The sequence below is a fragment of the Aythya ferina genome (assembly GCF_964211825.1).
Source record: "Aythya ferina genome assembly, chromosome: 11".
Classification (NCBI taxonomy): domain Eukaryota; kingdom Metazoa; phylum Chordata; class Aves; order Anseriformes; family Anatidae; genus Aythya; species Aythya ferina.
Window position 1 is genome coordinate 7,928,241 of NC_140307.1, and position 62,244 is coordinate 7,990,484.

Sequence of the window (62,244 nt, forward strand, 5' to 3'; positions counted from 1 at the left end):
CCCAGCCGACGATCCTCCAGAAACATTTGATGAGAAACGGGAATTTAGTTGGAAGGGAAGGAGGCACCGAAAGAGATGAAAGCGAGTTTCAGAAATGTCACGAGAGTGTTCACACGGTGAAGTTTGCTGCTGAAAATTAACTCGAGTGGCCACAGACCGGAGGCTGGGATGCCAGCTCAGTGCCAGGCAGTCACGGGACGGTCCTGAAAAACACCTCTAAAATAAGTGGGGTGATGGAAGGGAAATCTCCGCCTGAAAAATGTGTGTCCCCATCTGTTAAACAATATTCAGGTGCTCCTGCATTTACACTTTCTCCAGATTTATGCGGCGGTGGCTTTCGAAGGCAGATTGTCTATGAGAAGAACAGATGGAGGGAGCAATCCTCCCATCCCAGCTCTGCTCCAGGACTGAAGAAGTTTGTAATCTGCTTCTTGTCTGCCAAGCCAAGGCTCCAAATGAAGCCCCCTCTGCTCCAACACGCTGGGTAGCTCAGGAACCTGTGGCAGAGCACAGAAAGCCCTGTTTTTCCTCATCCCTTTCTGCAGGTTTTTCCATCAGGTCCTGTTCTGTGGATACAACCACGGTGCCAGGAATTTCTGTGTGAGCACCAAGAAGATGGGGCGAAGGGAGCGGGGCAGACGAGAGCAAATTTCCTGCCTCCCCACAGGTACGGCAGAGCACTTTTCCAGATGTCTGCCTGCTCCCCAGGCTTCGTGCCACACGGGTGAGCGAAGCCTGCCGGGCTCATCAGCACCGAATTTGCTGCGAAATGGGAAAAATCATTTCACGAAAGCAAAATAATCCCCAGTCGTATCGGCATCCCAGCTCTCCATCTCTCTGTTTCCTCTCTCTCTGTTGACATTCAAAAGGAAAACAATGTGATTGTTAATTACAAACTGCTTCGAATGCATGCAAGAGACTGTTTCGGAGCCAGAGCCAGCCCGAGGCAGGAAGGCTGGGGACACGACGTGTGCCGAGCTGCTTTAAAGGGCAGCAGGTTCCGCTGCAATTAATGCTGATGCAATCACCGTGCCAGACACCAGGTGGAAACATCACCTTGCGCAGCTTCCCACCCATCTCTTTTCTACCTACCCGGCTTCCCTTCGGGCCGAAATACCAAGGGAGAGCTTTGCATTTCAAAGATGTTGGTGCATTAGGGATGTTGTGATTCATGAGCTGTCCGTCAACGCATCGGCGTGCCGGTGCCCACAGATAAACCAGCAGCCCCTACTGAAAGCCTTATGCTCGTCTTCTGCTGGCAAGTCCAAGGAGCAGGGAGCACGGATGGGATTGAGGACCCCAGCCCAAGGCTGGCAACTCAGCCCCTGTCAGGAGAAGGGCAGGGCTGGAGCTGGGTGCACCACTTAATGCTCAAATGTGTTGTTTTGCCCCAGTCTGGATGATCCTTTTAATCCCTTCATGGTCCATGGGGAAAGAACAGTCACGGCAGCCTGATGGTGTATGGGATGAAAGAGCTGTAAGCATGGGAGAGGGTTGGGATATGGTAAAAAGGTAAAATATGCAGGTATGGAGTGGTGTGCACAGTGCCTTGTGTGTGCCGGGCAAGGGTGAAACAGGCTCAGGTGCAGCCACAGGGGCGTGTGTGGCACACACGGAGCAGACCCAGGTGTGTGGCACGAGGACAGCTGAGAAGCAGCAGCTCGGGGCAGAGGGATGTTCACTAGGTCCTGTCCCTGTGCACGGTGTGCTCCTGCCTTGCACACAAAACCCCTCGGTCAGGAGAGGGGTGGCAGGGACAAGTACGGGTGGCGGAGAGGGGAGGAGAGGCAGAGAGGTTTGTGCTTCCACCTGCTCCCTGCTCTGCCGTTCAGAGGCAGCCAGGCTGGGCTGGCTGTAAGGAAGGAGACAGCAGCAGCAGGCTCCTGTGGTGCCCTCTCCTCTGGTCTGCTGCCCACACACTCCGCGGGACTGAGGGCTGCAGACATAAAGGTAGCTCGTGAGCAGAGCTCGTCCCAGAGCTGAGCCCTGTGCCTCTCGGCCAAGGAACGTGCAAAGGCCCCAGGCTGGGCTGGGAGAGGCTTTGGGGAGCAGTCCCCCAGGGGGCAGCTCCGGGGAGACCTTTCCTCAGCCCCCAGAAGAGCCTGGAGCAGGCAAAGGGGTGTGAGCCCACGCACGGGCTGCAGGGTGCCAGGACAGAGAGGAAAAGCAGAAAAGTCCCGTGGGGCTCTGCAGGGCACAGGGCTGCTGGCCAGGCTGTCTCCTTCCCACCTCTTGGAAACTGCTCAGAGGGGGGCGTCCCTTTGCTCTGAGCCCCCCCAAGAGCTCTCACCCACCCTGTGGGTGCCCTTTTCCCCTCCTGCCCTGCTTCCTCACCCACACCCCAGCCACTGTTCAGCCAAACCGGCCAGGGTGCTTTGCTGTCCCCTGCCCAGCTCATCCCCAGCTTTATCCCCCTGCACCTGGCTCCTCCTCCCCAAAAACGCTGCCCAGGAGCACCGCAGCTCCCTGGCAAACCAAAATCCTCCTGCACTCCTGCTTCTCTCCCTCCCCAACCCCATCCACATGCCCGGCACCTTCCCTCCCCACAGCCCCTCATCGTGCCAGCGGTGCCCCCACCTCCACCACCCCAGCAGCCTCCCCGAGCCCACTGCCACCATTTCGGCCCCCCCAGGAGAGGGACCAGGGGTGGCCGTGGCCTCTCTCCGCGTTGTGGCTGCGCTCCTCTTCCTCCTCCTCCTCCTCCTCTGCTCGCAGCCTTCCTCCCTCCCTCCCACGGGAGCGGTGACTAATGCCGCTCGCGCACGCTCCTCCGCGGCGTGCATCATCCCGCGGGGGTGTGCGAGGGTGAGGAGCGGGCGCAGGCGGAGGAAAGGGGGGAGAGCTGGAGCCGGAGCGTGAGACGGGCTGGGGAACCTGCGTGGGGGCTCGTGGGGGGACAGCCCGGGGGTTGCGTGCAAGCAGCAGGGTGCAGCAAGGGTTGGGGATGTCCAGGTGGTGCTTGGAAAGGGAACGTGGTTCATGGGGTGGTCGTCGTGAGCGGGGTGAACGTGGAGGAGGTGGGAGCAGGGGAGCACTGGGAAGAGCACGCTGCTCGTGGTTTTATTGGGATCAGGTGAGAAAGGGGGAGTGGGGGGTCAGGGAGAATGGCTGAGGGTAAGGAGGAGACAGCGGGGCAGCCACACACTGCCCTGCGTCCCTTTGGTGGGCTGCTCCATCACCCGGGGGTGTCAGACCTTCAAGAAAAGGAACTGCCCTGGGCAGGCACCTCAGGGACCTTTCCCTGCCCCAGCTGTCCCAACAGCCCCAGTCCCCACACAGGGCAGTGCCTTGGGCACCTGGGGGACACAGGGTGCCGAGGGATGCGGGATGCTGAGGGGTGCGGGATGCTGAGGGGTGCAGGAGGCAGCCCCAGAAAGCCAGATCCACACAAATTCTCAACCCAGCCAAGGAAAACCGCACTGCACTGAGGTTTTCTCTCACCTACAGTGGCCCATCCAGCCTTGGGTGCCTGTGTGCCTTTTACCTGTGCACGGGTGCTCCCGTGGGGACCTTGGAGGCTGCTCCTGGGGGCTGCAGGACCACAGCCAGAGCCACCCTTGCTCCCTGTGGTGACCGCAGCCAAGATGATCTCAGGTTTTGGCTACAGGATGGGTACCAGCACGCAGATCCCCAGCTACAGCCACCCCCCTGCTCCCAGGACATCCAGGAGCGAGACCCTTTGCCCTCGCCCTCGCCACCCTGCCGAGGGGAGGCTGGGAGGCTGTGGGAGGGAGGCCGTGCGCTGCGTTTAAACAAGCCGGGTTTAACACGGCTCCGTTTTCCAGGCACAGGGGGGTGGTTTTTCTTTACAAGCCCACTTAAGAGCTGAGGAAGGCTGCAGGGCCGGCGTCCCAGCGGGCTCCGGCGCCCCGTGCTGCCAACCGCAGCCCCGCGAGCCCGCGGTAATGGCCTAGAGAGAGGGGGAGAAAGCCAGAGCCGTCTGCTAATGCGAGCGGAGCAGACAGAGCTGCCTGCCCCTCCTCCTCCTCCTGAGCCCTGCCCAGATGAGCAGCCTGGATTTCGGGGCACCAGGGGGGCTGGAAGGGGATGGGGATGGGGTTAGGGATGGGGATGGGGTTATGGAAGGGGATGGAGAGGCAGCTGGGGTGGTGGGTACGATAGGAAAGGCTGTCACTGAGTGTCTGAGTGGCAATGTCAGGGAGCAAGGGAGACCCTCCTCACCTTTCCTTCTGCAAACTGGTGTGCTAGCAGCCACAAGGTGCCTGCACAGACCCTGCACAGGGTCAGAAATGCCACGTCTGCCCAGCACGTCCTCAGGGCTGAAGGCTGGGAGGTCCCTGAGGTCCCTAGCAGGTGAGGCTGGCTGCAGAGGACAGCCTTTAGCAGGTCTGCTTGTCTGGAAGGAAGCGGGGTGCTGCCTGGTGCCACCTCGCAGCGGGTTGCACCAAGTCCCCGTCACTGACAGGAGGCAGGTTCAGTGCTCACAGCCTCGGTGCTCCTTTTTGTCAGCTCCTTTTTATCCCCCTCAGATGGGACAGGGATGGATGCAGAGCACAGGGCGCAGACATTCATTGCCCAGAGCCTGCTCAGCTCTCACCAGAGATGCCCTGGGATGGTTTGGGTATGCTGAAAGTGTCCAGGCCTCTGTTTGCAAAGTTCCCAGGTGCAGCAGTTGGCAAATATTGAAGCAGCAGGTCAGCATCTGCGCTGACTTGGAGAATTCCTCAAGACCCAAAAAATCCCCCGAAACCTCACACCCCATCACCAGCCTGGTGACCACAGGAGGTGTGAGCCCACAGCGGTGGGGATCAGTGCCATAAACCATCAGCAGCTGCTGGAGCCCCAGGCAGCAGGTTTCTCAGAGGGTCCTGAGCATTTTTGGCACCTCCAGACACAAAAATTGGACTCCCAGGAATGCCCCATCCTGGGCTGCCCCACGCCTCCATCCATCACATTGGGGCAGGCTCCTTGACCACCCCAAGGGTCTCAGGGCTCCTGGCAGCCACAAAGCCCTTTGTCAGCTCCTACGGGCAGGTCTCTGCTCCAGGCTGAGCCCCTCAGCACCAGGCGGTGGTTTTGGCATCGAAGATGGAGCAGACACTGCCTGCAGCTCAGTGGTGCTGTGCAGGGACTGCTCGCAGGGCTCTGCTGCTGGCCAGGTCCCCTGCTTGGACAGCATCCACCAACAGCCCTGCTCCTGGAGGTGTGAGCACAGGTTTGTGTCAGCTGGCGGTATGAGGCTGAAATGAAGACAAATGAGAGCAGAAGGAATGAAAAAAAAAATGAAAAAGAAAAAGAAAGAAATCCCTCTTCAAAACACATTTGAACTCAGGATGAAAAAACAACTTGGCAGCGAGGGTTTCTTTTCTTCTTCTCCCCAAACTTCAAGAACTCAAATGTGGGTGTGAATATCACTTTAAGGATTTATAAAATGACACATGGCCTCACCTGTCAGCATGCCAAAATCTGAATGTCGGTTTTAATTACACCGAATATTTTACTTTCTTATGCAGAGGCATAATCAATTATCTTATTTAAAGGCATTACGATAATGTGTGTGTAAAATGGAGCCATTCCCTGTATTGCATTAGATTCTCTAATTATAGGAGAATGTTTGGAGCTAAAATGTCAGCCTGTCATCTGGCGGGTGTGTAATTCATGATCTGCATTCGCCGGCGCGGATGGAACTGACAAAAATTGCATCCATTCCCTTCCACAGCTTTGGCCTCAAATTTGCCTGGTCTGGAAGTGACAAATCCCCCCCGCCCATCAGTACTGAATACAGAAAGTCCTGTCCGATCCCATCCCATCTGATTCCATCTCATCTGATCCTATCTCATCTCATCCCATCCCACCCCATCCCACCACATCCATCCCACCCCATCCATCCCTCCCCATCCCATCCCATATATCCCACCCTATCCCATCCCATCCATCCCAACTTATCCCATTCCATCCTATCAATCCCAACCTGTCCCATCCCATCCATCCCATCCCATCCCATCCCATCCCCAGAATTGTAGGGACCTGACTTTGAACAAGTGCTTCCTACTTGTGGGTGTTTGTAGCAAAACCTCAGGGTGCCATGCACATCCCATGCTCTGGGTGAGCACAGCACCATCAGGATGTGTCCAGCACCACCCTCCCACCCCTCCTGGTGGGAGAAGCCAAGGCAGGAGCGGCAGCAGGGCAGCACGTGACTGCAGAAATCATCGGGGACTCTTATCCGCCCTCCTCTGAATTACTAATAACGAGCCCCCTCCAACTCCCTGCTATTAAAGCAGAGGGATTAGATAAAAATAGTGCCTGTTTCTTGGGAGCCCAGCCCTTTCTGTAAGCAGTACCCACGTGGAAGCCACCCAGAGGCTCCCCTCCTGGTTCCAGTTAGCTGGGTTCTGCAGGGCAGCTCCTGGTCCTGTCCGTGCTGTCCCCTCGGGGTCAGCAGCCACGCGGGGCAGCAGGGGAAGAGGAGCCCCTTTGGAACTGGGAGAAGGAAGGGTTTGGATATTTTTTTTTGGATTATTATCCATTAATTATGCAGCTTTTGAAGTGAGGGAGGAGTATGGCACTGGATGCCGTCAGCCAGCACTTTTAGGGGGCAGCCCAGGGGGTGACGAAGGTGAGATCTGGAATTGCTCTGACAGCACCAAACTGGTGGTGGTGATGCACGCAGGACAAGGGGCAGCAAGGACCTTCACCCTAGGCATGGCACCTCAGCAGCACCGTGACGAAGAGGATGGTCCTGATGATGAAGAGGATGACCCCAAAGAAGAAAACACAGGACCCGGGTGCGCCCCTGGGCTCTGCTCATCGCCCCTGCATTACCCCGTGGAGATGGCAGCCCTGGCACCGCTTCCACCTTCCCTGGCTCCCCCTGGCATAATGGAGGCATCCCAAAGCTGCCAAGGAGCCGCGTCATGCCATTAAGAGGCTTATTAAAAAGTGATGCTCCGATTTAACACCTATTAGCCAGCACAGCGCCCTTCCTCTGCGCAGGGGAGCCTGCAAATGGAAGCCCCAGCTCCCAGCAGAACCCTAAGTGGCCGAGTTTAACTTTATGGCTCCAATTAGAGGCAGCGTTAAGGCCGCCCCGGCGCTGTGGGTTTATTAACACTCGTCCAGGAGCAGGCTCGGGCAGAGCTGTGCCAGCCCTGTGCCCTGTGCCACCGCGGTGCCACACCGCCGCTGGGGCACGGTGCAGGAGCAGGAGGAGAGCAGCCACCTTCCCACAAAAATCTGGAGCTGCTTAAACAGCCCTGCTTGTTCCGGGATGTTTACAGGCCATTTTTGCCTAATAAAGTCATTTTTTTTAGCAGCTCACATCACCCTAATTGCTTGTCACAATAATGCGAGACAGCTCCCATGTGCTGCGCTCACAGGGCCAGCAGGAGAGGCGCGGAGATGTCCTACAGCCCCGCAGCTCCTCGGGCACAGCCCCATAGCCACCTCCATCCCAGCCCCTGCACCCTGCAGCTCCAGCACACCTCGGCAGGGCCCCACGGGGTGCAGGGGCAGGAAGGAGGGTGATGGAGGGGAACAAATGGGCTCAGAGGATGGAGATTTGGTGTCGGGCGTTCCCAGCCCAGGCACTCAACGGGATTTCCCTGTGCACCTGTGCTTTCTCGTTTCCCCATCACAGCCCCATAAATCAGCAGCCCCTGGGTCCCGGTGATGGGATGGGAACAGCATTTTGGCATCTTGCTGCTGCCCCAGGACTGCAAGCCTCACACTCGGGTGTCTGTCCGTCCTGCAGCTCCTGGCCAGACAGACACCCAGCCCTGAGCCACCAGGCAGGGCCAGCTCAGGAGCTGGTTTCAGAGCTCACCCCCAGCACAAATCCAGAGGCACTGGGGACACCCACAGCCCCATTGGGCCCCCATAGCTCACCCCCTTGCAGCCCCTCCAGCCCCCTTGTGCATCAACAAAACCGCAGGCAGGGTCTCGGTGCTGCAGCTCCCTCCCTGTCCCCACCAGCACCCGTTACCCCGCGTGCCCCCGCCAGCTCGCCGTCATTTCCCCGCACGGAGTGACATCCAGCAGCTCTTCTTCCCTCTCCGCTCAGCCAAACAAACAAACAAACAATCCCGGGCCCTCGCAACCAGAGGAAAATTAGTAGCAGGTGAGAGCAGGCTGTAACGAGACCAAACTGTTCCTAACGCAGCCGGGGAACAATGCTTCTTTCCCCTCCCTTTTGCTGTTCTGGGGTTTGTATGGCAAAAAAAAAAAAAAAAAAATAGAGCATGGGGAACACTTTTAGGCTTTTCCTGAGCAAAGCACATGTGTAAAGGAGAGGGACCTGTGTCCCCCTTGCTCCCTGAACAGTGCCCTCAGCCACCTTGGTGGGATCCAACCCTCAGCCCCATGCAAAGCTGAAAACTTTGCAGCTCCAAAAAACAAAAACAAAAACAAAAACTTCATTCCAGCTTAACTCGAACTCTTTTGTTTTGTTCTCAGGTTGCTTAACTTGCTTTGTTAAGCCTTTAGAAAACAAGGAGGATCAACTGCAAAGCCTCAGCCCCCAGCATCTGGGAACACAAAGTCCGAAGCCTGGGTTCCAGACAGGCTCCCGAAGCATCTGGCCGTGGCCACAGGCTGCCCGAGAAATGCTGCAATGCCTTGGAGCCGAAGCGAGCCGCGGCGCTCGCCTCCAGTCCCTGGGTAGCTTTTGTTCCCCGCGGCTCTCTTTGCTCCGCGTCTGTTTACAGGGAGAAAAGCCCCCCCTGCCCGCTCCCCAGCACGTAGTGGAGGTTACAGGGTATTTATAGCTCAGCTGAGCTTGCTGAATGCCTTCTTCTAGGAAAATAGTTAGGCACGCTGCCTGTCCTCCGTTTAATCCCTCTTGCTTGGCTGCTGACACTTGGAAGCCAGCAGGGGCTCAGCACCACCTGGGTCTGGATGGGCACCAGGCTCGGTTTGGGGACACCAGCAGCTAGGTGGGAGCAGGCAGGGAACCCCAGGTGGAGTTACAGCTCCGGGAATCACACGGGTACACAGGAGGAGCATCCAAATGTGGGACAACCCCATATTTTTCCTCCAGGTACTGCCTGGACGATATCGGCACGGAGCCAGGAGTGCCACCCCCTGCCTGTCCCCAGGGCAGCTCCGAAGCCACCTCCATGTCCCCGTCTGGCAGTGCCCATCACAGCTGGCACGATTTGCTCACCCAGCTTTGCTCACTGCCCGTGGGCACAGCTCGGGGCTGTCCCTGGGATGCTCTGATCCCCCCGCACCAGCGCCTTGGCTGAACGCTGCTCTGCTCCCTTTTAACATATAGGAGGGAGATGTCTGAGATCACTGCGGGTTTTATGGTCAGGTTTGGCAGCCTTTCCCTATTTGCTCGGATTGAGATACCAATTGAGCTCGGTTGGCTCCTGCTGACTCAGTTAGCTGTTAGAGGAATAAGCGTGTGGTCATGAATCCAAGGGGAAAGGTTTCTTTTTCAGGTGTGGGCTCGCCATGCCCTGCCTCGCGTGTTCCCGGTGGGGCTTTGCATGGCCAAAGGCTTCTCCAGCTCCTTCCCTTCACCAGCCGCTGCCTGGGGACTGTTTTGGTGGCGTCCTGCCTCCCCTTTCCCCGAGGAAATCGACCCTACGATGAAATCATTTCCTAAATTCCCTCCCCACCCATACCCACCCCTTCCCTCGGTCCCTATCGGTCACCTCCCTGCGAGCAGCACAGCAAAGCAGTTCTGGGGCTCTTCGGCTGCTCCTGCAGCCATCCCCCTTCAAGCCCCCTCCACTTTCACATCCTCCCCCCGTGCAGACCAGCTCCGGCTCCCCAGCATCCCTCTGCCGTGCCACCAGCAGGGATTTTTCACAGCAAACCCCTAAAATCCCGTGCCCGGCTCTCGCAGCATCCCTGAAACCACAGCACACTCTGCAGGCGCTCCCACCGCAGTGCTCACCCCAAACCTTCCCGGGGCCCGACCCTGCAAGAATCTCTTCCCCGAGCTCCCTCCAGCCCTTACACCCTGGGGACGGTGACACCGGGCTGCGGAGGGGTCCCTGCAGGGGACAGATGGCACTTTTGGGAACACGGGGGCTGCAAGGATGCCGGAGCCACCAGGGATGCTCCTCAGAGCACCCCACAAATTTCCACGCAGCAAACCCACTGCCAGAGCCCCAAAAGTCAATGAGGCCCTTCAAGACATTAAAATAGCTCCCAGGTGTGACAATTAAGCAGAAAAAAATATATATATCACGTTTTCTCTCCAAAGGGTTTTGTTGGTAAAGGCACTGGGCAGCAGTGGGGGCCCCTCAGCTGGACCCGTCCGCCACGCGTGGCTTGGGCACGTGCACCTCTGGCAGGTATGTAAAAATAGAAATAATAACAACCTCTCCTCTCTTTCCTGCCTGGTTGGATAAATAGCTTAATTAGTTAATAAGGGGTTTAATTTGTTGTGTAGCTGCGTGAAGAATTCGCAGAGGGCGAGGGAAGTCGATAAGTCAAAGAAACGAGCCTTGGGGGGAGCCTGGGGAGGGGAGGGGAGGGCTGGCTGTGCCGTGGTGCTGTGCCCACCACCACCAGCTGCTGATGGCAGCTCTGGGATGGGGATTTCATCGGCCTGGTGAGACTGCCCCGTGTGCTCTTCCCTTACCCTGGTGTAAAGGCAGGGTCTGGCCCCCATCACCCAGTCCCCTTGGCTGGGCTGGCCAGGCCACTGTGCCTCTGCCCCATCCAAAACCCTCTGTCTGCTAACACCCACCCACAGCAACACCTAAAATTAGGTAAAATGTGTCCTTACTGGGTGTCGGGGGTGAGCGCTGTTAGATGGAGAGGAGCAGGATGGAGGAGCTGGGCTCCAGCACTGCCCTGGGGTGGGTGCTACCTGGGGCTTCTCCCCAGCCTGCTGCAAACCAAGGAAAAGTCAGAGCAAAATCCGCTGTTGTCCCCCACCACGTCCCCTTTGGGTGCCACTGGAGGTGATTCCCAGCTTGACGCCTCGCCAGAGGCAGGAGGGAGGCCCCAGCTCGAGACAAGAGGGCTCTTTCTTCATCAGCGTTAACCTCAGGCAGCTCTCGAGAAAAATCCTGGGCAATTAGCGGAGCGTAAGGAGATTTATAATTGAAATGGAGTTTGTAGCACTACAGGCGGCTCCCTCGAAAGACATCTCTCATCACAAGGAAAAAATGAAGGCGAGAGAAGAATAGAGAGAGGCAGAGGGGGAGAGAGAACTAGTTAAAGAGTTTAAAAACCCCGACCAAAACTCCATTTAGTTTTAACGTTGCATGATAGCTTTCATAATTCAGAACAAAGTGCAAAGCTCTTTAATGAGGCCATTAATGACCCTTTAATTTACTCCACCAGGGCTGAATTCATAAAACATTTATGTTCCATTTACACAGGATTTTCCTGCGACTCTCCGGGGCAAGTCCCCATCACGGAGCAGGTGGGATGAAACAGAAGGCTCTTCTCTTCTCTTCCTCCCCTCTCCTCCCTTCTTCACCCGTTGCTGGAGCTCTGCGTGTGCCTTTTAATTCTGCTAGCGAAGCTGCGGGGACCCTGGAGGGAGAAGAGCCATTCCTGACCCTTCTGCATAGTAAACAGATGCAGAGCACTCTGGTGTTTCTGCTCTAGGAAACGTGAAACCCTTTTAAGATCTAGCTGGAGCATCAAAAGCCAGCCTTAATATTTTTATTGAATGTTTTTTTTTTTTTACATCATTACAGCCCAGCTCCGGTTCAACCCTTGAAACACTGCCTGCTGGGAGAGCTCTCTGTTGCGATACCAGGTTTGCTTTTTGGGTCATCTCAAAGCACCCAGGGACGCATGTCCTGCCTGATTTCCAGGCTGCCATCCTCGGGTCAGGGCAGTGATGGGGGAATATCTGAGCATTTCTCATCCCAGAGGCTGGGGGAAGCTCGGAGGGTACCCAGGGAGCAGGGGTGGTGCTGCCCCACTTGCATGATGCCCCAGTCTGGCTGTCTCTTGACCCAAACAGCTATTTTTCTCACCAGTTTTTCTTCTTTTAAGGGTTTCGAGCAGGGAGAGACACCCGGGAAGGTGTAACTGCTTGCATCAGCTGAAACACCTTTAAAAATTTTAAAAAAAATAAAACGTCTCCCTAGTTTATTGCAGAGATCTCACTCTCTTTTCTCCAGAAAACATCAGTTTCAAGCACCTTCTGCTGAGAAGTGCCATTAATCACCGCAGCTGGGCTCTCAGCACCTGGAGCTTGCTCTCACCAGCCTCAGGACTGTCGAGCTCTCTGCTCTGCTTCTCTCCTTCACCTAAGGAGGGATTTTTGCATCAGCAGGCCAACACCCATGGCAAGCAAACCCGACTTCCCCAGGTACTGTTCCCAGGGGGAATCCTGCCCATGAGTGAAGGCAGGGCCTGTAGGGCCACGTCAGTGCTCATCAGCACCGGGCTGTGCTCATGGGGTAGTTTTTGTAGGGTCTCCAGCACACGCTGGGATCCGAGCACCAGGCTGGTGGCAGAAACTAGGTTTTCTGGTCCAAATCAGCCCCCAAGTGAAAATGAGGTGACACAGAGGGGCACGGAGGGGACTCCATGGAAGGAGGTGGCTGTGCCCAGGGCTGGGAGCATGTCTCATATGTTTGTACAGTGACAGCTGACTGACAGCAGGGAAAGGAGCCAGGTCAGAGATCAGAGACCTGCTGTCATGGGGGGGGAATGGTTTAAATATATTTAGTGAAAACAAGACCTTTCCCTTGCACACGGAGCCCCTGACATCACATAAACGCGCAGCTCCCTGCTCCTCCCTCCCAGTTCCCTGCTCAGCATGCCCCTGCTTACAAAATCCCTCTCTAGGGGAACCCATTTAACCATTTCTTAATCATTTCCAGGCGGCTCGCACACCTCCAGGGCTCCGAGGGCTGGAACAGCCATGAGGGCAGGCAGTACTCGAAGCCAACAGACACCGCCTGTACCAGGAGCTTTTCCTGCTCTAGCTGGGACCAGAAGCACACGGTTTTGGGCACAGCTGAAGGACACCTGCAGATATATCCAGGAGCCATCCGAGCAGTCCCAGCTCTCTCTCCAGCACTACAGCTCGCTGCAGGGCCACCTGAGGATCCTCCAGCATCCCTTTCCCTTCTGCTGCTTTAAACTCCCCAGGAGAGGGCAGCTGGAATGCTTCAAGCCTCAATTCGAACACTTCAGGAGGTGATGGAAACCCTCCAGGAGGGGGGCAGAGCTCCCGGGGTGTCTGTCCCACCGGGGGTCGGGGCTGCCTGAAATTAGGGTGGTTTCACAGCTGAACCCCGAGCTGCAAACAGGGGCAGGAGGCCACCAGGAGAGCCCCACAGGACTGCTGGGTCTCCTAATCAGCAGCAACACGCTGATATCACTGCTGCAGTGGTGTCACTCTCCATCGGGGTAGTGGCACAAGGGATTTACAAGGGAGCTGTACACACAGAAATGGGCGCTCATGCTTGCTAATCCCTCGTAAGCCTCTAATTCCCATTCTTTTTTCCCCAGATCATAAGTGCAGATCTGTTAAGGCCCCGTCACTTGCTGCACACTAAATTCCTTTTTTTCCTGTCTGGAACCTGCTGGGTGCCCTACAGGTGTTGGGGACAGGGGAGCCGTGCCAACCCCTGTCCCATACAGTGCCAAATGTAGTGGTGCGGGCTGAACGTCACCAGCAGGGACACCTGGAACGAGCCACTGCTCCCTCTCTGGAGAGCCCGAGGATGCCTTCTGGAGGGCATTTCTGCACCAACCCAAACCACCATTACTCACAGGAGTGCAGATAAGCAAGGGGATGCCTTGCTTATCAGGGCTTGGGGGGTTCCTCCAGCCAGCCTGGCAAAGTCTTTCCACGCTCCTCTTGTTAGCTTCCAGGGAGTCTTGGTGCCAAACATCTTCTCATCGCCACTCCCCAGCCACTACACACACACATGCTGGAAATAATCCTCCTAGGAATGACAAAGTAATAGTCACTAATTACACAATTAATTTATTCTTTGGCACTAATAAAAAAAAAAAAAAAAAAAAAAAAAAAAAAAAAAAGATTTTGTTACAAAGGAGGGTAAAAAAAAAAATTAAAGAAACAATCTAAGGCTTTGTTTAATTAAAACCACAATACACCGAAAAAACAAGGAATCCTAATGACACAGACAATGCTTTGATTGTGTAATTAGTTACCTACAGAAAAGATGCTTTCTTTTCTTCAAAACCCTGTTTCTTTTCTTATTACTCTTTGCTTTTCCCTTTTTATTGCAGGCGGCTGTCCTCAGGGCACACAAACCCCAGCAGCAAACCGCTGCTGCCAGCCCTTACCTGCGGGCAGAGGGCTCACATTCTCACCTCTCACACCCCATGCCCACCTTGGGGTGGCTGCAGCACAATCCCCGTGCCCTCCACAGCCATTCTCCGAGCCAACAGCACCACAAAATCGCGACCCCAGCCCCGAGGAGCTGGAGCTGGCAGGCAGAGCAGCCCCAGCCTGCTGGAGGGAGCCAAGGAGCAAAGCGTCAGCCCGGCGCTATGTATATGTTATGCTTCCGTGTCCCGCTGTTAACCGACGTTATATATATGTGTGCTTTAAGTATTCATATATTCATAGCTATAAAGGCCCTTTCTCGACTCGAGCTAAATTGCATAACCGTGACCTACTGTCCCAGAAGGCTTTTTATTCGTGTTAAATGGGTACTGAGATTAGAAAGCTCCTTGCTAGTAGGTGCAGAAGCGTTTCGGAGGAGATGGGAGAAGATGGATGGATCCTGCTGAGGCTCAGCGAAGAGGGCAAAGCAACTCACGACAAAAACACGAGAGCTGAGCCACGCTGCAGCCTGGCTGCCTTCGCCTCCGAAAACTGGCAGCAGGGGCTGGCTGCCCCCTGGGTGAAGGCAGGGCTGTCACCAACTTCGTCCCCTCTCCCCAGGGGCCCACGGCACAGAGGAACACCAGCATCCAGCACGTGCCCCTTGCACACTCACACATCCCCTGTGCACGCCCAGAGAGCCCGCAGCTCCTCGGAGGTGGCTCCTGGGATTTGTCACCTCCACGCCATCAGAAAGGGATCAGGACAAGGGCTGGCCCCCGTGCCAGGATGCTCAGAGGTGGCCAGGGCCGCTGGTGTCCCCTCGCTGCGACGCAGCCAGGGTGGAAGCGGCAGCGAGCTGGCTGCCACGGCACTGCCAGATGGTGGATGAGATTAAAAGAATTTGATTTTCAAATAATCCATAAACCTGGCTGAGCTAATGTCGTTTCATATGCATTATCTTGTAATCCCGGGGAAGAGAACATTTCAGAGCAAAGAGCCTTATTCTCCCTCCCTGCGAGGCCTCTAACAAGCTATAGCTAATCCCCTTTTTGTTGGAAGGTGCTTACAGGGACCTACAACACCCAGCACGGGGGCTGTGGCACCGTGCCTGGAGGGGACACGCAGGTGCCCAGCACCACGGGGGCTTTGTAGGGCTGGGGGCAGCACCCAGCAGGGCACAGGGACACCTCCAGCTCAGACCCACAGCAGATGAGGGAGGATAAGGGGAGGGAATTGGCCAGTCCTGCTCCCTCGGAGCACGTGCTGCAACACTTTGGGTAGGGGCATGGCTGCACCCTCTCTTTTTGGCAACTCCATTTCTATCCCCACCCGTGGGGATAAAGCCCCGAAAGCTCAGCCAGGTGAAGCCGTGTCCAACGCCCTCTCTAAAGCAACCCCTGCACAACCGAGCCCTGGGAAGTGGCCAGAGGAGCTGCTGACTTCTGCCTGCCCGCACCCAACACCCACCACCACTTTTTGCCCCTCTCTCTACCCCATACAGGTCCATCCCCCCCATACCCCCAACCCTCTTACAGCCCTAAACATCCTCCATCACCAAACTCAACCTGCCTGCTCCCTGCCTCTTTTCCCTGCTCTCCAGACTCCTTTGAGCCCCTGGTTACTTGTCAAGCCTCCATGGAGCAAACACAACCTCCTGCTGGTCCCCGGGACCCTTCAAGGCACAAGCCACCAAGCCTGGGCACGGTGGTTAGGAACTGGCAGTCCCCACAGCAGCCTTCAGGCTCCCACTCTGGAGAACAGGAGCTGGAATAGAAGATTTTAAGGGGGAAGGGAAGTGAAGGAAAGCTCCACGAATGGGATTTCTCAGTCGCTGCCTGCCATCTAGTGCCCAGCACCGAGCCGTTTCACAGGCAGCAACACCCGACAGCATCCTTAGTGGATTAAAGCTCTTAAATTGGAGGCAGGGACATCTGGGTTTTGGGCCCCACACAGGGAGTCCCCACCGTGCTCCTCACTTGATGTCAGGGTGAGGGCTTGGGAATCCACCCAGATCCTGATGGAAACCCTCAGGGAAAAGAGGAACAAACAGCCCGGAGCATGGGGAGGTGACACCACGTACAAAGGGCAAACCACGGCTCGAGAGGCAACTGCTGCTGGGCAGGGGCACACGGGGGTGTCCGACACTGAGGGGCTGCACCGCTCACCTGGAAGAGCCAGGCAGGGCAGGACAGGGCCTCACGGGCACACAGAAGGAGGTTCGCTGGTGAGCACGAGGCTCTGAGCACCTCCAACGCTTCCCAAAGCGCTAGGGGACATTAGCGAGAGGATTACTCGGAATTCAAAAGCAAATGGGATTTGTGACCCGTTACATTAACCGGGGACTGGGGAAAGCTCTGCAGAGGGAGCACGCTGCCGGCAGGTCACCAAACCCATTATTAAGAGCTCACAGATCACGAAGCCAGATACACACACACACACACACAGATAAATTTCTCTTTGCCTGCAGAGCAGGACACCGGCCAAGCCTCCCTCCCAGCCCAGTGTGCTTTTTCTGTGCGCCCATTAAACCTGGATTACACCTAGTCCCTTTCCCCAATAATTCACTTTCCCCCACAGGTCAAACGCAGAGGAATAACATCTGGGAGGGGAAAACCTGTAAGGAGAAGGGTGATGTGCAGAACTGCTGTGATAGATGAGGGTGAGCAGGAAGGGGACGGGCAGCACGGGCAGGCAGCAGCCCAGCCCGCGGGAATCAGTTGCAAACTGTTACCTGGGACATTTTCTCCTCAATTTTTGCCTCAGTTAATTACGAGATGGGGTGTTTGCTGTAGCTGTGCAAGTGGCCAGCTCCTGCTAGCACCCTTCTTGCTTCTGGAGCAGGCTCTGCTGAGCCCCAAAGCCTTGCACACCCCGTTTAAAGGCTTTATTGCCTCGCCTGGCTTTTGAAGAAGCCTCATTTTAATGTTGCTGAACACCCCGTCATATTTCAACTGAGAAATGCCCTTGGGTCTCCAAGCCCTGCCTATGAAGTCCTGCCAAAGGATTTTATAACCCCCGCGATCTGTTCGGGAAAAGCAGCCTTGACAGCAAAGCTGTATCTAGAACAACCTGAAGGAGCTTCCTGCTGTCAGCGTTTTGTGCTTACCTCACCAATTCCTGGCTTTGCTTTTGGAGAGCTTGGTGCTGAGGATTGGGTATTAACAGCAAAGCTTCTGGGGCTGTTTTGCCCGAGCCCCAGTTTCCCAGCAGCTCTCCTCCTTTTACGCCCGTCCTTACCTCTGCCTGCCCCCGCTCAGCGTCCTTCCAGACACGGGAGGGAAGAGGCATCCTCGAAACAGAAGGGTGAGAGCTGATCCGCTCCTGTCGCTGGTGACCTGCCTCAACCTGGTTTCCCACAGCATTTTCTGCAGGGCACCTGGGCTGCCCTGAGCAGAACGCTCCGTGCTGCTTCTGTAAGCACACAGCACTCACAGAAACCCCAGGGACTGCCAAAAAACTCCCCCCACATAGACAGATCCCTTTCAGATCCCTTTCAACTCAAAAATGGAGCTTGGACAGAACAAAAGCAGGTGACCGATGCTGCTGGGGAGCCAGCCACAAGGCCCCCCATCCTCAGGGACAGGACAGGGGTGACCCCACGGGTACAGCCCAACTTCTACCCACCCACCCTCATCCCAGCTGGACGGGGCTCTGCTCTGGGACAGCTTCCCTGAAGCAGTGCAGACCACGGCTGTCAGCCCCTCCTGGTTCCACATGCATTTATCTTCCAAATATTGAAGTTTTTGGTCACCTGGAGACAGCCAGGAGGAGGAACAAATGCTACCAGCTGCCTGTTACATGGGCAGCATGGGGTTGTGAGCAGTTCGGTGTTACCACAGCACTACACAGGCACACAGGGCTCTGCGTAGAGACCACCAAACCCCAGACAGGGCAGGATATCAGCTAAGGAAGGCATTTTGTAGGGGAAACAGCAGAAACCTGTACCTGCGAAGCTGAGAAGTAGTTTTATTAGGACTTGTTATCTCTCCATGGCTGGAGGGGAGCGCTAGCATCCCATTTGTCACGCAGAAAGCTTTAATCTCTCTCTTCTAACATGGTGGCTGAAGCAACAACTCAGATGCAGGGGTTTTAGGCTGCAATTGATCCTTACATTTGTTTCTGCTTCAGGAGACTTTTAGCAACGGCTGCTGGGCACCACTGCATGAGGGAGAAGGCATCTAAATGGCACACATCCTTGCTCATTGAGGGGGAACAAGCTGGCTTTTGTGAACCACCTTCATGAAGGAAGTGTTCTGTGCTGAGCACAGCTTTGAGCAGCAGAAAGTCTCTGCAGGCTGACTGTCAGCACCCTCCAGCTCCTTCCCCAGATGGTGCAGCCTGCAGGATGCTCTGCTCACAGAGGCCACAGGGAAGGGGAGCAGGTCACACAGAACAAAAAGTGAGCAAAGGCACCCAAGTGAGAGGATCTAGGATTGTTCTCAGCACCTGGCTGAGGGTCCTTAAATAGAACAAACACTAGAAGGAAAAAAGAGCACAGTTCCCATGCAGGTTGGAAGCAGAGATTCCTGGTTTAGGTGCTGAGAAAGCAACAATGTCAGCTTCCAGAGAAGACCCAGTTTGTTACGCACCTGAAGCCTGTAAGAACAAAGGCCTGAGCCTGAGGAAAAAGATAAAACATAAAAGAGGCCGAAGATTCTGGCCTCTCCATTGCTGGAGGGTGCTACACCTCTCAGCACACACAGTGCCCACAGACTTGTTGCTCCAGCAAGCCAGAGAAGAACTGTCTGAGTTTCAACATCACCAAGCTTTCCATACAGCTTTTTCTTTCTTTTGTGCTCCTTGTTTTGAGAACAAAAAAGCACTGATTAAACACAAGCTCATATGCTTTGAAAGCCTCATCGAGCAGCACAAAACCTGCTTTTAGCACGGGAAATGGCGCAGAGACCTCGGCAAGGGGCATGCCCTGAGCCCTGCACACAAAGCTCTGCCCAGAAGCTGGGTGCTACTGCGCCAACAACAGCCTAAAATCAGGGGGCAGAGAAAAAGCCCAGTCTTTGGCCATCTGCACCAAAGCCCCTGGCTACGAGGGGCACAGCCTGAGGGGAAATACTCACCTCTCCCCTCCGCAGGCGCTTTCAGTCTCAGAGAAGACAAGTCTCCCCTTGCACAGGGCTGAGCACAGACAGCAGCCAACAGCCTGCAGCTTGCAGGCACACATTTTGCTCCCCATTTACTTCCTCTTTGCAAATGCTCTCTGCTGCAGGCAGCCTCCTTTGCCAGGCCTGCAAGGGTGAACCCAAGTTTTGTTTTGTTTATAGTTTATGGCAAGCCTGCAGCTTCCATCTGCCCAGCATTAGAAAATGGAAGGCTGCTGTGCTACCCCTCCCCACGCCCCAATGACTTGTGGAGTGATTAAGGACAGCTTTAATTTGAGGCCTGCAGCTCCCAAAGGACTGATATAATATATATAGCAATCTCAGTTCCACCTCTGGAGGCTGAACCCTCTCCAGATGATTAACGACACCTATTTCCTCCTTCTCTCTCCCCCTGCCACTGAAGGCTGATTCCGTGCAAAGTCCAACCAGCGCCGGGCCCACGGTCTGACTACCAAACAGGAACATTTACAACCAGAAAAAGCACCCCAAGAAATCAAAACAGATCCAGAGAGGCAAGCCAGCACCATATAATCACAGGATAGCTCTTTTAGTAAAGAAATCGCAGCACGTTGGGCTACCTGAGGTAGACCTGGCTGGGCTGGGTTAGCAGCAGGGCTGGCCTTGCACGCTGGGACAGAACTCAAAGTCACCTTGAAGGATGCTCTCAGGAAGCAGGAACATTAGAGCAGCATTCCCCTTGCAAGCAAAAATTAGTGTTTCAGCCTCAAAGAGCTGCTGCTTGAGTGTTACTCACCTTCACTGTTACTGCAGCTTCAGGCCCCAAAGGACTGACTCAGTGTATGTGGGAAAGCAGCACTCATCTGAGAAGCTACTGCCAGTTCCCACTGCATTTGTCCCCTTCATGGTCACTGTGTTGTGGACTGTTAGGCCAGAGGCAGCTTCAACACTGATTAAACGACTAAGATGAGAACAACCCAGCTTCCAGCTCCCCAGAGACTGCCCAGCCTTGTGAGCCCTCACCTGCTGCCCGTGATCCACGATGAGCTGCCCTCTCTGCAGTACCAGGCTTCTTGCTCCTGGCTGGAGGAACTTCCACCCACGGGGAACAGGTTAAGGACTGCTGCCCTCCTGCCCAGCTGTGCCAATGAGCTGATCACCTCTGGAGAAGCTAAAGGGGTTCCAGGGGATCACAGAGGGAGCTTGGCCACCATGTCCAGACAGATGAAGGCATTGCTGGAAATGCTGGTGGAGCTGCTCCAGGCCTGCAAAAGCTAATCCTTGGGTAAGCAACTGATTGCTGCCCTGCTGCACACTGCAGTGTGCATATCCTCCCTTGGGCATCGTAACAATCCTCCAGAAAACTACAGCCTCAGGGGGCTGGGATGGCGCCAAAGAAAATCACTCCCTTGCCAGGTCTCCCATTATATCTAGCTGGCTACTCCCCCCTTACACTTAAGGGCAGCTATTCCCACCTGGACACAAGATCACTCCCCAGTGCTGCTCTTACTGAAGAGCAGGTGTCAGAGACAAGCATTAGCCATTGTTTAGAAGAAGTTTAGAAGAAGCCATTTGAGCTCTAGACTGTGACAGGGGTCTGGTGAGGACAGCGAGCCTCCTGGGTACCAAAGCCCCCGGGAGTTGCACACCTGGGAGAGGAACAGATCACAACATGCACTTCCAGAAGAACTCCCTGAGGAGAGCTTCACTTCAGAGTATAAATTTTAATATTTATTTAGAACAGGCCTGGTGAAGAGAAGTGGGAAGTAACGCAAAGGCAATTTATCCTCCAGAGCCCTATTTAATATCCTATATACAGAGGCCACACAAAGCAGCAGCTCTTCTCCTCCTCAGAGTCACATCCCATGTCTTCCCCATGTTCTGGAGCACAGCTTATCACTTATAAGTCCAGAAGGAATCGATTGACTTTTTTCAGGTATTCCGGCTTCAGGTAAGCTCCCAGCTCATCCTTTGTGACCCACAGATAATCTTTCTTCAGCTCTGCCTGTGACAAATCACTGCTCTGGAGGAAGGCTTTGTAGAAGAACACTTTGGCTCCCACGTTATCCTCAGTCCTGATGGCCCTGGGGAATTTATACTTGTAAATCCCATGTGGTGCATTCCCCAGGATTTTGGCTTGAATGTGATCTCCTGGAGAAAGAAAATAAGATGTAAGAACACAGAGCAACTGTAATTGTTCTCCTGTAATAACAGACAGACAGTATAGGATGGTCCTTATATCTGATTCAGACTGACTGTTCCCTCTTCTTGGCAGAAATACTGCCCATTTAAAGTCTTTTCTCATGAAAAAGTGACTTGTCCCAAGTTCATCAAGCCCTCTGAGAGATAGAGAGAATATCAAGCTCTGCCAACTCACGCAGAAAAGCAAGGACACACGTGTTTGCTATCACCCATCTGCCACAGAAGCTGCTACAGGGTGACAAAAGGGAAGGGGGGAAGCTGCACACCTGGAGCAAGCTTAGACCATCCAGGGGGCATCTGGTGCTGCTCAAACATCGGACTGCAAGGGCCAGGCCTGGCACCACAGCAGCTGGCAGCCAGAGAGCCCAGCTCCCAGCCTGATGGCTGGCAGCCCCTCACACTGCAGCACAGCTGAGTGCAGTTAAGGCACAGATCACCCAGGATCTTGCCAGAAACCCCATTACTCGAGCACAGTCCCACTGCTATGAAATCTCTCTTCCCAGCAGATGGGAGGCAATTTCACCACAGATGGCAAATATCCCTCAGGTAGAACAAGGGGAAAAACAAAAAAAAAGACTAGGACAAAGAGGAACAAGAGGCAGGCACACAGCAAGCTACATACCCAAAAACATAGCCATAGCTCGCTCAGCTGTGTTTCGCATAGTCTCCCCAGGCTGCCATTCCACTTGAGGCAGGAGCCACAGCTCCTGGTTACCAATCTTCTGCTTCACCAGCAGCATCAGGTTACTGTCCAGCTTCCTGTTCAGAGACTTCCGATCATCTTTTTTATCAGCATCTGCCAAAAAAACACAACATGTGTTCGAAACAGTCTCCCAGCCGCACTGGTCTGATCAGCAGGATTCTCTCTGCAACTTACACCCTTCTAGAAACCATGCAGACAGAATGCAGATATATGGAACAAGGCAAAACTCTATACAGAAATATTCTCAGTCACTCTGGGAGCCAAAGCAGGATTCAGAACTGCTAAAATGCAAAAGCGTAGTGCTAAGATGTACTCTACCTGAGTACAGGCACTCTAAGGCACTGCTAAAACATATGCGTACCTCTTCTGTTTTCAAAGGGTATTTGCAGTGAGCAGCTTAATTTCTGTCAAGCTGGAGACCCAGTAAGAATGACAGGCAAGTACAGGAACCAAACTTTCTCAGGTTTTTCTTGGAAGTTTCCTGGGAACAACACAAGTTTTCCCCACTCTGGTCTCAAAAGGCTGTGTGAACGTGCCTACCTTCACAGCATTGCAGCCCTGATTCCTTTATAACCCAGTTAACTCCTCACACACATACTAGCCATGCTGCCAAAGCATCAAGTTTTTAGAGAAACAAGAAGCTTAGCAAGTACCTTCTCTGTTAGACACACCTGAGTGTGGTTTTATGTAGGGTGCTCCCCCCTGCCAAGACACAATTTTAGACGGTACCTGTCACCCTCGGGGCCGGGCTGAACTGCAGCAACTTCTGCTCCCACTTGTCCTCCAGGTCCTGGGCCATGATGACAGTTTTTCCCGGCGCCTCATCGTCGTCGTACGAGCTCTCCTTCCTCCTCCTCAGCCGCTCCTCTTCCTCCAGCTTGCGGACCTCGTGGTCAGAGTAGCGGCTCCTCTCCAGCTCTATCTGAAGGGACAGCACGAGGTGTGACTGCTCAGGGCTCCCACCAGCACCAGGAACCGGGTTTTGGGGCAAAACCCCTCACACCGAGCAGCACCGGGGGGCTCCCCTCCTTCTCCCCCAGCTTTACCTGCTCCATGAGCGCCGCCATCTCCTCCTCCTCCCTCCGGAGCGGCTGCGTGATGCGGGGCAACCTCAGCAAACACAGCGCCCCGAACAGCCTCCACGGCCGGGGCGTTACAGCGCCAGAAGCAGAACTCACCCAGCGCCCCCATCCCGCTAAAGCCCCGCCGGCCGCCGCCATCATCCCCCTCCCCTTCCCCACAGTGCCCCGCGCCCGCCCGCCGCCATCTTTCCTCCCGCCCTGCCTCGCGCCAAGGCGGCGGCCGCCATCTTAGGGGAGCCGCGCGGCCGCCATGAGCGCGGCGCTCGCCGTCGCCTGGCAACGGCTGCTCGGGGCGGCCCGCGGGTGAGGGGCGGCCGGGATGAGCCCCCTCGGGTTGTTTTATTTCCTTTCTTCACGTTTTGCTTTATTTTTTTCTCCCTCAGTGCCCGCTGTTTGCATGCCGGCCTGTGGAGGCCGCGGGAGCTGGCCGCGAAGGAGCCCGCGCAGGAGGCGGAGGGGCAGAGCGTCGGAGACCTGAGGTGAGTCCTGGGGCAGGGGCAGCCCCCGGCCCGTGTTTCTGCCCAAATTGCTTGAAGATACAGCGTAAAATTTGGCCGGATGCAAAGAGCGAGTGTCTGACGGTCTGATTTTATCTCCCCAGCGCTCTGCTCCTGCAGAGGAGCTCCATGAGGTGGGATGGGAAGACCTACGAGGAGATCCCGATAGCGCACGTCAAGGCCACATACAACAAGTGAGCAAAGCAGCTTCCCCTGTGCCTGTGAAATGAAAGCTTATAACGTGCCTGGGCCGGTCAATTTAAATGAAAAATGTCAGGGAAGTTCGTGGCTGGGGGGATAGTACTGCTGACTGCAAACGTCAGTGCATATAACTGTCCTCATAACATCTTTAACATTAATAAGATTATTACTACTTCTTGGCTGCGTTCTGATAGGAATAATTAGATGCTGATGGCTTTAATGGCAGGGTACTTCCTGCCCTCAGTTCTAGCACTGTGCAGCTGTTGAAAAAGTCATTGTATTATCCATGAGAGATGATTGTGTTTCATTAGTGAACCCTAGTGTGACATTGTGCCGCCTCTTAAACGTCTGTTGAGTTCGAGAAGTGTTGTTTTGTGTTTTTTTTAATGCATAGAAAAGGTAAAATGCTCACAGTAAGAGGTGGGTCTGACAGGGTTAGCTGTACCCAAGGGATATCTAGCGGAGCAGGTCACCCAGAAAGATTTTACCATCTCCGATTCTCCAGGCATGACCTTGAACTTCACTGCTGGCAGGTTTCTGCAGCTGGTGAGCATAACTGAGATACTTTGAAAGAGAGGGGTGAGTTCAGATGGCTTTGAGAGGGGAGATGAGCTCTGCGGTGAGCCACGCGTTTTGAGAAGCTTTGCAGAACGAGGAGAAACTGGAGAATTAAATCATCTGCTAGCTTATTCCTTTCTTTTGCCCCCCTCTTTCTGTAGCACCCACATCCAAGTGGTCGGCTTTGACAACAGGCCGTTTGCCCGTACGTCCTGCGGCACCGAAGGCTTCCAGAACGCCAAGAAGGGAACTGCCATCGCGGCACAGACAGCCGGCATAGCGGCAGCAACGGTGAGTCTGTGCTGAGTATTGTCACCCTCCAAGAGGGGGTCCCTGACTGCATCCTGCTGCTACCTGGGTACAGGGGAGTGGAGGACAAGTACAGTAACTTCAGCTATTTTCGGGGGAAAGTAGGGCTTCTTGTTCACATTGCTTATCCCTTGCTCATGAGCAGCACTCCAGACCTCTGCTCCTTAGCACTCGAGCAGCACGCTGTTTGCTGACAGTTTCCCTAGCTTCATCTGACACAGTGAGCATCTTCACACTGACAAAATGTGTTTGAAACAGCAGTGAGAAATGCCCAGAGGGTGATCTTAGCTGTGCACGCTGTGACTGAGAAATGTAGTTTGTAGCCTTTCTTAGCTCCAGTTTCGTAGCTCTTTTATTCAAAGTGAACATACCTCAGCCATTTTGGAAATAAAAGCCCCTGAAACAGCAGCAGTTTAATTTGCACTGCAGGGGATTGAGAAGTGGCTGTAATTACTGGCTGAATGTTTTATATTTGCTCTCTGCCACAGGAGAGCTGAGCTGCTACCAGCAGTTCTAGTCAGAAAAAGCAATGTCCCTGGGCACGTAGTTGCCAGATGCATACGGTTTACTGTAGTAATTCCTAAAAAAAACACGTGGGCGTCCAGTTAGCAGGAAAAGATGAAGCTGGCAATGTTATGGCCCCTGTTACAGCAACATGAGGCAAGGTTAAACTGAAAATCCTTGTCCTCAATTAGATGGAACCTTTCATGTCAGAGGTGTTCTGTGCTGCTGCTGGCCAACAGCTTATTATGGTTGATTCAGAGGAATATAAGAACACTTTCACTATTAATCTTTGTTCACCAGAGCCTCGTAATAGCTCAATAGCTGTGGTTGGCCAGATGTATTCCCATCCCTGTTAAAGTTTGTAGGAGATTAATTGCACTTGAATGTGCAAACCGAGAGACTCAGGAGAGCTCCACTTGGTGGCAGCACTGCTCTGCTTTACAGCAGGTGTTTTTCATTGTCAATTTGCAAGTCCCTAAAATTTTTGCACTGAAAGTGTGGACTCCTGCACAGCAGGTATAAAGCCTGCCCACTTTTCTCATTTACCCTCTAGAAGGAATCCACTGATCGCAGGATAGAAGTCACTGCATTAGAGAAGGGGAAAACAGCTTTGAGTTACTCTTTGTTAGCCAGGTATCCATGGATATGTCATTTTCTGTCCTGACTTCGGGTCACAGATCGTTTGATCTTAACACTTTCTCTGTATACGGAGTTGACAGCTTAACACAAGTTTTCTTGAAACTGCCACAGTTGTATCCAGGCTTCCTTTTCTTCTACTGTCTGGCTTTGTGCAATAACCACCATCATTCTCTTCTGTATCCATTACTATCTACTTTTTATTTTTAGTTAGAGAATACTGTGATAGTGGGTCAAAAGCAAATGAAAGGCTCCAGGGGAGCCAGAGCAGCAGTAGATACATCAAAGAGAATACTAACCAATTCTTCTCCCCTCAGAAAGCACGTGGGAAGGGTGTATTGCACGTACGAGTCATGGTGAAAGGACTGGGACCAGGACGCAAAGTAGGTGTCAGATTCTTCTCATATATTTTTCTTTCCCAGACATCATCCTTCTGTTTTTTTTTTTGTTTTGTTTTGTTTTGTTTTGTTTTTGTTTGTTTTTGTTTTTTTTTTTTTTTGTTTTGTTTTTTTTTTTGTTTGTTTGTTTTTTTGTTTTTTAATTTAGGCTAGTCTTATGACAACACCTATTTGTGGGATTTATTTTCAGAAAGTGATATGAAGGATTCATCACTCAAATGCCTAGCAAAGAAAACTGAGAATAATAAGAATTTTAGAATAATTCCCTTCTGGAGACAGAATAAAAGCTGTATTGGGATCTTCTTCCAAGTAAAGTAGCAAAATTGATGGGAAATCTGACGAAAGAATGGAAGCAGATAGTTTTAAACTGTATATTCTGATACTAATTACTTATCCACAGGATAATTACAAAATAGAACTATTGGAAGAAGCTGATTTTTTGGGCAGGGGCCCAAGCTATTTTTCCTTTAGCTTTTTTATCCCCTTTTGCTCTGCAGCATGTTGCTAACAGCGTGTCGTCTGCTGTCTCACCCCGCAGGCTGCCATCAAGGGTTTGACCATGGGAGGCCTGGAGATCATCTCCATCACCGACAACACCCCGGTTCCACACAACGGCTGCCGCCCACGGAAAGCCCGGCGAATGTGAGAGGGAGTGGAAGAGCCACGCTGCATTCAATGCTAGCTCACACAACAGGGACTGGGTTGAATGTTGCTCGTGTCAGACTCCAGAAAGGCCCCCTCCCGGGAATTGTTTGCTGAGGGGAGCTCAGAGAAGACAGCCCTGGGCCGTGGAAGGTCAGGCGGTAGGAGCTGGTGGTAAAAGCAGGAGTGCAGCTACCCCCTCGTGGGAAGCCTCTTGCGTACAAAGTTTGTTGATTAAAATGTTGATCTTCCGACAGTCATTCCCGCTGTGTTCCCAGAAGTATTTCGGATTATTATTGCCTCTCAGCTGCTCTCTTCCTCTCTCCACAGTGTGTGGCTCTCGTCTAGCCCTCAGTGCTACTACTGCTCTGCTTATGTGGAAGGGGAGCACGAGCAGAATCAGCCCTCCTCGCAGTCAGCTGTAGTAAACAACTGCGTGGGGTCACTCCATCTTCCTTCCCTCTTTCTCTCAACGCACACATTTGGCAACAGACGCAGTAACCCTTTCCTTTCCGCCTGGCTTGCAGAGCTCCCTGTGGCATGCGGGAGGAGCTGCTCCCTGTCCACACCGCGTGGAGCACCGCAGCCTGAATCCCTTACTGGCCAAGGTGTGCTGCTGTGTTTCAGCTAAGCTGCAGCTGGCAAAGGGAAAACACCAGCCCTTCCAAGGGGCTGAGGTTGTGCCAGTTTTGCTGCTCGCAGCCCCTTTGGTTCTGCCCCACAAACTGGATTTGCTGGAGCTCCTGGGGAAAGCAAGCAGGGAGTGAGCAGGCTTGAGAAATGATGAAATGCTGCCAAGGAGATTTAAAACACTTACGGCTTGAACTGTGCCTCTGTATATCCACAGGCAGCATGGGCTTGTCACAGGGCTGTGATGTGTTATTGCCGTCCCCGCTCCATCCAGAGAGAATTTCTGCCAAGCAAATATGTCTGAGGCTCTCTGGAGGATTAAGCAGGGAAGGTAACAGCGCTGACTGACAATACCTTTGATTTCCTGGGTGGCAGAAACCCACTGCCCAGCACAGGGCAGTGACGGGAAACCCACCCTGCCAGAGAATCCTGGGCTATACACAGCACACACTGGGCACACGTTTCACTTGTAAACACGGCGTGTTTTGGTGCAGCCAGCAGTTTCATCACAAACCCAGAATCTTCCTTTCGATTATTTTTCTTTCTGTCGCTCCTCCTTAGTTTCTTAAATTGCATAATTAACTATTCTCTTCCTCTTTAGAGAAAGGGTACCATGGCAACGAGGCAGTGAACCTCCTTCGTGGGGCTGAGTGACATGCAGCAGGTTTTGAAAGAAATCAGTCTGCTTAGAAGAGCCTGGTGAGTTGCATTTGACAGAAGAGAATAAAATAAGACTCGGATGAATCCCCTCCCTTACTCCGACTGGCTGAATTTGAACAGAGAGGTTATCTTGCAGGGAAGTTCCCCGAGCTGTCACAGCTTTGACAGCAAGGCAGAGAGGTTCTTCCATACCTGTGTGACAGACTAGACAAGCTTCCCCCTTGCTCCAAAACATGGCCGAGCTTCTGGTGACTTCATGCTACTCTTTTTAAGGAGAATAGGCCACGTCTGCGACAAACCACATTTAGTATGAGTATTTTGGGCAGCCAGGTGGGGGAGGCAGCCACAAACACGGATGTGCCTTAGAGCAAGGCCGTCCTGCTTCCTGCTGAGTCCTGACAAAGAAGCACCAGCTGCTGGCAGGCTTGGCAGCGCGGTGTGGCACAGGGCACACGCAGAAATCCAAACACGAGCGTGCTCTGCCACCAGCTGCTTGTAGCAGCGACGCAGCGGAAGCGCCCGTGTTGGATCAATATGAGGGAAGGGGTTGAAAAACAAGATTGGGAAGAGATCCGTGGTCCTGTTGAAATTCAGGGAAGAGTAGGTGGATGACTCAAGAGTCAAATAGCAGCTACAATAAATCTTTGGCTCATCCAGACTTAGAATCAAGGCTGTGCCCTTTATAAAGGCTGCTTCTGAACACCCCTGGCTTCTGAGCCTTTGTGAGCGTTTGATGAACTCCACCAATGCACCACCTCTGCTTACACAGCGGGACGTTTCACCTGCCTGTCTGCTCCACTTGCTGCTGGTACCTATCCCTATTTTCTTCCTCCAAGTCACATCTATTTTGCACTTTCCAGAAGATTTAACACTCTTTTCACTCTTTTCAGCGGCCAGATCTGTACAATACCAAGCCACACTTGCCTTCCAACCCCCCAGTTCCACATACCCTCCCTGAGCTCTCCAGCACAGTGCCTCATTTTTACAGCTTTTCACTGGTTGGATTTTCCACCCCCTTTTTCTCCTGCCCTGGTGGAGCAGCCCAAAACCACATCCCAGCTCGAGGCTCGCTCTGAGCTGTTAATTCTGCAGCAAACCCCAGGTTTCTGGGGCAGTTGTCGGTGCTGTGGGAGCGCACGGCTACACAAAGCCAGCTTCCCTTCCTTGTGCTAGGGCTCAGCTGCTCCTCCCTGCACACGCTGCACGGTGAAAGAAGTCTTTAAACCCTCTATTGTTGTTCCTCTAGCAGGGAATTAATAGACACCAATAGCACTTAATGATTTCCTTACTCTTCAGATGAAACTATTAATTAAAGGCCTGGTTTTAGTCAGCCACTGGCATTTACCAGTTTTAATTGCTTTTCTTGGCGCCTGGGTGGAATACCGTGTTCCACTGGCTCATTCCTCCTGAGCAGCAATTACTTGAGTAGCATGGCCACAGCGTTAGCACCCTCATTAGGGTCACATCCTCTCCCTTCGGGCTTCCCCATTGCTTTGGGACATTCTCTCCCTTCCTTCCTCTTCCTCCTAACCTTTGACTCCTTAACTCTCAGAAAATTTTGTTGTTGCTGTTGTTTTGTTTTAATCCCACCCTGAAAACAAGCTCAGAAGCTGCTACTGACTGCAAAACTCCATCCAGGTTCAACCATGGCCTTTCTGGGTGTTTGCCCTCTATTTTAACACACCCCACAGCCCTTTCCCCATCACATAGGGGATGACACACAAAACACTATTCTGGCCAGCAGATAAGATGCTCTGATCTGTCTGGCCTTTAACGAGTGCCTTGGAGACTGAGTGTAACTCAGTTACCTGTCCCTTGGACACGAATGACACCTGGTGGCTTGGAAGAAACAGCCCCCAGACTTATCCCTAAGAGCATACATGTATTATTTGGGAAAGAGCAGCTCTTCCCCTAGCCCCCACAGCAAGGGCTTGCTAGCCAGCGTGCAGCTTTATCCGCTGAACTGCTGATTTACTATTTCCTCCATGAGCCTCAGTGGCAAGGAGTCAGGCAGCCAATTCCAATCCCTTTGTGAGATTCAATTAAGCCATTAATTAAGCGATGTCAGTGTCCTCTAATGGCTGGCTGTACACAAGCGGGTGAGGAGAAGGGGACAGACCCTGCAGCGCTACGAACCTGTGGCCGCAGGGGTGGCTCACCGCAACCCTGCTGCCAGGGCCACCTGCACGGGTTCTGACGCTTTCCCTCTGTGCACAAATACCTGGCTGCAGATCCGCACGAGGCAGGTCCCTGGCTGGGTGTTTATAACCCCAAAACGCCCCTCGGGAGCCTCTGAGAGCTCAGGGTTCAAGCCAGGCTGTGTTTGGCACTCAGACTTGGGGCAGATAATCACGCCCCGCGTCCCCATGCAGCCGCCCCTCCAGCCTCAGCCCCTGACCTCTCAGACCAAGCAGAGATCAAGGACCCTCAGGTTGTTTTTGTGCTTTTCCACCGTCCTCCTTTCACCTCAAGAGGCATTAACGGATGCTCAACAGCGGTGGGAACCGCTCAGGGGTTTTATTAATGAACTGCCTAATAGCATCCAAGTCCCCGGGCTGACGGTGAAGGGTCCTCTCAGGGAGCTGCAGAGGGGAGCCAAACCTTGCTCCTATTTCCTTATTTTTTTAATTTTTTTTTTTTTGAAACCACTCACACCTCCTCCGCCGTGCCCTCCCAGCTCCCCTTCTGCTCCTGCCACTTCTCGGGGTCTTTTTGTTCCTTTGGAGTTCACAGCTCACCTCCTACACCCCTCATCTGATTGCCCGAGGCTGCGCACAGCGCTGGGACCTGGACCAAAACCTCTCCGCGGCTGGGGAGCCCCAGCAGCCACCCCCAGAGCCCTCCTTGCAGCACGATGCGCTCCTCGGGGCCTGCACTCAGGCACTTTAAAGACAGCACCAAGATCATCCCAGCACCGTATTTACAAACTGCTCCTAAGCCTCCCCAAGCAGCAACGACAGCCCTCAAAACCTTCCTACCCCTCCTGAAGCACCATCCTCGGTGCTTCACCACTTCACGGTTCACTTGGCAAAGCCAAACTCGCAGCCACACCACCAAACACTCCAGCTTTCAGCCCCTTTTCCTTCGCTTGCTCCTCTGTGCAGGAGCAGACCAGCTTTCCCACCGCACACAGGACTTCAGCTAACAAATAAAACACAGCCGGGCAGGAGAAAGATTCACATTCCCCCCCCCAGCCTCTTAGCAGCAGCCTTTTCAGCAGCTCCCAGGCTGAGGTGGTAAAATACGGCTCCAATCTCTCCGCGCAGCAGCCCGCAGGCAGGCAGCTCGCTCTCCTAATTGCCAGGAATGGTCCCCACGCCGCCCCTCGCGAGGGGCTGGGCGCTGCCTTTCATTGTGCTCCTGCTGCATCCACGGCAGAGGTAAATGTCCAATTTCCTGAGCTGTCAGGGCCGAGCACTACCCAACGGCACCGGCACAGGGACAGAGACGGGGCAGCCCCCGGGCTCCTCCGTGCGGCAGGGAAGCCTCAGCACCGGGAGATGCTCCAAAACCAGCTCCTTGCAGAGAAATCCCTACAAGAGGGCAAGCATCGCCGTGCCACGTGTTTGCCCCGTGTTACAGGAGACCTCGGTTGGCTGCCAGCTGCCCCTTCTCCTGTCCAAGGGGGGATTTGGGCAGCGCTGAAGGCAGGGCTGCCACGGTGACCCAGCTGTGCACTGCCGATCTGGGCCTTACCCTGACCTCAGGACAGGCTGAAAATACCAGGGCAGCAGTAATGAAAGCCATCCTTCAAGGCTGGAGAGCTGGGAGCGTGCCAGGGCTGCTCGGGGGCGATGCTGCTGTTTCAGGAGGGGTCCCCAGCGCCACTGCGGCTCACGGCAGGAATCAACCCAGCCACAGCAGGGCCAGGGCTGCTTGCCGGCACCCCTCGCCCCTCCGAACTTCGCCTTTTGACCCGTTTTCCCCTTGATTCTGGGCGCAGCAAGGCCGTTTCCATGCGGATGGCTGTTTCTCCCCGTTGCCGTAGCGACGCTGGGCCGGAGGCGGGAGGGCGAGTGCCGAAATCTCCCAGTGCTGGCCAAGGGCAGCGGGAACACCTAATCCGGCACCGCTCCTCGCTGCGCCTCCAAGCAGCACCCAGCAACGTGCTCCTGGCTCTAAAGAGGCAGAATTCAGTGTCAAGAAACTACCGGAGGCTTTGCAGCATTATCCCCAAATTCCCATCCCTTGTTCCCGTATGATTTTTTCCCTCGGTGGCCAAATGACAGAACTCCGGACAGACGGCAAGAAGGTGCCCAAGGAAAGGATTTCGCTCATGGGAGGGAGGAAACAAAGAGACAAGGTAAAAAATTCCCCCTGCACAAAGCCTACAGGTACACACGATGCCCTCCACCCCCTGCTCAGCAGGCAAGGGCCAGCAAAAATAATAAAAGCCCTTTCACTGTTCCCTTCTTGTGAGGAGTGTTTGGCCAGAAGAGTTTTTCCAGCCACATTAACAAGGCAGGAAGGTACAGGTGTGCCAGCATGCCAACAGCTATGAGCAGTGCAAAAGCAGGCCCACAAAATCCTGTCCCACTGCGTGCCCACAGGACCCAGCTCTCTAATAAAGGTTCAGAGACAGAGGGAAGCTGTCGGGCCACCTGTCCCGCTGCCTCCCAGCCATCACCATCTCTCTTCTCCAAGTCCTGAGAGATCCTGCAGGAAGAAACAGCAGAAGAGGAACAGGGGACAGAAACAGGACAGACAAATAAAGAGAAGTGTATGAACTAAAGTATCCGAAGCGTGATTCTTCCAGCTGGGTCAAGAGGGACCAAGGGAAGGAAGCGTAACAGGCACGCCAGCACCTGAGCAAAAGGAGGGGTCGGTAAATAAATAGAGAACATCAGGGAGCTAAATCAGGGGGCAGCCACTTGGGGCTGGAAGGTGAACCAAGAGGAGTCTTGAGCAGAGACGTGCCGCTAATGGACACACCGGCTTGATTCCATCGGGATCTCTGCGGCTCGCTGCCTAATGCAGTTTATATAACAAATATCGCAAGTGTCCTGCTTTTATATTGGTTTTTTTTGAAAGCAGGCAGCACGAGAAGTAACAAAAGATGGGATTCCAGTGCCTGCCAAACGTGGTTTCCAAGCAAAGCATCTCCTTGTCACTTAGTGCCGCTCTGAAAAGGCACAGGCTCAAGAGCTTTCTGACATGCTCAAGGTCTCCAAAGGAAAGCATCGGAGGAGTGCAGACACGAAATGGAGGACGGGTTCAAAGGAAAGCAGCTCTCAGGACCACGATGCGGACGGATACAGGAACCCACAGGCACGATGCTGGGTCACTACAGAGCAGCAGCAGCTTGCAGGGGGCTCCCAGGCTTTGGGGAGAACCGTTCAGACGCTCCCAGCCCCGATCCTCGTGGCTGGGTGCAACACACAGATGGAAATGCGAGTGCCTTACCCAATTAAAAGCAAGGGGTAGGTGATGACTTCTGCCAAGCGAGCTGTGTTGGTCAGCTTTCGCCTCTTGATGGTGGAGCAGCAGCAGCAAATGGCCACAAGGCCAGGCAAATGGACTAAAGGAAGAGTCTGAGTACAACTTGGGCTAGTAATACAATAAAAAAATGGGGAAAAACAACTGCAAGCCAAGTATTCCTCCCCCAGCATTAGCTTCTATAGAGAAGAATTTGAGAAATCTGCAGCAGCCACAGAAATACCCGTGGCAGAACACCCTGAGCACACCAGTACTCCAGATGCCAAGAAGAGGCAGCAAACCAGCACTGTGTGTGCCTGCACAGTGCAAGGCATGGCCCTCCCAGCCCTTCTCAGCCATGGAATTCTTGGCTACACCCCTGAGATTTTAGGAAAACAAAACCAGTAAGTCAGGCTCTTAAAGCAAATTCTGTTTATTCCAATTTTTTCTTGTGTTGCTAACAAATCTTCATCCTAGCCTAGGAAAAATATCAGGTAGAAAACATCTCCCCTTTCCTCCCACCCTCCCCACCGCACGCTTTTTTTTTTTTTAAATAAAGAATCAAAATTTCAAGCATGAGAGACTTTTCTTCCAACACATTTCTGTAATAAAATTAACTCTGTTGTAGATATAAAATGCAGCAGCCACAACCAGAGGATCTGCAACGCTACTCCAAGGCAATTAGTACCCAGAATGAATCAATCGGTTTGTCTGCAAACATAATAAGAAAATACTTAGCACTTACCCAGCACTTTTTATCCATGAATCTCAAAGTGTTTTTTTTACAAAAGCTTAAAATATGGTTTTGGCCTCATTTACAGAGAAGAAAACACCAGCTGGAACAGGAATAGATTTGCCCCCAGTGACAGAACAATTTAATAGCAGAGCTCAGAACAGACCTCTGGTCTCTCAGCCCCAGGTCCAATAATCCATCGTCTGCTGTGCCATGCTCTCTGCTTCACTCGGGATAGCCTGACCCTGGCAAAAGCCCCTACTGCAGAAATGCTGAAGTGCTTTACATTTTTGCCACCTAAAAAAAGATCTAAATGGAGATCTGACAGCCATTTTAACAAGCACTGACGTCCCAGGCCGTGACACCAAGGGGTAAACCCAGTCTTGGATGGAGCTGCTGAAAGCTTTGGGAAAGAACAGCCTCATACTGAAAGCGTGAACAAACGTGGAAGGGGTGCAGGAAGGAGGTAATTCCATGGTCTACAGTGTGCAAATGATTCTCCATGTGGAGCTTTAATTGAATGTTTGAGGAACAGATCGCAGGATAAAAACCTAAGACCTTGACAAATAGTGTTATTAGGTGGAGAGGAGCCCAGACCCAAAGCACGCGTGGCCTGGCGCCTCCTCTGCCAGCTGTCTTCCGACCTGAAGTCGCTCCTGACAGACCTGAGAAACCAACAGTGCAAACAGCAGGAGAAGAGCAGTGAAATACAGTGCCTTGCCCTAGAACTAAGTTTAGGGGGGCGAGGAGAGGAGAGAAATACCATGAGACCGAGAGTGACGGCTGATTCCAAGGGCCAGGCCACAGCACCCACAGCCCGTTTTGGTCCAAAGATGACACCAACAGGGCCCTCTAAAGCAGGGGTCTCCCACGTACAAGCACCAGATTTCTAAAACCCCCTCTACACCTCCCATGGGATGGCTGCAGCGCCTTCCAGCACACAGTCATAAACCCAGATGTTCATCTACAACCACAAAAACTCCCTATTTAACAGAGGAGGGCAGCCCAGCACCCCCTCCAGCTCACGGGACAGGAAATATTACACCCAGCAGCTTGTTCTAGAGGCAGCAGACACTGCAGCGGTCCGGTCAGCAGCACGCTGAACATCACGCACCAGCCAGTTGTGCTTTGAAGCCTGCCAATGTCCAAAGGGGTTCTCACAGAGAACAGCGTACCCCACGGGGGGAGGTGAGCAACCTCAGTCAACAAACGCAGCTCTCAACTGCAAACCTGCAGCAACGCGCAGTAATTCAGGTCTCCTCCTTCCTTTCTGGGGGAACCCAAATGCTACTAATCCTCCAGGTCCGTTCTCCAGCACGCAGGAGGTGCCAGCAGCCAGGTCTCTCTCCTCAGCAGCAGAACCTGCAGATGCCCAGCAGGATTTGTCCGTGCTCTGCAGAAAGAAGTCCTCCAACGTGAGCAAGGAGCTGTCATTGCTCCCCACGCCTCTCCCAGCCACCCACCTTCCTCCTGTGCCCACCTTTTCATAGGCTACAGACACGAGCAGCTGCACTGGCCTCCTGGTGCTCACACACCACCTTCCACTGAGGGGCTTTACGGCTACTAAGGCACAAAAATTAAGTGACTTGCATAAGAGTCAGGAGCACGCCTCATCTCTCTCGATCCCGGTGATTTCTCACACCTTTTTTTGTTTCCTAACCTCTTTCATATTAAACTCATGTGAGTAGATTGTGTGGATGAGAACAGGGTTTCATTTCCCTATTACCACTGAAGATCCAAACACGGGCAGCTGGATTTTTAACCCTCCCCGTGGCTCCCATCCATTGCCTCCAGGACAGGCTGTTTGTCTTGACAAGGTAGGAAGGGAGCGCTCCACAAACACGTTGCAAAGCTCCGGACTCGCCATCCTCAGACGCACAACGGGAGAGCAAACAGACACGCCGCTGGGAAATCACGCGAGGAATCTCAGCTACGCTTTGTTCACCAACAGGAGCAGGGAGCAGCAGCAGCACTCAGCACGGTGGGGAGGCCGCAGTGCGAGCAGAGTCAGAAGAAACATCCCCAGGCCTTCAGCTGCTCGCCTTCCCCCAGCTGAGGCTGAGGGATGCAGGCTGGTAGGAGCTCCCGGGTCAGGTTTCTTGAGACGAGGGATGGTTTGGTTTCCTAGAAGGCGCCAGAGCCCAGCTTTGGTGTGTCTGTGGCAGAGGCCCAGACCCGAGGAGAACACTGCCCCGGCCACGCGCCCCGCTACGTGCAGCTGTGCCTCATGTGGAAGTTCACCACGTACTCCGCGTTGGTGCGCTGCACCGAGATGGCGAAGGGCTCGAAGGGGTGGAAGGTGAACGCAACCAGGCGCCGCACCGTGTGGTTGATGGGTCGCCCCAGGAGTCCCGCCTGGATCTCAAACTTCAGGAGGCCAGAATCACGAGCGTAAAATCTGAAAGGAAGGAAAAGTCCATTAGGGCTGTTCCCGGCTATTGACTCTGCCATCTGGACTCTTCATAGAGACAAGAGCCTCGTTCAGGCTCTGGTATCCTTCAGAGGCAGAGGTCCTCAGCTGGGGGTCTGGCTCTTGGCTACAGAGGAAAGCCCCTCCCGGGGCAGCTGGCCTCCCGCTGTCTGCAACGATTTCTTTTAGTGCTATCAGCGAGAAAACTCTGCCCTCGTTTTGGTGGGGTTAGCTGACCAGTTAGCTGGAGTTAGCAGGATCCGATCCTGCTCAGGGGTGAGAGGTTCCACCTTACACCTCAAACAACTCTGCAGGTCCCTTTAGATCTCCAACAACAACAACAAATCTTTACCAGGATAGCCTGGGTGGGAAGTGCCAGGTGGGCAGCATCCACCAGGCCTCGTGGTAAAGGCAAACAGGAGACGTGTCCTGCTGCTGCCACCAGAAACCTGCCTGCGGGTCCGAGGAAGCTCTTTTGTGTTCCCAAACAGGTGAGCTCAGGAGCACAGCTTCAGCAAGAAGCGAGCAGTGCCAAGGGCATGAGGCAAAGCACGGATGAGACAGACTCGTCTAAAAAGCTCTTCCTTTCTCGAACCTTCTCTGCACACGAGCACAGGCTCGCTGTGTAGCAGACATTACACCATCACTCTGCAGTGCTGTGGGATCGGGGAACTCTGTGCTGACCCCACTCTCCCCAGTACTCCGGTGGAGGTTTCAGGGATTTGGTACCTTCACCAGGCAGCTGAGCTCCAACTGACAGGGCTCAAATCCTCCCTGCAGCCGGCTCAGTTCTTTAGACCATTTTTTTTCCTCTGCTCTTTCAGTTACGGGAACAGAATTGCCATTTTGCCTCCCAGCCATTTCCTTTTCCACCAGCGCTTTGTGGATGTGGGTATTTTGCATTTTTCCTCTGGTTTCAACTCGGAGAATGCTTTTAATATTAGAGCACATTTCTCTCCCCCCCCTCCTCCCCATGCCAGCAAGCAATACGAAGCACTCTGCTTTCAGCCTGGAAAGAACAGGTGATGGCAGATAGAGGCGATGCTGTTTCAGGAGCAGACACACTCCACGTTTTAACAGCACAGCCTATTGAGATCCTCATGTTCTTCCTGGAGGGCCACTCTCCTCTCCCTTCCTCTGAATCGAAGTGCTAGCCAGCCCTGCCTGAAAATTGCACACAAGAACCCAGCAAGAGAGTCACAATCTTGGTATTTGGCTTTTCAAAAAGCCCTTTCCCTCCTACACAAGGCTGGGTATGTGGAGGGTCATTCTTTAAATAAAGCACAGTCCCTGGTCTGCTCCTCTCTCTCCCCAATTCACAATAATTTACTACTCAAGATGAAGCTCCCTGTAATCTCAAAGATGTGTTCAGTTTGGTATTTTTAAATCTATTTTTAAAAGTGCTCTGCAATCAGAGGCCATTTCCATGGGCTCTCACTCTGGGGATAAATTAGGCACTGCAATATAAAATTGTATGTCAACAGAAACAGCAAGACCAGCCTTTTCAAACTGTATGAAAATGGAAGATTTATCTGCAGACCAATTTTTTTGGTTAAATGGCTCCTTCCTAGCCATCTAGATGGATTTTAGAGACCCCCCGCTAGAGGTAAAGCTGTATTAGAGCCTCTTCCTCCCAAGGCCCACCATTTCACCCACTGAATGTCTCTTCAAGCCTCCTGAAAAGACGCTGGAAGATGGCAGAGATGGGGAACCTAAAGCTCTGCCCTCCCGAGAGCAAACCACCACTGGTCTCGAGCAGCCGGAGACGAGGGCTGAACCTACCAGGACATGGAGAGGCAGCAAGGATTAAAGTAAGGATTAAAGGGAGACCACGCACGGAGGTGCTGAAACCGGTGTGTAAAAGGGGTGGAGGCTTTCACATCATGGCCATCCTGCTAGGAAACAACCTACGGATCACAACTGATCCTAACACCCTCAGCTGCTGGAGGGTTTTACACTTCAGCCAGTCGCAGGGCTTAGGTTACAAATCCCGCCGCCCCTCATTTCCAAGCTCTCTAACCTCAACGGGCGGCTGCATGACTTTATTAATCCCTTTGTTTTGCAGGTGAGAAACGCAGCAGCGCGATTTCAGCCGCTGAATGGTTAAGGTTAGCACCTCGCCTTCTCCTTACTTCCCCAAAACCAGCAGCCCCGCCGCTTTCAGACCCTATTCAGGCCCTAATTGACTCTGCACAGCTCCAAGCTTTGAAAGGGCTGGCGCTGAAACGCCGCTCTGCTCAGGGGAGGGAGGAAAGGTGGCACTTGGCTTTGTTTACTACAAAGCCGGTAACTGCAGCAAATGACTGCGGCTCCGCTCCCTTTTGTCTGCAGGAGATGGAAGCAGGTTGGCGCTGCCAGACAACCACTGCCCCGCAAGTTTTCCCAACTCAGACAAGGGGGAAAGGGCAGGCTCTCCGCAGATAGCACGGAGCCGGAGAGTAAAACCAAATTATGCAGGCAGGGGGAAAAAAATTATTAATTAAATATACATAATTTGGGAATTGAGAGCGCAGGAATAATCAGAGGTTCCCCGCCACCTGAGTCAGGGCCAGGGAGACATGAAGCCCGGTTTTGATGAAAATAAAGTTGGGAAAGCGGCCAGAACGGTCTCCCTAGGCTGCAGGAGCCCCCAACACGTGGGCAATCACTAAACAAAGCACTTGGAGATTGAAGGCTCTCTTTGTTTTTAGAGCATAGGTTCATTTCCCTTTTGTGGGACTCTGAGTGGAAGGACTATTCTGCCTGGAGAACTCAGTCCCTTTGATTTGAGCCTTTCAGGCTGGAGATGCTGGATTTTTAAGCGCTACTACTTGCAGCCATGACTGCAGCCAACAAAAAGAAACAGCCGTGGTGTTTCTGCAAGAAGCACTGCAAACCTCCTCATTCTCCAGCCTGGAGTTATTCCTGCTGCCAGCATCGAAGACTCAGACGTAAGAGGCACAGAACAGCTCTTACACCTGGCTAAACTCCCACCACAGAAACTAATTTCCTATAGATCATAGAAAGAAGGGGAGCATGAAGAGGAGTGCAGCTTTCAGGGTGAGAAACGTAAACAAGGCAAGTCTGAAAATAGCAAAATCAATATGAGAAGCATTATGAATAACACCTAACCCGGCTGATATTTTATTCATAGGACAAACCAGCCGATCCTCACCAGCTAACCCTACGTGCTCAAAAGGAATCCCTCCAGCACAGGAAGGCAGGCATCCAGAACCACGTTGGGCTGCAATAAAAGGAGGAACAAGAGCATTCGTATGGAAAAGGCTCAGGCAAGGTAAGAGATCACAAGGAGAGATGCCAAACTTTGTGGGACTACTGAAACAAACGCTCTGCTTAAGGGATGTCAAAAGAGAAAAGCAACTCATCTACTTGGTCTTCCTGCAAATTTGTCACCACACGGTGATTTAGCAGAGGTGATTTCGTTACTCCCACACTGCTCTCCTCGCACACATCTCCCTGGCCCGTTCCGTACCTTATCGGGTGATCGCCGCAGGTCTTGGGACGCTCCATGACTGACACCCACTTGTCGTCATAGCTGAAAAGGGAGAGGTCGAGGTAGGGGCTGCCGCTGTAGGACTGGGCACTGATGGGGAGCTGGCCCAGCAGCCTCCGCACAGCCTCCGTGTGCCCTCCATACTTGGCGTTCACAATAGTGTCTTTGAACCTGCAGCAGAACAAGAAGGGTTTACTCACAAAGGCCCCGGGTGAGAGGCACAGCTTAAACAAACTAAGGAGGAAAACTGAGAGAGAAAGAGGAACGGCAGCAGTGTAAGAACCACGACAGTTCCCTTCGAATGGTGCATCATGGTGATTCAACCACCAGCCAGTTCTGGTGACCTTTTCCTCCTCCCTCACCGTTACTGTTTCTGCTCTCAAAGTCCAAACTGAGAAGGACGAGGCTGTGCCTATCCACGAGGCCTGGCCCCAGCTGCTCCACAGCACAGGAAATGAACGGGATCAGAACCAGGGAGAGGTGGATTAGCAGCTTATCAGTCAATCCAAGTTTTACCGTGAAGCCTGTAAACAGCAGCAGCAGAAGCCGGAGGGTTGCACAGTAACAGTTGAGCCCTTAAGGTTGACTCGAGAATCCCCCTCTCTCTAGCCACAGTGTTTGAAACACGTAAAGGGAGAAACCTGAGATGAGGCAGAACCTTGGAGAGAAGCATAAAACTCTTCAGAAACAACAGTGTGCTGGAAGTTCTTCCTGGTGGAGAGACTAACGCAGGCTGGATTTCTCTTTCCAAATATAATTTGAACTTTCCACAAGCAAAGGAGAGTCAGATCAGCTGCACAAATGGCAGACACCAGGGACAGTGAAAACCTTCCCCCTAGGCCAGAAACACAGCCAGAAGCCAGCTTGCTGTGCCTACAGCACTGTTACACGTTGCTGCTTAAGCTAAACACTCCTGTTACAGGCTCTTAGAGCCAGGTGGATGAGCAGATTCTCCTCTTTATTTCAGCACAAGGCAGGAATTGTTCTGCAGGTACCTGCAGTAAGCTCTCTCATTCTCTCTTCCCCCCAGGCAATATGGAATTCACGACAGGGAGCTCTAAAAAGTTACAGGCAGCCAACTGCCTTTAACTTATGGGACATGAACCTAAAATCAGCCGAAGCTTCATTCCCCTTAGTGACTGCCAAGTGCTTTGGATGATGTCAAACAAGTCACTAGAAGAACAAAACACCCTGAGTCACATAAAAACATATTCCACAAGAAATAACACACTCTGCCTCATTAAAACCACATCAGACTGTTAAAGCACATTCTAGAAACCTTGGTTATTTTGGTATTTTGCTCGCTTTTCACTACAGCTTTAGGCAGCTCAGCTTCCTTCCCCCGAGCAGCGTCTGACGAGAACCACGAGCTGTTTACTGATGTTACAGAACCCAGTTTGCTGCACACTAAATTTAGAGAAGGGCACTTGGCAAAATACATCCAAATAGATGATGTAGCATCTTGATAAAACCTTATCTGCAGGGCTCGAAGCTACCGCTTCAATAACCTCCAGAGGAGTTACTGCTCAAGGAGTGCCAGCCACATCTTGCCCTTAAAATTCCTTTCCCTTCTAAGCACCGAATTGCCACTGCCTTTTCCTTCCTGCACAGATATTGCAAAATACAAGAGCAGCTGCACGAAGCTGCAAGCTGAACCGCCTCCCAGCCAGGCTCTTGCACCCCTCAGGGCCTGAAGGAGCTGCTTTTCTCGGGGTCCTTGGTGTTATTTGATACATGCCTTCAGCTGGCGGGGGGCAGCGCGTGCCTACACGGTATAAAGCATGCTCCCAGGGGCTCACCGGCGCTGGATCTGCCTGGCAAAGTTGTTGCTGGACGCCGAGCAGGGGAACTGGACCGCCTCGCTGTGCAAGGTGGCGTTCCTGAAGAGGTCGCAGAAGTTCTCGAACAGCTCCAGCAGCTCGTCAGACGTGTTCTCAAACACGGCAATGACCTCGGTGCTCACCATGTTGTACACGACGAAGAACGAGGGCTGGGGAGAGAGGCAGAGGCAGCAGTTACCCCAGGGGAGAGCTGTCCCTTCCTGCTCCCCGGGTGACATCCCAGACCCTCTCCAAATTTCTCTGCAGTGCAGGAGAATCCCACAGCCCCACGGTAATCCCTTCTGCTACCCAAATGCCTCAGCAGGTCCCAAATGACCCGCCTGCTAACTGTGATGTGATTACACATGGAAAAAAACCTGGATGGACTTCCAGCTTTTCCCCCTCGAACTGGATGTCGGTATTTCCCTCTCTCTCTGCCCTCTACCAACTCCAAAATTCTTTCTGAAGTGCCAAATTTAATTTCCATTCCTGCTGACAAACTGATCTCAAACCCATACTAGCCGGCAACAAATTATTTTTTTTCCTTTATGCAGAGAAACGATTTGCTTCTCCCTTCTTAACGCTGCTGCCACACAGAGATGAGCCTTTTCAGCGCGCCGCAGCACTGCCGACAGAGTTGTGCCCTCCAGGTACCCTGCTGGCACAGAAATGAAAATCTGAGAGGCATTAATGACAGCTTTTTAACATCGGTGCTCCCATGCAAGAAGCCCCAGGCACTGTGCTGCAGACGGGCAGCGTTTTGCTCCCGTCATTCCCGGAGGAATGAGCCAGAGGGCGGGGGGAAACGTGACATTTGTACCAGCACGGCTGCACCCAGGGGAAGACATCCCCATCCCCTGGGCATCACCGGTGCTGATTTCTTGGATAGAAGAGGGCTCAGATCCCGGCACCCCAAATTCAGAGCCTGCCCCTGCTTCTCAGATAACTAATTCCCCTGCTACATGCACGTATCTGGTAAGTCTCCTGCTCACAAAAGCAGTTTGTGAAGGCTTCGCCTCCCGCTCCCGAGCAACGCCCAGCGATGACAGCAGGCACTGTGCCCACCCCACCCGTCCGTAAATATCACCAGGTTTGTTTGTTTTACAGGCCCAAAATGAGCCCTGCTCACACAATCCGGCCCCCACGCGCTGCAGGAGGAGGTTACTCACTGAACTGCTGCCTGAGGAGAGGGAAGCCCTCCTGAAATACAGAGAGACAACGCAAGGAGACAGGAGGAGGAGAAACTGGTTACAGCTTTGGAAATCGCAAGGGGTGTCCTGCAGTAAAAAGGTGCCTTTGCCAGTTTAACACAGAGGCACCAACAGGCTGCCCTTAACGGCAGGAATCTCTCTCACCACATTTCAGCAGCACCTGGGACAGGCAAAGCACCCTCACAGCACGCAGAGCAGGAGCTGAGCGCTGCAAGAAGCACCCAGCAAGGCTGAACCACAAGCCTACAACAACAGCCCCCAGGCTACGGATCCACGGCACGCGATTAAAGATCTTGGGAGGCTCAGCACAGACCTTGGCAATAGAAACAAGCTCCAACAGTGACTTCCTCAGCCTCCCTGGCAGAGAAGCCTAGAACAGGAGCAGCCTGAAATCAGATTAAATTTGTGTTCTTGTCTGATAGAAGAAAGACAAACGGGAGCTTTAGGCATTCCGTGACGAGAGCTTTCCTCAGGAAGCCCTAATAAAGAGCCGAAATGCAGGCAGGTCAGCTCCGCATCTGGAATTAGCTTCTGAAAGCAACAACAAACAAAATGCTTTGTCCTCAGCAGAAAACACACAAACAGCACAAACAAGCCCGAATTCCCATCTAAAAGGGACCTTCAGGTGAAGCGAGTGGAGGACACGCTGCAGCAAATCGGGCACAGAAGCCTCGGTGAGCACGGCAGAGAGCCTCAAACCAGCACTGAGGTGAGGTTTAGCCTTGCCCATTCTCTCCCAGAATAACTCCCTCCAAACAAAAACACAATTTAAGAGGAAAATGTGGAGGACAATTCGAGAGGAAAAAGAGGAAGGACTTCTTAGTCATTCTCCGGGGTGAATGAGGCCGAGGGACCTCGCAGAGAACGACCGCCCGTTTCTGCTGGTGTCTCTCTGCTGGAACTGGCAGAGATGGGAAGGGAGGGACAGGTGTGGAAATAAAAAAAAAAAAAAAGGACCTAGAGAACAGATCGGCACTGGAGGTTTAAGATTTCTCACTAAATACCATCAAACATTAAAAAAAAAAAAACATAAATTAAAGGAGCAGGCTAGGTTAAGATGTAAAAGACCTCATTCAGTTTCAGTGCTACTGGGTTTTTGAGCTAGCAGTGGGGAAAGGACGCTCAACCCACAGGACTGCGAAACATCTGGAGGGCCTCGGCACTGCCGGGGCTGCATTTGCCCTCCTCTGACTTCTTCAGAACTAAGAGGAAAGGAGAAGCAACTGGGACATGAGCTCGATTTAAGAGCTGCTAACCCAACTGGGAGAGATCATAAATGCTGTCTCTGGTAGAAGCTCGAAAGAGTAAGTAAGTAGGCAGAGCAGAGAAGGTAATGCTACTGGGGGAAAATGGAGACCATTATGTTTGAAAACCATGCTGGGAAATACAGGAGAAAAGGGGGAGAGTCTGCAATAAAAGCGCATTACATGAAATAACAGCTAAAAAATCAGCTGGGGATTTGGGAGGGGAAGAGCATCCAGGAGCACAGGGAACAATCCCTGGAGAAAGGGGACTCAGAAACCACCTCAGATCTTCTCCCTCTCACTTTGAGTCGAGAAGGGTGTAGTGAAATCATAAGACCAAAAGACAGCGACGTTATTTGATACCAGAGGCGTCAAACGTTCACAAAAGAGCGAAGCAACGGGGCCCTAACAGCTCCTGCACAGAGCATTCAGAGGCTCAGGTAAGGAGCGCAGCTCACAGCGCCCGCAGGGGGCAGGCAGTACCTGCGAAGGATCCGTCACCCGCAGCGTGACCACGTCTTCGCTCGTGTACTTGATGAAGAGGTGGTTCTCGTCCAGCAGCTGCATCTTCCACATGCGGAGCTGCCTCAGCTGGTCGAAGTACTGGAAGAACCTCCTCTTGGCGATGGCGCTGCCGTCCTGCTCCGCCCTCCGCCACAGGTACACCAGCAGCCGGTGCTTCAGGGAGTTGATGAAGGGCTCCTTGTAGGGGTTCGCCATCCCCGTCTGCGTATCCCGCTGCACCTCGGGGTACACGGCGGAGAGGGTGAGCAGGTCGTCCTCGTAGCAGAAGCGCCCGATGGTCCGCACGTCGATGAAAGTCCCCTCGGGGGTGACCTGGAAGACGTGGATGGTCTGCTGCTGCACGGAGAGGATGGCCAGGATGTTCTTGTAGAGGTAGAGCCCCTGGTTGTGCGACAGGATGACCTTGTCGCACTTGAAGGTCCGCGTGTCGCACAGCCTGCCCGTGTGGAGGTCGATGATGTGCAGGGAGTAATCCTCCAGCGGGGAGCGGGGGTTGGGGGTGACTGACTCGCTGTTGCGGTAGACCTCGAAGAAGGGCGGGTGGGGCTCCTCGGGCAGGTAGGCGGCCGAGCCCACGATCACGTAGCGGCAGTCGTCGGTGAACAAGCTGCACTCGCGGTTGAGGTGCTCCCCGTTGGAGGCCACGTTGGTGATGTGCAGCAGGACAAAGAAGCGCTCGAAGAGCCGCCCGCGGATGTTGACGGCCCGCTGGTCGTTGCCGTTGGCCAGGATCTCCCCCTCGTAGCCCTGCAGCAGGTCCTCGGCCGCCTGGCAGCCCTGGTACTCGTAGATCTCCAGGGAGGTCTGGTCGGAGGAGAAGGCGATGAAGTAGCGGCCGTCGGGGGAGAACTTGCGCAGGAAGCAGGGCGGCTTCTCCACGTTGACCACGGTGAAGTTGGGGAAGACGTTCTGGTGGAAGACGCGCACCTGGTGCCAGTGGCTGCCGGCTTTGCCCGAGCTGATGCGGCGCCGCTCCAGCCGGTGGATGACGTTCTGGTTCTGGATGCGGCGGGGCCGGATGGTGGGGGCCTCATGGTCCATGGCCAGCGCCCTACCGCATCCTCGCCCCGCCGCCAACCGGGGCACAACGGGGCTGGGGAGGGGGAGCACCGGGAGGGGGTCTGGGGGGGACAGGGACAGGGCCGGGGGCGGCTGAGGAGGGACCGGGGCTGAGAGGGGCACCGGGGGGGGGGGCGCTGAGGGGGAGGCGGCCACGGGGAGGGCCCGGGGGGGCAGCGGGGCCCGGCCGCGGGTCTGAGGGGAACCGAGGGGAACCGGGGGGGAACCGGGAAGTTCCCGGGGGGTTCCCAGAGGGTCCCGGGGGGGTCCCGGGGGTCCCGGGCCCGCCTCAGGCCGCGCTCACCGCCGGGCCCGCCGCCGCCGCTCACTCTATGGCCGCCGCCATCTTTCCGCCACGGCGGCGGCCGGAGGGCGACGGCCCCGCTGCCCGCTTCCGCTTCCGGTCGGTGGAGCAGTGAGAAAGGCCCGGGCGGGGTAGAGCGTCCGCAGGGCGGGGCACAGCGCCCCCTGGCGGCGGGAGGAGAGACCCCATGGCTGGGCAACCCCAAAGCTCTGCACCCCATAACCGGGCACCCCCATAACTCTGCACCCCCATAAACCAGCACCCTGATAACCTGGCAGCCCCATAACTGGGCATCCCGAAAGCCCTGCACCCCAGTAACCAAGCACTCCCACAACCCCGCACCCCAATATCTCTGCACCCCAATAACTCCGTACCCCAATAACCCGTCACCCCCATAGCCCCGAGCCCCAATAGCCATGTACCCCTGCAGCCCTGCACCCCTTTAGCCACGTACCCCTCTAGCCCTGCACCCCCATAACCCCGCACCCCCAAAAGCTGCAGCCCCCTGTGCCCACCCCACACCCCTCATCCTTCACCGGGGGGCTCTGGGGACCCCGAGATCCTTTTGGTGTCCCCTCACTGTGAGCTCCACCAGGAGCGGGGAGCTCCAGGGGGTGCTGGGGCCGTGTCCCCCCCCATGCAACGTGGCACCGATGTGTCCCACTGCGTGCCAACACAATTCCCCGCTTCTCCGCAGTGTTTTTTGGGGTTGTGCCCCCCCAGTCCCATAAATTGGGCTTGTCCCCAAGCAAATGGGGTCCCTGCAGGAGCTCGGGGATGGGGACAGCAGCGGCCAGGCGGTGGCATTAGTGCCACGGAGCTGGGGACACCCGGCCTCACCTGGCACCCGAGCGCAGCCAGAAATGGGGTGTCTCATCCCAAAAAGCACTCGGTGGCAACCCCACAAAACCCTAGGGACGTCACCCCAAGCAGCGTTATCCCTTGCGACAGGTTGTAGGGGATCTGTAACCCCTGCACCCCATAACCAGCTGGGGAAAAAGGGCTGGGGGCACATAGGGTCCCTCTCCAGGCCCTTTATGGCCGAGCACCGGGGGCCTGATAAAATCCTACACTGAGCGGCCTCGGTGCCTCCCTTTGTCTCTCTCCCCCCCCCCCATGTAATTAATTGGGCTCCACCTTAATAGGATCAAACTAAATACCGAGGAGCATCCAACCGCACGGCAGCTGGCAGGAAAACAACCCAACCCGCACACAGAGAGAGAGAGAGGCGGCTGGACGGACAAAAGGGCCATTAATAGGGCAGCAATTAGCGCTCCCCGGCTAATAACTTCATCACCGCAACCTCCCCGCGGCCAGCACGCTCCCCTGGTGGGGACGGGCTCGTTAATTAGCGGGGATGGGTTTTATGAGGCCTCACCTGGCCGAGGCTGGGGGCAAACCCCACTCCTGGGGCTGTAGGGTGGGCCCCTGCAGGCACCCCGAGCTGGGAGAAGGGCTCGGGCACGGGCACGGGTAGGGTTGGGAGAAGGTGGGATCAGGGTGGCTGCTCTGCTTTTTTGGGGGTTTTATCCAGCCTCCAGCTGCAGGTGGCTCCCAGGTGGGTTTTGGGGGGGGTTTAGTGGAAAATGCCATGAGGAGAGGGCTGGTGGTGCAGGGAGAAGGGCTGAGCTGGGGTTTGGGGGCTGTGCTGGGGCTGCTCTCCTCCCCGATGCCGTTTCATGGCACGTTTTTCCCCAAAACAGTGCTCGCTCCCAGCTCGGTGCAGCACCGGGGCTCCTGCCGTGGTGGGGACGGGGACACGCGGCCGTCACCGTCCTCACCTCAGGGAGCCCCGGGGACAGCAAACCCAGAGCCCCCTGCTTGGCTGGCTGGGGTGGCATTTAGGGGAAGGGCCCTGGGGCATGGGGGTGGCTGGGAAAACCCCAAAAGTTTGTGCAAACGGCCCTGCTCCAGATCCCAAATGCGCACAGCTGTGGGTTAGCACCCGAGAGCAGTGGGAAGGGTGCTCGGGGGCTTGGTGTTAATCCCGGGAAACCTCTCCCGGGGGTGTTTTCTCCGTGGGAGGGAGCTGGGGGGGCTCCTCCAGGAGCAATCCCCGCTGGCGGTTGCTTTTCCTTGGGAAACGAGCCGCCTCTGTGGGGTTTTTTCCCTGCCAACCCCAGCGATGGGCAGCGGCACGCTTCGCCCGGGGCACCCCGCTTGGGGTGGGTGCTGCGGGGGCACGGGGGGAGCCCAGGGCAGGCAGGCAGCAGAGGTCTCCAATTTTTTTTTTTTCTTTTTCCAAGCTAAAAAATAAAATTTAATTTGATATTTAGCTCTGTCCCAGGCCTGGAGGGGAGACTTCGTGAACGGCTGCAGACCCTCGCAGCCCCTTCCAGGGGCATCTGGGCACACGTCTGATGGGACATGGGGCCCGCTTGGTGCCGGGGGGGGCTTTTTGGGGTCAGACAGACCTCAAGCAGGGTCCCCCGTGGGGTGCCACCCCCGTCAACCCCCCATGGGTGCCCATTTGCGGCGCGCTGCCATTTGCAGGCAGTTGCCATGGGTGCCCGGGGACTTTTGCTGTGGAGGGGGATGGCGCCTCTCTCTCCCCCCCTTCCTCCTCCTCCTCCTCCTCCTCCTCTTCATCCCTCCCTCCCGATGACGTCATGGATGACCACGGTGGTGACAGGGCCACCTGTGGGCTGCTGAGGGGTTTAAAGAGCCAGGCTGCGGCGGCGACGGGAGCCCCGGCTATTGTCTGCGCCCCTGGCAGCGGGGGGACGCGCAGCCCCCAGACCCCACACACACACATACCCCCCCCATCCATCCATCCATCCACCCCATCCATCTCATCCCATCCCATCCCATACAACCCATCCCATTCCATCCCACCCCATCCCCACACCACCGCCGCCACCGCAGCTCCCCCGGTGCCATTGCTCTCCGAGCCGCTTCCCGCTCAGTTTTAGGGCCACCGAGGCTGGGCTGCTGCCCCTACAGAGCTCCCACCAAGGTAAGGCTGCGCTCCGTGGCCCCCGCAGCCCCCCCAGACCCTGCTGCAGCCCCCCACCCGCTGGGCCCAGCTCTGACAAAGGGGTCGCTCCGTGCCACCGAGGGGAGGTGGCAGGGCGCTGTGCCGGGACCCCCAGCCCGCAGCCCCCCGGGAACCCGCTGGGATCCAGCCTTAAGGATGCTCCCACCGCCTCCCTGCCCTCCCCTCGCCTCCCCGCAGGGCACGGGGATTATTCCAGAAGACAGGGCGACCCCTGGGACAGCGGGCACCCCGGGGTGGCAGAGCCCCGCTGCCCCCGAGGGCCGTGATGCCGTGTTTTGGGCAGCGCCAGGCTCCCTTTGCCTCCACGCTGGCTTTCCCCGAGCACCCCTGTGGGCACCCAGCTCTCACCCCCTCGGCCAGGCACCCACCTTCCTTGCATGGCACCCCCGGGGGCATCTCCTTGTCCCCGGCGCTGTGCCACGCACCTGGGGCTCCGAGCCCCAAGGGCTTTGCCGGGTGCCGGTGGGTGCTGCGGGAGCCACGGGCACGGTGAAGGAGCAGGGGCAGAGGGGCTGCGTCCTCCCCCAGGCTCTGCCCGGTCCCCAGGGTGGTGGCATTGTGTCCCGCTGTCCTTCCAGCAGGTAAGTGCCCTCGTTCCGGCTGCGGATGTCGGCGCCACTTGGATGTGTGGGGTGGAAAAAGGGTCCGGGAGCGGCTGAGAGCACAGCGGGGTGGGGATGCACGCATGGGGACGGGCACCTTCCCTCCTGGTGAGGCTAAGGGCACGTCCCACCCCAGCAGGGACCGTGCAAGTCGGCAAACTCCTCACCTGGGCACCTTGGGGGTCCCCGTGCCCCCAGCCCGCCTCTCCCCTGGGTGCCAGGGGGGTAGAGCTCCACGGGGGCTGTGTTGGATCCCATGTTGGTGGCCTCGGAGGGGTGGCAACTGGGCAAACCCTGCGGCTAGTCCTACCCTGGGCTGCCCCTGCAGCCTTCAGGGGGCAGGTATCGAGGCAGACGGGGATGAGGAGCGTGGTGGATGCGTTGCCCAGCCTTGAGAAACGGGGTAAAAACCACTGCCCGGCCAAGGGGGCCGCGCGGAGAGGAGGCGGCCGCGGGGCTCTCCGCGTGCTGCTGCGGCGGCGGCGCTGGGGTGCGAAGGATGGAGCTGTGGGGCCTTTCTGCACGGAGCCTGGCAGAGGATGAGGAGGGCTTGGGCTGGGCCTGGGTTTGGAGCGAAAGAGGCAAAAAAAATTGTCGGATGGGTGGGAATCTCACCTGGGAGCTCACAGGTCCTGCAGCGGCCGAGCGGTCATGAGCAAATGCGCCAGGCACCCTCTGCTTGCCCCCCTGTGCGTGGGCAGGGGGTGATTTTAGGGGTTAATTAGGACATAGTGCATGTGCGAGGGGCTGGAGTCGAGCCGAAAAGACCCGCGGTCTGTCTGGACAGGCACGGAGCGGGCAGGGAAATACCACGGGCAGGAGAAGTTGTGGGGTGGTGGCTGGCCACGACGGCTGCTCCAGGGATGCCGATGCCTCGCTGAGCTTTCACCGCCCCAAAATCCTGCGAGAGCCCGTTCCCGGTGCGACCAGGGGAGCGTGTGCGTGCATGAGAGCACCCAAACACGCACCCATGCACACGTGCCGTACCCAAATACGTGGCAGCGCTCAGCAGCACCGTCGTGTAAGCTGGGTGCGCTCCCCGGCCCTACAAACACAGCCTGCGAACGCCGCTCTCCACTCCCACAGGGAACCACTCGGTGCTGGTGGCAGACAGCGATGCCGTGGCTCGGGCTCTTCTTTGCCTCCTGTTTTGCGGCATCCTAAATCCTGCTCCGCAGGCTGCAGCCCAAGATGGTGCCTCCGTATGGGGCCAAGCGCAGCAGGCGAGGTGGGGACCTTGCTGCCACTCGGCTGGGCACGAGAGAGGCAGAGCTGAGGCTCGATGCGTTTCCTCCCCGGGCTCTGCTCGCCTCCCCAGGAGCTCAGCACAGCCAGGCAACGTGGCAGCGGGACCACAAACCCCAGAAGTTGCACCCCACAAATCCTGTCGGTGTCTCTGCCCCTGCCAGAGGGTTGCAGGAGCGAGGTGCTGGCTGGCTCTCCCTCCACGGGGCTGTTGCGGTGTGCCTGCAGCAGGGTTCGGGGCTGCGCACCCCAGCCTGGCAGCGTGGGGTGTGGGGAGCAGCGCCCGTGGCACGGCCTCGGGGGTCTCCAGCCAAAGGGTCTCATTTTGGGAGCGGCTCCCGCAGCGTCCCGGTGTCTCACCAGTTTGGGGCCTTAAAGCAGCTCCCTGGTGGGAAGCCCCAAAGGCAGGGTGCACAGCTTGTCCCCGCACAGCTCCCCTGCTCTCCTCCCCAGGGGCTCAGCACAGGGGACGGAGCCAAACCTTGGGGGCTCTGGGGACAGGACGGAGCCCCGAGCATCCCTCTCCTCCTCCCCGTCCCCACCTCGCCATCCCCGGGCCATCTGGCCACGCTCATCCACCTTAAACAAACGCTGGAGCCTATTATCCAGCCCTGCCTTCCCCTTCCCCCCCCCCAGACAGATGGAGGCTGAGCGCGCCCAGAGCCCCGGCCCGCAGCATTCATGTGCGTGAATGAGAAAATTGAATTATTTATGGCCACGCGAAGCAGGCTGGCGGAAAGGACTCCATTACGTGGCGAGTACCTGTTGCTATGGAGCCGGGGCTTCTCCCCCTCGCCCGCCCGGCCCCAAACACCCTCCGCATCCCTGCCTGTCCCCATCCCTGCCCTCATCCCCTTGAGATGCTGGCTGGAGCAGCGGGATGCCTAGCTCCGTCGGGACGCCGACCTCTCCAAAATCCTCCTGCATTGCAGCCGCTCCCCGGGGCTGCCAAATCCTGCAGCGATGCTCAGAGCGGTGCCGGGGCATCCCCGCTGCTGCTCCTTTCCCAAACCCTCCTCGACCAGCAGCGAGGGTCCCGGGGGCACCCTCGGGATGGGACCAGCTCTGGGGGTGGTGGGAATGGGACCTGGCAGCCCCCGCTCAGCGCAGGGACTCCCGCTCCTCCCGGGAGGCTCTGCAGGGCTAAGAATAGCCTCCGGCTCCGCTCCCGGAGCTGAGTGGGCTCTGCCGGGCTCAGAGGAATAAAAAGCAGGCAAACGCTTATTTTAGGCGCTGCAGTCTCGGCAGCTGTGACTCTGGTACACCCAGGGAGCAGCCTCACGGAGGGTTTACCCCACAACCAGAATACAGATGGCCAAAATCCCACCCGGATCCCAAGCTCCCCGTGAGCCCCTTTCCATCCTCCTCCCTGCTGGGGGGGCTCCCACCCCTCCTGGTCTCAGGGGTGCCTTTCCCCAGCTCCCCGCCTTCACCTCCTGCTCTGGCTGGCAGAACCCTATTGAGATATTTAGGGTTTGCTTGGTGTCCCAAGATGTGCCCCGGCCAAACGAGACAGACAAACCCCACAGATATCCCTGTGGCCGAGCCAGGCATCTATATGGGATGCTTGGGCATGGGGCAGGCGTGTGCTGGGGGCAGCCCCTACACCAAGGGGGGGAAGCCGTGGGTCTGCCTGGCTCCCCTCGCCCCCGAAAATAATAATAAAAGAATAATAAAAAAAATAAAAACCCACAAGAAAAAGCTAATTGTTGCCATGGCTACGCCGAGTGGCCTTTCTCCGCGTCATCCTCGTCGCTGCTGTCACAAGGTTAAGGCGGTGGGGAGCGGGGGGGGGCCGTGTTTTCTTGGGGAAAACCATGGCAACAGCAACTTCTATGGGAGCAGCTGCGGCCGTGGGGAAGGGGCCGGGGCGCACGGTGCCAGCCGAGCTCGGAGATGGGGCTGGCGGCTCTGTGAGCCGTGGGGCAGGAAGGGGAAGGGGGTTTCTGGGGCTGCTGGCCATGGGGAGCAGGGAAATCGATGCTTATCCCACAAAAATGTACCAGGGAAAGGCCCTGGTGGCACAGTTTGTATGACCACGGTGTTGGTGGAGTCAGCACCAGCCCCAAAAGGGCCTCCCACAAGTGGTGCGGCCTCTCCTGCTGCTGGGGCCAGCTGGGAGGGAGCACAAGCGGGGTTTTGGGGGCTGAAGGACCCTAAAAAAGCCATCAGGGCCATGGGGGTGTCCTGTGGGGTGCTGGGCATGGAGGGGCCCATGCTGGCCAGGCTTCGCCCCAGCCCGCGGGCCCGCTGAGGTGTTGGTCCCAGCTGCAGGCTCCGTGCTGGCTCCCATTGCCACACGGAGCTGGGAATTATCTCTCTTTGCAAGGCAGACTCTTAATTAAGACCATTTCCCTGAAGGAAGCCAAGATGGAGAGCTTCAATTCTCGGTATTCCAGCGCTTTCTGGCGTTCGTTTCCACACCAATTAGGGCACAAATTAGTCATCCGGAGTGCAATTCAGTCCCTGTGCTCGGGGGAGGCTCCTCAGCACGCGTGCCGTCCTCTTCCAGGGACACGGGTTGCAGGTGCGGGCACGGTGGCCTCATTGGGGACAGGGTAGGGACAAGCTGGGACCCCAGGAACCAAAATCTCCATGGGTTGGGGTCTCTGAGGGGTCCCCATGGGCTGCGGGCACCTCTCCTTGGCTGTGCACGGCCCTACAGACTGCGGGGCCACGACGCTGAGACGGGGACCAAAAGGAGCAGCTGGAGAATGAGCCATGGGCAGCACGACGGGAAGAGAAAGAGTGGAGGAAGAGAAAGGGCCAGGCTGATCCCCAGCCCCTTCTGCAGAGCCTGTGATCCCCGATGGTGCTGGCAGGGAAGGAAAGATCACAGAAATCATTTTTTTGGGCTGGTCGATGAGCGTTCAGCACTGTCCCTCTGACAGCTACACCACCGACAAAGCTCTCTTAGTGCAGAGGGGATTGAGGATGAGACTCGTTGCTCTGCACCCTGGCGCAACAACATCCCAGCCCTGCTAGAACTGGCAGAGAAGTGTGCTCCGATGGCAGCTGAGCTCTCGATCTTGATATTTCTGGGTCGTGACAGCCTCTCCGCACCGCAAGAGCACAGCGAGCTCCCTCGTGCCCCATGAGCACGGCCACCACACTGCTCGTGGCCCTCGCCCCGTGGCAGCCTGCCCCGTGCCCGCTCCGGCTCCTTCCAAACGGCACCGAAACCCCGCCGGGAGCCGCCTGCTCCTGGGGCATGCCCTCCTACCCCCCATTAGTTAGTGGTTGTCTTAAGCACTGAAGCATTTGTAGCCTTATTCCTCCTAATCCTGCCTAATGTAGCTGTGGCTGTCCTCATTAGCCACGTAATTGTCGAGCAAACACAAAACAGGCCCTGACACAGTCGAAGGAAATTGGTTTAAAAATACAAACCGGCATTCTCGGAGGTTTTCAAAGGGGGCCCTCCTATTTATTTGCAGTCACACAGCGCCGCGTGGAACGATAAAAAAGTCACTCTTCCCCCAAATACGGATTTTTCCAAGCATGTTTTGTGACAGTGCGGGCTTGAGATGCCAGCAGGGGAAATCCCCCGGCCCCCGTGCTGAGGACAAGCGCATCTCCTGTCATTCCCTGCCACACGAAGGGGTTTCCAAGCAGAGGAGATGGCATCGCCCACCCACGTGCAAGCACACACTCAAGCACACGCACACACACAGCACAATGATCGCCCCAAGGAGAGGTTTACCCATCCCCATCCCCGAGCGATAAACCCTACAAATTTCAGAGGGGTTCCGTCCCCTCCTGACAGCAGCCGACAGGCCTACGTTAATTGAGGCAGCAGCGAGAAATCTAATTAACCCACAGCACGTCGCGAAGCTGCTGCGGTTACCCGGCTCCGAACGCCACCCCAGCTCTCAGGGCAGGCACTGGCCTGGCGGTGGCACCGAGTGGCCCGGCCATGGGCCGCCACCTCCTGCTCAGCCTCGGAGGTGCCCTCAATTCCGCACAAAGCGTCCCGGTGCTTGCCTCCACCTGCTTCTTCATGGCATCTGAGACTCTCTTCCAGCTCCAGCCTTTGGAGCAAGCACCCGCGCTGCTGCTCCTCCTGCTCCGGCCTTCAGGCTCCCCAAAATTGGCCGCCAGGACCCGGCGGTGTCAATCTGTTGATTGCGCCCAAGTCTGGGAGATGGGCTCAGGTCGCTGAGCTCCCACCGTAGCTCTTAGGCTGTAATTACGTTCAAGGCTCTTTGCTTCGGCGATTTCTCCTTGCTAATGCTTGGAGCTTGCCGCACTGAGCTTTTCTTCAAGGCTGACCTCCACGCGGCTTCCCAGGAGAGAGCCAGGCCTGTTATTTAAACCAATTCACAGACCGTCTCCCGAAGGCCAGTTGCCCATTACGGGATTTTTTTGAACAGCAGGAATCCGCAGGGCTGATGGCGGCTGAGCTCTTTGTGCCGGCTGGGGGAGAAGCAGAAGAAAAAGGATGGATGGCGTGGGCTAGCATCGCTTCCCAAGCTAACCTTTCCCAAAATCCTGGAGGTCAAAGGATGGAAAAGCTTTTAGGCAGGTCTCCTCTTCTGGGAGGTTAGAAGATGATCCGCTGAGCGTGCTGAGGTCCTGCTAAAGGTGCTCCAAGCGTGTTGGGGATAAAAAACACCAGGCAGGAGAAGCTTCCCAGCAAACAGCCTTCCCAACAAGCACACGGGGCTGCACCAGATGCCCGGGGACACAGCAACACCCTGAGCAGCAGCCTCAGCTCAGTGCCTGCCCAGACAGAAGGGATGCATTTATTTTATTTATTTATATATATATATATTTTTTTGAGGAATCCCATTGCCCGAATCCCTCCAAATTTTGGCACGGAAAATAATGTGGGTTGGAGACCTCTGGCCCACACACAGCCAGCCCCTCGTGGGGAAGCTCGGACACCATCGCCTCGGAGGATGGAGCCAAACCAGGTCGGCGTGCTCCGAGGGGAGAGGAAGAGGAGCTCCATTTGGGGGCTTTCATTTGTTTATTTATTTATTTACTGAAGAATTAAAAAGTGGCAGTGCTAGCGCAGGGTAATTATCCCTCTGTTCCAGCTGAAATACAATTAAGGCAGCTCTCAACGAGCCCCCGGGATATTGTGGTTTACTAATTAACAAGCGGATATGCTGTGGCCCCTGTCACGGCAATTACAGCATGAGACAGGCTTCAGGAGCTCTAATTACACGTCAGCCCACGACACACGCCGCAGGACAAATTAACGAGGGCCCGGGCTGGCGACGGAGGGAGCTCACCCAGCGAGAGGCTGAGCTGGGTGGCAGGGAAGGGGATGGGGACAGGGACGAGGACGGGGGATCCGGGGGGGTCTCCCCGGCTGGGGACGGTGGCACGGGGAGAAAATTGGGGTGAAACATCCCCAAAGCCATAGCGGTGGCAGCCGGGGATGGGGGAGCCTGGATTGCGCTTTGCTTTGCTCCCCGAGCCAGGAGGAGCCTTTCTGGCAAGGTGGTTATTGGAAAAAAGTGAGGCGGACCCAGGTCGGATTCAATGAATGATTTCATCCGGGTGATAAAAAATAAAAATAAAAAAAAAAAATCGGGATTTTTGTAAATCCGTTTTGATCTGCTCCGTTTTGAAGAGAAGTTGCCGTCCAGAGCGTATTGGAAAGGTGGAATTAAAGCAAAAAGCACACCTAGAGAGGACATTTTGTTTCTGGCAGAAGGAGAGGATGTTTGCCAGGGGTTTTTTAGGGAGGGCAGCCCGCAGGGAGAGGGGCTGGGGGGGACACAGCAGGGGTGCTGGGTCTGCCCTGGGTGACACGGGGGTGATTTTTGGTGTTGTGTACCCCCTCCAGGAGGAGCTCCTTGAGCAAAGCAAGAGGAAAATGGGAGGTTTCACGGCAGGCAGGTGCTTTTCCAGCCGGGAGCACAGCCAGCAGGGTGGGACTCGGTGTTTTTGGGGAGAAAGGAGGAGGAGGAAGAGTTGGGAGGGTGGAAAAGGGGGGACCCGACCCCGTCCTCGCTGCTGGCACCGGGAGCAGGAAGCCACCGGAGGCCCCCCTAGCAGCACAGGGGCGGCACCGAGTCCCCAGATAGATCTCATTAACCGTGGCAATTAACACGAGCTGGGCCCTCTCTCCGTCTCACCGCCCCCGCCGGGGCCGTGCGTGCACCCAGCCGCTCCCCGCGCGGCGGGCACAGCCCGGCTTATCGCCGCCGGCAGGAAATTGCCGCGCAGGAACGGCACGTTTCACTTTTAATAAGTTTGGCAATAAAACGTCTCGTCAAGCCAGGCCGCGACAGAGCGATAATTGAAGCCTTGGCGTGGCCGTAATTGCTCGCTGCTCTCCTGGGGGCGAGCCAGGAAGCCGGGAGCGGGGTTAGGGGGGGGAGCATCCCTCTGCCTCCTGCCCTGGGATGAGGAGGGTCTGCCTCGCGTCCCCATCCCGGGCAGCCCGTCCCTGTGTATGGCCAGCCGGGCTCCTTTGTCCCCAGAGGTGTCCCCAAAGCAGTGGCACCCGTTGGGATGTGGCGGAGGAGGAGGTCTGCATGGGATGGAGGGGTTGGGGTGCGGGCACAGGGGACAGGAGGTGCCCGAGGGGTGGTGGAGGAGGAGGAGGAGGGCAGTGGGTTTGTGCCTTCTGAGAGGGACTTCCCAGGAGGGACGTGGTCTCCTGGGGGATTTGCACGAGTCAGTGTGGGAAATGCACAGCACCGAGGGCATAAAGCAGGGATGAGGAAAGCTTTCCTTGGCACCCAGCTGCCCGAGACCCTCCGGAGACCCCCAACGAGGTCCTCCTGGGTACCAACTTATCCCCTTTTCCACCCCAATCACCCCATCCTCCCCCGAGACACCTGACCCCGACCTCCTCTTCCCCACCCACCGTCCCCACGGGCAGGGGGTGACGTCCCCCCGCGCAGGGATGGGTACAGCCAGCGCTGCGCGGGGCGGTTAATGGGGACGGAGCGGCTGGCAGCAGGAAATGAGGCATTTCGGAGGCACAGCAGGGACGGGCTGCTGCTGCTGGCGGGGGTCCTGGCCAGGCCGAGCGGCTTTGTTTGCCTCAACGCGGCGCTCGGGGAACGTTACCTGGAATTACTGATCCGCATTCGTCACCATGATCGCGCTAATTGGCCACCGCCGCCTCCCAGCGCGAGGACTGGGCTCCTCGCCCTTCCCCAGGGTCCCCGCTCTGAGCAGCACCACGGGGGGCAGGGGACGGGGACAGGGACGGGGGTGGGGCTGAGGATGGCTGCATATAGCGGCACCTCGCTTTGCTTCGCCCTTCTCCCACAAAGCTCCCACCCAACACCTCCCTCGCACCTGCACGCTGTTTGCAGGCCCTGACCCCGATTCCCGCAGTGCCCCATATTTGCCCCCATATTTGCCGGTCTTTTTTTGCACCTCTTTCCCAGCACAACCCCCTCGGTGCCCTTTTGTTTCTCCCCCCCCAGAAGCAGCCCCCTTCTGTGCCGTGAGATGTGCTGAGTGCCTGCCGGTGACCCTGAGCTCGGAGCTTAGCGGGATGAGAGGAGCTCACAGCCCTCATGTCGACCCCTTTAAAGCCATTTTGACTTTTTTCCCACTTCCATCCTCGCGCCTGGCATGGGGAGAAATGTGGGGTTTGGGAAGGAAGCTGCCGGAGCAGAGAGGGATCCAGGGGAGGTGCCAGCAGCCACCTCCATTGCCCAGCCCCGAGGGTTTGGGGAGGAAAAACATAATTTGTAGGGTGACTCGAATCTCCTCCTGACCAGGCACTGCAAGCTCCTGGGGGCACGGATGGGGGACACACGTCCTGAGTCCCTACATCACGGAGAAGCCGGCGTGGGTCCCAATGGGATCAGGCCAGGCGCCCTGTGGAAGACTAGTGATTTTGTTGTTGTATGGCTCATCCCACAACAAGTCACAGTCTGCCCTAGGGCGCACGGCCGCTGCGGCGAGGAGGCGCACGGGGACGCGGCCGGGGCCCTGCCCAACGCTCCTCGCTTCTGATCACCTCGGGCGTTGCTTCCGTCAGCCTCCAGAGCGGAGCGATGAGGGGACGGTCTGAAACCCCCTGTGCCACCTGCCCCGGCCGGAGATGGACATCCTACAGCCAGGACATCCTATAACCAGGACATCCTACAGCTGGGACATCCTATAGCCGGGATATCCTACAGCCAAGACATCCTACAGCCGGGATATCCTACAGCCAGGACATCCTATAGCTGGGATATCCTATAGCCAAGACATCCTGCAGCCGGAGCACCTTATATATGGGACGCCCAGTAGCCAAGGTGCTCTATACCTGCAGCACCCCATAGCTAGGGCATCCTATAGCTGGGACACCCTACAGCCAGGGACCCCTCATCCCTGGGCCACCCTATAGCTGGGGCACCCTATAGCTAGGGCACCTTATACCCAAGGCATTCTATAGCCAGGATGCCTGATAACCAGGATGCCCTATAGCTAGGGCACCCTATAGCCAGACTGCCTGATAGCCAGGACACCCTATACCCAAGGCATTCTATAGCCAGGATGACTGATAGCCAGGGTGCCCTATAGCCAGAACGCCCTATAGCCAGGACACCCTATAGCCAAGGCATTCTATAGCCAGAATACCCTATAGCCAGAATACCCTATACCTGGTTCACCCTATAACTGGAACACCCCATATCTGGATCACCCCATATCTGGATCACCCTATAGCCAGGAAGCCTTACACCTGGGACACCCTATAGCTGGGGTGCCCTTATACCTAAGTCACCCTATATCTGGGCCATCCTATATCTGGGTCGCCCCATACCTGGGGTGCCCCATACCCAGGTCACCCTACACCCAGGACACCCCATACCCGGGTCACCCTATAACAGGATCCCCCTATACCCAGGTCACCCTACACCCAGGGCGCCCGCAGCACCGCCGCGGCGCGCCTGACGTCACTGGCCCCGCCCCCCGCATGCAAATCACCCCTCCCTCTCAGCCAATGGGAGAGCAGCGGGGCGTGGCCAGCGCAGGACTTGCCCGGGCATGTGAGCGCGGCGGCTTCCGGGCCGGACACGTGGGGAGGCGGTGGGTGAGGGGGGGGGGCTGGGGGGGGCAATGGGGCCGGGTATGGGGCCGGGTATGGGGGGGGGGCAGGGGTATGGGGCCGGGCAGTGGGCAGGCAGGGTCCGGGGGGGGGCAGGTTGTTTTTGGGGGGGCAAATTGTTTTTTTGGGGGGCAGTTTTTTAAGGGGGGGGCACATTGGGGTCGGTAATGGGGCTGGGGGGCTTCGGGCGGTGGCCGCCACCCCCTGCCCACACGGCCTGTAGGGGATTGGGGGGGGGATTTGGGGTGTGGGGGGGCTGCTGGGCTCTCACTGACCCTCCCTTTTTACCCTCCCCTACAGGCATGCCTCCGGGTAAGGGGCAGATGGTGCCGCTGCCGCCCCCCAGAGCCCCCCCACCCGCACCCAAGGGTGCCCAGGGCCCCCCCAGCAGCAAGAAGTGGAGCCGCAGGCACCAGCGCTACCTGGAGCGCCGGGCGCTGCTGGAGCACAGGGGGCTGCTGAGACCCCCCCGGGGGCTTCCCGAGACCCCCCCGAGCTGCGGGAAGGTGCCCAAGACCCCAAATGGCACCGCCAAGACCCTAAACGGTACCACCAAGACCCCAAATGGCCCCACCAGGTCCCTAAATGGCCCCACCAAGACCCTAAATGGTACCACCAAGACCCCAAATGGCACCACAAAGTCCCCAAATGGCACCGCCGAGGACGCCACCAGCACTGACACCCCCACGGGGGTGCCCCCCCTGCGCCCCACCAAATACGTGGCCATCGACTGCGAGATGGTGGGCACGGGCCCGCGGGGGCGGCAGAGCGAGCTGGCGCGCTGCAGCGTGGTGGGCTACCACGGGGACGTCATCTACGACAAGTATGTGCGGCCCCAGCTGCCCATCGTCGACTACCGCACGCGCTGGAGCGGGGTCACCAAGGGGCACCTGAGGAATGCCATCCCCTTCAGGGCCGCCCAGGCCGAGGTGAGCCATAGGGGGGGTCCTACGGTGGCCAAAAAATGAGTTTGGGGAGGGTGCGTGGTCGTGGTGCGTGCTAAAAGGAGAGGGGAAGGGTGATGTGGACTTGCACAGCAAAACCAGTCTAATTTATAGGAAAGATTCACCAGGCCCAGCACTGCTCGGCTCTGGGATCCCAAAACACTCCAAGTGAAGGAACTGAACCGATCCCAATTATATTTTATACCTGTATTTTATACCTGACTGAGGTTTTGTGTGTTTAACCCCTCCGTGACGCTACCAGATCCTGAAGATCTTGAAAGACAAGATCGTGGTGGGACACGCCATCCACAATGACTTCCAGGCCCTGAAGTACGTCCACCCCAAGGACAGGACCCGAGACACCAGCCGGATCCCGCTGCTGAACCAGAAGGCAGGGCTGCCCCTCAGGGCCAGCGCCTCGCTCAAGAGCCTGGCCAAGCACCTGCTGCACAAGAAGATCCAGGTGAGCTGCAGACACCTCGCTGCGGGGTGGGGCTCCAATTTGGGTTCCCATTTGGGCTCCTGAGTTTGTTTTCCCACATCCTTGTGGGGTCTGGGAGATGGAGACCCCCTGTGCTCATCCCGCGTGCCCTCCAGAAGGAGAAGAGAGACCTCTCCTCGACATCGAGCCTCTTCCATCCCCAAAAAACCCCAGCGCTGGTCCTACAAGCACGCAAACAGTGGGATTTCCGCGCTCCCTTTCTTCTAACCACCTTCTCCCCTTGGCTCAGGTGGGCTCCAGAGGCCACTCGTCGGTGGAGGACGCCCAGACGGCCATGGAGCTCTACCGCCTGGTGGAGGTGCAGTGGGAGACGGAGCTGGCCCGCAGCCAGCCCGTCCGGCCCCCCAGCCCCCCCACAGACCCCAGTACGGACAGCGACCAGTACCTGGACGACCAGTACTGGCCCACGGACCTGACTGCAGGCAGCCCGTGACG

At 55.8% G+C, this 62,244-nt stretch overlaps 4 protein-coding genes and 1 long non-coding RNA gene across 6 annotated transcripts in view; 3 read left to right on the forward strand and 2 right to left on the reverse strand.

The window, feature by feature from the left end:
- The first annotated feature begins 10,181 nt into the window (after window positions 1–10,181).
- Window positions 10,182–13,755, forward strand: LOC311442935. The gene is made up of 4 exons (XR_014696955.1): window positions 10,182–10,268; window positions 11,631–11,692; window positions 12,063–12,253; window positions 12,771–13,755. It is a non-coding gene; the product is annotated as an uncharacterized lncRNA (long non-coding RNA).
- A 7,192-nt stretch (window positions 13,756–20,947) lies between these two features.
- On the reverse strand, window positions 20,948–23,490 carry MRPL46 (mitochondrial ribosomal protein L46). Its single transcript, XM_084532687.1, has 4 exons — window positions 23,221–23,490; window positions 22,904–23,096; window positions 22,094–22,267; window positions 20,948–21,420 (listed from the first exon to the last, which is right to left on the reverse strand). Exons 1-4 carry the CDS (start codon window positions 23,395–23,397, stop codon window positions 21,170–21,172), a joined length of 795 nt encoding a protein of 264 aa, XP_084388813.1. The 5' UTR covers window positions 23,398–23,490; the 3' UTR covers window positions 20,948–21,169.
- Window positions 23,407–27,261, forward strand: MRPS11 (mitochondrial ribosomal protein S11). The gene is made up of 6 exons (XM_084532688.1): window positions 23,407–23,559; window positions 23,640–23,735; window positions 23,858–23,947; window positions 24,674–24,803; window positions 26,279–26,344; window positions 26,898–27,261. The coding sequence occupies exons 1-6, from the start codon at window positions 23,507–23,509 to the stop codon at window positions 27,003–27,005; spliced, it is 543 nt and encodes a 180-aa protein (XP_084388814.1). The 5' UTR covers window positions 23,407–23,506; the 3' UTR covers window positions 27,006–27,261.
- A 6,854-nt stretch (window positions 27,262–34,115) lies between these two features.
- On the reverse strand, window positions 34,116–46,560 carry DET1 (DET1 partner of COP1 E3 ubiquitin ligase). 2 transcript variants are annotated; one of them, XR_014696953.1, is made up of 5 exons: window positions 45,101–46,560; window positions 42,142–42,332; window positions 40,322–40,513; window positions 35,920–36,837; window positions 34,116–35,832 (listed from the first exon to the last, which is right to left on the reverse strand). XR_014696953.1 is itself a non-coding variant. In XM_084532686.1 (4 exons), the coding sequence occupies exons 1-4, from the start codon at window positions 46,181–46,183 to the stop codon at window positions 36,648–36,650; spliced, it is 1,656 nt and encodes a 551-aa protein (XP_084388812.1). In that variant the 5' UTR covers window positions 46,184–46,560; the 3' UTR covers window positions 34,116–36,647. The 2 variants fall into 2 exon arrangements, 1 of the variants encoding a protein (XP_084388812.1); XM_084532686.1 differs by having other exon boundaries at window positions 34,116–36,837.
- A 12,684-nt stretch (window positions 46,561–59,244) lies between these two features.
- The window catches only part of AEN (apoptosis enhancing nuclease), a 3,488-nt gene continuing 488 nt past the window's right edge, over window positions 59,245–62,244 (forward strand). Inside the window, exons 1-4 of the mRNA XM_084532382.1 lie at window positions 59,245–60,344; window positions 60,664–61,292; window positions 61,570–61,770; window positions 62,039–62,244. The exon at window positions 62,039–62,244 is cut by the window's right edge and continues 488 nt beyond it. Coding sequence (XP_084388508.1) covers window positions 60,666–61,292; window positions 61,570–61,770; window positions 62,039–62,242 — 1,032 coding nt within the window. The 5' untranslated portion in view covers window positions 59,245–60,344; window positions 60,664–60,665 and the 3' untranslated portion in view covers window positions 62,243–62,244. The remainder of the gene's footprint in view (window positions 60,345–60,663; window positions 61,293–61,569; window positions 61,771–62,038) is intronic.

Bases quoted from the DNA above. Each gene is read 5' to 3' on its own strand.
- DET1 (XM_084532686.1), bottom strand. From the start codon at position 46,183: ATGGACCATGAGGCCCCCACCATCCGGCCCCGCCGCATCCAGAACCAG. The intron at 40,514-42,141 runs GTGAGCCCCTGG...GTTCTGCTGCAG, and splicing joins GCCAGGCAGATCCAGCGCCG to GTTCAAAGACACTATTGTGA. The intron at 36,838-40,321 runs GTACGGAACGGG...CCTTCCTTTCAG, and splicing joins TGCGGCGATCACCCGATAAG to ATTTTACGCTCGTGATTCTG.
- MRPL46 (XM_084532687.1), bottom strand. From the start codon at position 23,397: ATGATGGCGGCGGCCGGCGGGGCTTTAGCGGGATGGGGGCGCTGGGTG. The intron at 22,268-22,903 runs GTACCGTCTAAA...TTTTTTTGGCAG, and splicing joins CCCGGCCCCGAGGGTGACAG to ATGCTGATAAAAAAGATGAT. The intron at 21,421-22,093 runs GTATGTAGCTTG...TTCTTTCTCCAG, and splicing joins AGCTATGGCTATGTTTTTGG to GAGATCACATTCAAGCCAAA.
- MRPS11 (XM_084532688.1), top strand. From the start codon at position 23,507: ATGAGCGCGGCGCTCGCCGTCGCCTGGCAACGGCTGCTCGGGGCGGCC. The intron at 23,560-23,639 runs GTGAGGGGCGGC...TTTCTCCCTCAG, and splicing joins CTGCTCGGGGCGGCCCGCGG to TGCCCGCTGTTTGCATGCCG. The intron at 23,736-23,857 runs GTGAGTCCTGGG...TTATCTCCCCAG, and splicing joins CAGAGCGTCGGAGACCTGAG to CGCTCTGCTCCTGCAGAGGA.